This window comes from Trifolium pratense, linkage group LG2, assembly GCF_020283565.1.
Source record: "Trifolium pratense cultivar HEN17-A07 linkage group LG2, ARS_RC_1.1, whole genome shotgun sequence".
Classification (NCBI taxonomy): Eukaryota; Viridiplantae; Streptophyta; class Magnoliopsida; order Fabales; family Fabaceae; genus Trifolium; species Trifolium pratense.
The window spans coordinates 54613345-54675278 of record NC_060060.1 but is presented as its reverse complement, the minus strand read 5'-3'; the positions used below and the strand labels follow the sequence as shown (position 1 = coordinate 54675278).

The window sequence follows — 61934 nt, the reverse complement described above, 5'->3', positions numbered from 1 at the left end:
AACTATTGTACTCTCTCCGGCCTTATTTATAAGCAAAAGTAAAAAATAAAAAAACACACTTTTTACATTTTAAGAGTTTAACTACGCAACCTCTAAGATAATTTTACCATGGAAATGCTTAATGTAGTGATTATATTTTTCACGACAGTTTCACGAATGATGTGACAACTTATAAAAATCAGGATTAAATGGATTAGCTTGATCTCTTTTCCTTTTTTTAGTTCTCCCAAATTGAAAAACATTCATATAGAAGGAACAGGAAGGTACGACTAAGACCAACACAGTCCTATGATATTCCCATCCATCTTCTCCCTCATTGTTCCCTTACTAAAACCGTAGTTACATTACAAGACCCAAATCCAACAAAACTTTTCATCACCAAACCCTTGATCCGGAATGCACAGGGTTTCACTGCTATGTTTGTTTGTGTCGAGTTAGAAAGCATGAATCTCCGAGTTTGGCCACCGACAGAAACCTTCACACTGTGATGGAGTTGTGATTGGTTGCAGAAGCATCCAATGGATTATGAAGCTCTTCAGATTCACAATTTTGCTTTGGATCTTTACCAATTTGATATAATGATATCATATTGGTTTCTGCTGAACTTATTTTAGAGTGTGATTTGTTTGTTCACTTCCATTTATGCACATGAGAATAAGAAAATTTAGTGGGAGCTAAATAATATCTCAGGGCTAAGAAATACAGGGGGTGAGAAGAGAAAAAATTTCAACTAAATAATATCTCAGTACATGTGATCCATATTTTAGGCATTTTGAAAAGGAAAAAACTATCAGCAAACAGTTATTGGTTCTCAAAGGAAAGAGCATTTTCAAATATGAGAACTGAGAATAGAACAAATTAAAGAGTCATTCTTGGAACATTATTAAATCATCTTTCCTTGCCACTAGCTAGTGTGACTCCTTTTAAGTTTAACACATACTCAAGCTTCTTCAACAAAATATTGAGTCATTCTTGGAACATTAGCTACCCCTTTAAGCCTGTGCCTATTAGGAGACATGTGTCTTTGACATACACGGCTACTGAACAATCAACTTTGATACAACTCATAGGATAGTTCCAGCTGAGCACAGAAGCAAAGGAGTCTTTCAAGGGCCAAACAACTTATAAAGAGACGTCTATATCATTGCTCAAAACTTGAAGTTAATGTATATACAAATCTTCGTCTCTTATATTCCATTCATGTAGCCCTTAGCTAATGTGAGACTCCTTTCTTTTATAATCACCTCACCACTTGTATTCCTAACAAAAAATATCTCATTTTCAACTACTTAACTTTCCTTTCACTTTTTTCCTTATATTATTGTAAATTATTGTTTTGATCAAGTACAAGATCAAGTAAGGGGTGTTCAAGATACAACTTAACCCAGTTATCCTATGGAATAGGGACGAGTTAGTGTCTGTTTTGTGACCAAATATTGAGTTAGAGAGAGTTCAAATAGCCTTGGGGTTACCCACTCAATCATTTATATACATAGATATAACTTAATGTAAGTTTATTTTACTCTAACAAATAGTCTTCACAGACTATTTAAAGTTCCATCTCCTTTTTGCAAATATGCATTTTAATTTTTGGATTGTTGCAACATTTCATTTATTTGAAAACACAACTAACATGACAGTATTTTTTTTATCTTATAGTAATGTCCTAAAATTATAATTAGAACGAAAAAATACCTCAAATAGCAAGAGAAAAATTAGTATATATGGTTGGTAAATTCACTAATTGAATGAACTTTTTCTTTTGAACACAATTACATAACAATTTGATTATTTTATTTTGTTTGAACTTCAAGATCACATCCTACTCAAACTCGGTCTTAATTACACTCGTACATCATCGAGACTCGAGTCTAGAGGTAGATTTTGGGTTCGAAGTTTAGAATAGGGTGAGAAATAAACATAATTCATCCTTGATCATCTCTAACAACAACACAATAAAAAGATATGAACCAGCCAACCATCCAGGAATACATACCAACAAAATATAAGTGAGCATTGACATGCAGATTCTTCAACCAGTTTCTTGCTCAAATTCTTCGCCCTCAGATTCCTCTGCATTGTCAGGATCATCATCATCAGCCTCGTTGTCGAAGTCTTCCTTATCATTTTCGTTAGTGGTTTTCCCTATCATGATTGCATTGCTGTTCATCTTCCTGATTTCATTGCACTGCAAGGGTTCAAGCCAAAATTGAGAGAGTTGAATGAGGCAATGTAGTAAAAAACAAGACATTCAAAGACCGCGCTTCCTTAATCCTTTTTTATCTGAACATTTCATCTCTTACATCTATACAATGTTGTTGAGTGGAACACCAAAATTTGCCATATAAACATGTCATTGTGGCTTATGTCGCCGCTATGACGGGCATTCCACAATTTTTTTTGTTTTGTTTTCACCATCAGTGTCCAGCTCATTGGACCGCCTAATCTATTTTTGGGGTGCATAAGTGGTTCCAGCCCCCTCTCAGTCGCAGTTGCGAGGATTGAACCGTGATCCTCCTTACCAATTTCAGTGTCAATGACCACCACTATATGGCGGTTGTCAAAAAACTGTCAAGCCATTCTTCCATGGCCGCTGTTTAACAACTCTGCCTATATATTATAAATAAATATGGACTCACTACCTTGCTTATAAGTTGCGATTATTCATGCATAAATCTATGGTGCTAGAAAGAGAGAGAAGATAATTCTCACATAACTTGAGATTTAATTTCAGATTAATTTGACCTTAATCTGAAATTAGCAAACAGTTTATTGATTAAGGCGTGATTATGAATTTGAAAGAATAAAACCTAGGTAGAGAGAAAGAGAGTACCTTTTCTTCAAAATCAGATTCCTCCATAGCGAGAAGGAGTTCTTCGTTTTGAGGCTGGGGCCACTGAGACGGTAGCAAAAACGACGTCGGAATTATCCTCGTCGATAATTGGCACTGTGTCATAAACGCCGGAAACTGTAGCATTTTCGTTTCGCGAGTTCTATCTACTTCGTCTCAGTCACCGCTCCGCTCAAAATAGTTCTGTTTAATGCGTAAACTGGATATCAATATCATTTTGCTCAATTTGTGTTAGATATATGACAAGTGGCAAAACTAGATCTAAGGGCTGAGATTTAAAGCTGAACAAATCCATTACTCCCCGTCTCAAAATAATTGTCACAATTTGACTATGTGCACTATTCATACAAAATACTTTGACCATATTTTTTTACTAATGTATAAAGATAAATAGTAGCGTATAAGATCTTGTTAGATTTGTCTCGATGAGTACTATCAAAATATCAATTTTTCATAATTTTTAGTAATACACAACTAAAAATATTAATGATCAAAATTGTGCATCGGCAAATGTGCAGTTGTAAAATGTGACAATTATTTTGAGACGGAGGGAGTATTTGTTTAATAAAAAAAATGCTAAATTAGCCCCCTAATGGTATATTTGGATGAGAAAGGAAAGTTAAAAGGAAAGAAAGTGAAATGAATGATTGTTGAAGGAAAGAAAGTGAGAAGAAAATAAGTAGAAAGTAAGATGATTTTGGAGTTGTTTGGTAGAAGAGAAAGTAAGGGGAAAGTAAGAGGAAAGAAAGAGTTATATTGATCAAATTACATCAATACCGCAATTTATAAAGGAAAATGTTCATTTAGGAACACAAACTTTTAGGAATAAGTATGAAAATAATTTTAACATAATATACATATACATAGAATAAATATATGTAAATCCCAAAATAATTTTCAAAAAATTATTCCAAATGTTTATCAATAAAACAAATTAATATAAAAATATTATAAAATCGTAATTTAAATGTTTGTATAAGGTTTTATTTGTCTTTTCTTGGTGTCCTTTGCATTTTCGTGACTTTCTTCCTAAAATGCGGGGAATGAAATCTTGTGTGGGACCTAGCAAAAAATGTACTTTCTTTCCTATTGGGCAACCAAACAGTGGAAAGATTCTTGAAATCTGTGTTAACTTCTTTCCACAAAGAATAGTTGTTCCAAACAATGGATAAGTTTCACAAACTTGCAATTTTGTCCCCCTAGTTTTCAAATAGCACTTTTGGCACACTATGTTTATCCCTTTTTACAAAAGGTCAATTTTGACAAAATTAACGCCGATGTGGTATGTCCCTTAAATGAGTCAGCTGCCACGTCAACTTCTTTTGCCACCTAGTAATTAAAAAAATAACAAATTCATTAAGGAGCTTGTTCTCTTAGACAATTCGACCAACAGACCAAGTACTACATTGAAAGAACTCAGCTGATTTCGTCTCGTATTATTTTTGGAATCATCTATCAGTGACTTACAATCATCCATCAGTCGGCGAGTGAGGGTAAGAATGTAAGAGGCAAGTCGATACATAGTTGTTTTTGGAATTTAAAAGGAAGAGAACAAATTGTTGGAAGTGAGACTCGTAATAGCTTGAATCAAAGAGAGTCACGCCCGCAGAGGAAGTTTGGGTTGGGGGTTATGGGGTGTCATATCTCCTACCTAGAGCTGCCAGATGAAAAAATAAGGTTTGTGATACACTGTGAACCCACAATTTTAACTCAAGAGATTTAAGGCAAACTCTAGTTATTATTATTTTCCTTCAATTCCTTTTTTATTTTTTATTTTTTTTAATTTTTAATTATTAGATAACAAAAGAAGCTGACATGATTTAAGTGACGGTCACATCCGGTCAAAATTGACATTTTGCAAAATGGTGTAAACACATGAGTCAAAAGTGCTATTTTAAAAATTATGAGGTCAAAATTATAAGTTTGTGAAACTTAGGGACCAAAAGTGCAATTTAGCCTAAAAAAACAACTTCACTTCTCCTCCTTCAAGGTTGTAACCAAGGTTTTAAATTGCGGACCGCATCACATCGGACCACAATTGCGGTGTGAACTCAAATCACACGTGATGCTGCAATGCAACCGCAACGCAACGTCGTTTTGAACGCATTGACCGCAACAATCATTTATGCCCAAAATCAAGGAAAAAAGGTAAAACAAAAATCTGAGAATATAAGAATCAATTTTAGAAAACAGAAAAAAAAACAAACAAAAAGCAAATACTTTTCACAGAGAATCAGAATCTTAGGAAGAGTTGAAATAAACTTACTTTTTTTTCCTTTACGTCCATTCACTTCGTTTTAGAATCTCTTTTTCCTCTAAATCATAGAGTTGGTTCTGTGAAGAGTTGCATTTGCAGTGAGTGAGTTCAATTTATTGTTTCCTCTGATTCAATGTCTCCACCCTTCCTTTCCTCTTTCCAATCGGTCTGATCTGCTATGTGATATCTCTCAAGGTATGTTATTGTTATTGTTAACTACTTATTCAAGTTCTGTTCTTTCCTCTTTTCTGGCTTTTTGGGTTTTATTTGGAAGTTTGATTTATAATTCTAGGTTTTGTGTTTCTTTGGGTGTTTGTATGAGTGAGTGAGAATGAGATAATTCTTTGTAGAGAGAAATAGCAGATTTGAGTTGGTTATGAGAGAGTGAGGAACGAGATAGAGAAGAGAAAATCTGAGATTTGTGGTTCTGAGAGAGTGAAGAACGGAGATAGGGAAGAGTTTTTTAATATCGGAGACCGGGGAGATAGGGAAGAGTGAGGAACGGAGATCTGAGAATTCAACAACAGAGAGAGAATGAGTTTATTTATTTTTAATAATAAATAGTAGTGTTTAATTATAATTATAATTATAATTATAATTATTTTATTTTAGTGGGGGTGGAGGGAAGAATGGAAGTGAACAAAAAATTGGGGGGAAAACGAAAATGTAGTGGGGGAAAGAATGGAAGTGGAGTATGAAGGTGTGAAAACACAAGAAGGGGTGGTTGAATTGTGTTTTAGCCAAGTTAAAAACTTTTTCAAAGTTCTTAACTTAACTAAGTTAGCAGCGGATAAGTAACACAAATAATAATAAGATAAGAGAGAGAGAAAGCACACAAGCAATTTATACTGGTTCCTCTCACAAAACGAGAGTAGTCCAGTCCCCTTGCACTTCCAAGGGATTTCACTATAATCACACAAGATTACAAATGCTCAAGCACACAAGCAAGAGACTTCACAACAATGCTCAAGCACACAAGCTTAAGACTTCTCACTTAAGCACACAAGCTTAAGTTTTCTCAAGTACCAGAGATAATAAAGTAGTTGAAAGTATACAACTGCTCTTAAGAGAACCTTAAAGAGCAAATACAATGAATACAAAGTATTTGGACTAAGAGTGCAAAAACACTAGTTCAGAGGTTCAGAGCTTGTATACAAAATTCAGAGTTTGTTCGAGCGCGTGTGTAATCCTTGATAATTTTGCAACTGATTCTTCTAGTATATATATAACCAGAAAAGAGTCGTTGCAGAGATGACCGTTGAAGTAGATAACCTTTTGTCTTCAAGCAGCTTGTCTTGATGCAGTTGGTTGTTTCTAAAACTGAGTAAGAGTTTCAGACACTTTGACCATGTGCAGAGAAGACTTTCCTTATTCAGCTAACAAGTCTGATGTCCCACGTTCTCAAGAGTGGACAGACAAAATGAGAGTAGCTGTTCTGATCAAGCTTGAAAGGTCCTTTTCTTCATTGGTAGAAGAGTTGACTTGCAAAAGAGAATCTTTACAAACTTCAAGAAGATCTTCAGAGTTTGATGAAGCTTAGACCTTAAGAAGTTCTGACGACTTCATCATCTGAAGGTTGTAACCTCTGAAGTTCAACATCTTCTGAGCGCTTGTGAACTTCTGAATACATATCTTCTGAGCTTTATTCAGAGCTTACCTGAAGCTAATATCTGCACACTTAAATTAAATTTTTAGTCCTTCCAATTGTTTATTAATACTTTGTTATCATCAAAACCTTAATAGATTTAGGGGCAATCATTTTTAAATCAATTTTGTTCCAACAATCACCCCCTTTTTGATGATGACAAACATAAGTATTAATTGACAATTGTTGTTAAATTAACTTATCATGTTTCTCTTAGGTTTATGAGGTTTGCAAGCTCCCCCTAAGATTGATACTCCATAAAGCCTAAGCTTTAAGTTTTATCCATGATATTTTAATTTAGTATAAGATTTAAGTAGTTTAGAGTAAAACAAATTTCATATCTTTCTTCAGAGCGAGAGGTTTGCAAGCTCTCCCCCTGAGTCTCATAAGGCTAAGTTAAAATTGCACTTTTAACTTATCCTTACTTATGAAATTTATTTTCAGTTTTAAATTACTTAATCTCCGCATTGAAATACGTAAAACAACTAAAAGATAACTTTTAATAACTTAACAAACAAAAGTGGTTTCAGCTTTTTGAAACTTATCAACTTATCAATTAATGCGTAACTACTCCCCCTTTTGTCATTATCAAAAAGCAAGAAAAAAAATTTAGATAACCAAGACAGTCAAAGAAGGAAATTGGTTGTTACAAAGGTGAATTTATTTCAAAAACGAAAACCAAAGCGCCAAAAAGACTATAAAAGAGAACTTTGTTGACAAACATTCTTCACAACAAAATATAAACAAATATATCAAGAAGAATCAAGAAGAATGAAAAGGTTTAGTGCTCGTATCGCTGAGTTCCGCAAAAGAAAGGAGGAAGAACGAGAAAGAGAAGAAAAAGATAAAGAAGACAATAAGAAACCACAAGAAGCTGAAATCATTATCATCTTGTCAGACTCTGAGACTGAAGAAGATGAAATTGACGCTGACTATGCTGAATTCTTGGCTGGGTATGTTCCTGAAGAGGAACAAGAAGAAGAAGAAGAAGAGCAGAACCCAGATCCTATAGAGATATCATCAGATGATGCTGAGGAGAAATCTGAGATTTCTTCTGAGTACTATCCATCTGACTAGGATTATGTCGTCTTTTTATTTTTCTCTTGCCAATGTATTCAAGCATATGCAGTTAATAAAAAAAATTTCTTTAGAAATTTCTTGTTCTTGTGTTTCTATCTAGTAAGAAGGTGTAACAATCCACAAACAAAATTATGAAAAGATAATAAAATCAAAACATAATCACACAAAAATATGAAATAACGAACCAAATATCCAAGTAAAATCCAAAGAAACAGAAAAAAAATTGTTCAGAAGATAAATAAAAAACATAAATAACATAGATGTGCTGAGAATCCTAGGGTTTCTGAAGAAAGGCTAAGAGGATGTCAAATTTGTCGTTCAAGGAGTCCACTTTAGAATCTAGCTTATCCACCTTGGACTCTAGATTCAGATGATCTGATCTTTGCCTCTCAAGACCTTCCTGTTGTTGCCTCAAAGCTTCCTGAAGAATCCTTAGCTGATCTGTAACCATAGGAGCTTTGCCTTTATCAGAGGAGGGTTCACCATCCTCTTGATAATCAATCATGAGAACATCAGCATCTGGAGCATCCTCTTGATGCAGCTCATCAGCTTGTTGAGCAAGCCTCGCAGCAGCTTTAGCCAAGCGTTCAGTTTCAATCCTCTGATCTTCGAGACTCTTAAACAGTTTGGAATCTATCCAACAGTCCTTGAAAGCATTCAGACGCATCACAGCAGCAGACACAGAAGCAAACTTAGCACGCTCATTTTCTTCATGACTATACATAGTTAACCTTTTCAAACCAGCCCGTGCTAAACCTTCCTTCATCAGATGAACAACCTCCATATCCCGTTTACCAATAACAGACTTTATATCCTCAGCAACTGCATCCACAGCATTACCGATTTTGGCCTTGAGAAGTGATACCTCCATATCCACATCAGAGGGACAAACCAAGAACTTGTTCTTAATATTTGACAACCTAAGTAGATCATCATAAAGCTGATTGGAGAGATTACCAAATAAGTCAGAAGGTGAGGGTGAGATATAGGGAGGGTTTGAATGTTTTGGTGATTCAGGAGCAGGGTTGTCAATGATAACAACATCTGCTTCTGAAGGTCTTGGAGCACAAGTGTGAATACGTTCAGGAGAAACATATTCAGCACTTGAGTTAGGGTTAGGTTCAGAAGTAGGTTCAGGAGATTTTGGTTCAGAGGTTGGTTCAGGAGATTTTGGTTCAGAGGTTGATTCAGGAGATCTTGTTTCAGAGGATGGTTCAGCAGTTTTGCTAGGAGAAGGTTGTTTGGTGGGAGAGGTTTGTTCAGTAGTAGGAATATCTGGTTGAGGTTCAGATGATGGAATGTCAGGTGATTCTTTTTGTGGTTGAGGTGATTTTGGTTTAGGAGGTGATGAAGGTTTATTGGTTTCATGAGTAAAAGGATGGTTATTTAATGGGTCAGGGCTAAGGTGTTTTTCTAGTTCAGATAGGGGGTTATCAGAAGGTGAAATATTGATAGGTTTGGGATGGATAGTTCTAAGAGGTTTGGTAAAACCTATTCCAATTTCAACTTCATTAAAGGTATACTTAGGAGTCTTACCTTTGGGATCAGAAACTTGTTTCTTACACAGCCTGGCATCAAGAGTTTCTTCATCAGACTCAGTCTCATCATCTGATTGAGTCTCTTCTGATGAGCTTTCCTCCTCATCAATAATAATTGGCCTTTTAGATGATGCTTCAGCAACCTTGTCAGCAGCATCGTCATGTTTCTTCTTAGTCCTTTGTTCAGCCGTAGATTGCTCAACCTTAACTTTCTTTTGAGCTAGAAGATCTGGCTTAACTTGATCCTCTTGAGCATCAGCTTTCCTTTTGGGTTTCCTCTTAGGTTTATACATGTTTACTGGAGCCTTTGGAACCATACTCCTATCAACAGTAAAACCTTCATCTTGAAGAACCTTCAGATAATCTTGAATAACTTCTTCAGCATCCAGTTCAGAAATAATAGGATAACCATTCACATACAGACGGTCTTCAAGACGTACTTCAAACTCTTGTTTAGGTGGAACCGGCTTGGTGTTAATGAGATGCATCTTTGTCAGAAAACTTGCATTCAGAACTTCTGGAGAGAACTTCTGAGTCACAAGTTCTGGATAGAACTTCTTCAAGTTCTGAATGATGTGACCTTGGAAGAGAAGATCTGAAAGTAGTCTAGGATAAACAATGGTTGTTTTCCTCTGAGACTTGCTTAAGAAGATGGCTTCACAGATCCTCTCAAAGAAATATTTACCCAGATTGACTTTTCTTTCAGTCAGAAGAAAATATATCAGATGGCGATGGGGCCAGGAGATAGTATCAGTACCACCAACTCTTGGACTGATAGTTGATAAAATAATCTTGAATAGAACCCTACATTCTTCTGTCAGACCTTTAACTTTACCCTTCAGCTTCATATCAATGCACATCCTATGCAGAAGTTCTTCTCTAAATCTTGTATCCTTCTCAAAGTCATCTAGCACCAACCCAGAGTTATCCAAACCAAGCAAGGCATTAAAGTGGATTGGAGAGAAAGTAAGATTGATACCACAGATGTTAGACCTAATCTGTGTACCAGTGAACTCCAATAAACCCATCTCCTTCCTAGTTTTTCCCTTCAGACTAGGATCTCTTTCAATTGCAGCACGTTCTTCTAGCTTAGCTTCGTACTTAGTAAAAACTCTTGCTTTCATCCAGAATTTCTTCAAAAGATCTGGGTAGATAGGACCATTTAACATGTCGAAATACTTATCCCAACCCTGAGCAGCGAAATACGGCTTCACATCAAACCCATTTGCCTTCAGACTATCAAAGTCGACCATCTTCTCAGGGAGTAACGTTAGTTGAGATTCTGGGAATTCCATCTCGTTCCCAACAATCTGAAGATGTTTGAACATGAACGGAGGGATCTTGGTTGTTGAAGTTGAAGAAGAACCAGCCATGATGAAGTTTAGGTAAGGGTAGGAACTAATGAGAGAGAAAGAAGATTTTTGTTGGAGGTTTAGAGAGAAAAGAAAGTGTAGGTTGTGAAAGTGAAAAGTGTGCAAGTGTATTGTGTAAGTTTATTTAAATGCGTACAGTTAACACAAAAATGGCAAATTTGGGAAGTTACGCTTATTGACAAAAATTTGAATACTAAAAGTCATCATTAACCACCCACTACCTGACACACGTAGACCACGTGCAGAAGTTTACTTGGTAACTGCTATTTTAATGGACAACTGTTCAGCAGCGAATACTAAACGTTTTCCACTTAAATAGTTCAGAGCCTCTGAGTTTTAAAAAGATCTATCAGAGTTAAGTATTTCAGAGCTTGTGTTTCAGATGATCTGAACCATAAGTTCTGACATACATAACTTCTTACACTTTAATTGCCAAATAAAATTTTTCATTCAGAGATTGAAAACATGTTCAGATGTTTCTTTATAAAATCAAATCTTTCAACAGGTAGGGCTTTAGTAAATATGTCAGCCCATTGATTTTCAGTATCAACAAACTTAATATCTATAATGCCTCTCTGAACATAATCTCTGATAAAATGGTGTTTAATTTCAATATGTTTGGCTCTAGAGTGTAGGATAGGGTTTTTAGATAAATGAATGGCTGCAGTGTTATCACAATATAAAGGAATATTGTGACTGCTTACCTGATAATCTTCTAGCTGATATTTTAACCAGAGTAGTTGTATGCAACACTTAGCTGCTGAAATGTATTCTGCTTCTGCTGTAGACAAAGCTATAGTAGTTTGTCTCTTACTAGCCCAGGAGATAAGGTTTTCACCAACAAATTGACAATTGCCACTTGTGGATTTTCTTTCAATTTTATCTCCAGCATAGTCAGCATCACAAAATCCATTTAGCACATAATCATTGGATTTCTTATAGAGAAGTCCAAGATTAGTTGTTCCTTTCAGATACCTAAAGATTCTCTTTACAGCAGTAAGATGAGATTCTCTAGGATCTGACTGGAATCTTGCACATAAGCAAACACTGAATAAAATATCTGGCCTAGAGGCTGTCAGATAGAGTAAGGAACCAATCATACCTCTGTAGACCTTTTGGTCTACTTTTCCTTCATCTTCTGTCTTGCTCATGTTGGTAGTTGAATGCATGAGAGTGTTCATTATTTTGCAATCATCTAAGTTGAACTTCTTCAGAAGTTCTTTGGTATATTTTGATTGATGAACATAAGTTCCTTCCTTCTTCTGATTAATTTGAATTCCAAGAAAGAACTTCAATTCTCCCATCATGCTCATTTCAAATTCATCCTGCATTATCTTAGAGAAATTCTTGCACAAGGAAGCATTAGTTGAACAAAAAATAATATCATCAACATAAATTTGAATGATCAAAATATCTTCTTTGGTTGTTTTTCTAAAGAGTGTGCAGTCAACCTTGCCTTTCTCAAAACCCTTTTCAAGAAGGAAATTACTGAGTCTATCATACCAAGCTCTTGGAGCTTGTTTCAGACCATACAGTGATTTCTTCAATCTGAAAACATGTTCTGGGTTTGAGACATCTTCAAAACCAGGAGGTTGCTTAACATACACTTCTTCAGAAATAAAACCATTTAAGAAGGCACTTTTAACATCCATTTGATACAAAGTTATTCCATGATTAACAGCATAAGATAGAAGTAACCTGATAGCCTCAAGTCTAGCAACTGGTGCAAAGGTTTCAGTATAGTCAATCCCCTCTTGCTGACTATAACCTTGTGCAACCAATCTAGCCTTGTTTCTTACCACTTCACCTTGTTCATTCAGCTTGTTTCTGAATAACCATTTTGTTCCAATAATGTTCTTGTGTGAAGGTTTGGGCACTAGAGTCCATATATCATTCCTTTGAAATTGATTCAGCTCTTCTTGCATTGCTACAATCCAAGCATCGTCTTTCAGAGCTTCATCAACCTTTGAAGGTTCCATCATTGAAATAAGACCAACTAAATATTCTTCATTTCTCAGTTGAGATCTTGTCTTTCTTGGACTATCTTTGTTGCCTAAGATCAGTTCCTCTGGATGTGATGATTTGTATTTGAAGGTGTTTCTAGGGGGTTCATCATCTTCAGACTCATCAACAACAGGTTCAGTAGCTGCTTCATTTCTTTGATGTTCAGAGTCTGTAGGAACTGTCATGTTCAGAGGTTCTTCAGAGAATGGATGTTCTGAGTAGTTTGGAATATCTGAATACTGATCCTCTGATACCTGAAATCTAGACAAACCTTCCACAAGCTCTGACACTTGGTCAGGCTCTTTGTCATCAAACTTGACATGCATAGTTTCTTCCACAGTGTGTGTTTCTGAAATATACAGTCTGTATGCTTTTGAGCGTTCAGAGTATCCTATAAAGATACCCTTATAACCTCTAGCATCAAATTTCTTTAGATGGACTTTGTTGTTTAAAATGTAACAAGTACATCCAAACTGATGAAAATAAGAAATGTCAGGTTTTCTTCCTTTGAACAATTCATAAGCAGTTTTGTTCAACTTAGATCTGATATAGATTCTATTTTGAACATAACATGCTGTGTTTACAGCTTCTGCCCATAAAAACTTTGCTACATTAGTTTCATGCATCATGGTTCTGGCCATTTCTTGCAGGGTTCTATTCTTCCTTTCTACAACCCCATTTTGTTGAGGAGTTCTAGGAGAAGAGAATTCATGCAGAATGCCATATTTTTCACAGAAATTTTCAAAAGGTTCATTTTCAAATTCTCCACCATGATCACTTCTAACTTTTAAAATAGTGTAGCCTTTTTCATTTTGAATTTGTTTGCAGAAGATGCTAAACTCATCATAAGCTTCATCTTTTGTTCTTAGGAATTTTACCCAAGTCCATCTACTGTAATCATCAACAATTACTAATCCATACTTCTTTCCATTGATAGAGGCAGTGTTAACTGGCCCAAACAAATCAATGTGAAGAAGTTCCAATGGTCTTGAGGTAGAAACAATGTTTTTAGGTTTAAAAGATGATTTTGTAATCTTTCCTTTTTGACAAGAACCACAAAGTGTGTTTGAGTGATATTTAATTTTTGGTAAACCTCTGACAAGGTCAAGCTTGCTAAGCTTAGAGATTAACCTCCAGTTAGCATGGCCTAACCTCTTATGCCAGATCCATTTTTCTTCACTCAAGGTCAGAAGACACACAACTTTTTGTTCATTCAAATCAGAAAGATTTATTTTATAAACATTGTTCTTTCTCAGACCTTTGAATACAATGGAGTTATCAGATTGTTTAGTTACAGTACATGATTCCTTATTAAAGACAACTACATAACCATTGTCGCAAAATTGACTTATGCTCAATAGGTTATGTTTGAGTCCATCAACTAACCAAACATCATTAATAGAAAGGGAAGAATTACCTACTGTACCTGTACCTATTATTTTTCCCTTTTGATTGCCTCCAAAGCCAACAGAGCCTCCCTCTTTCAGAGTCAACTTAGAAAATAGTTGTTTGTCACCAGTCATATGCCTTGAACATCCACTATCCAGGTACCATGAATGATTCATGATACATCCTTGAGTGGTAGGCTGTATGAGAAACAACTTTAATCATTGCGGTAGAATTCTTCATCACAGTTAATGATAAAGTCATCCCAGTATTCTTCCTCTTCACTTCTCAAGTTCTGATTGTTAACTTGAGAACCTGTCAGCCATTTATCTAGGACATAAGCCCTTCTTCCTTTGCATTGGACTTGTTTCCATGCTCTAGGTAGGACATATCCTTTCCTAGTTGGTAAATCTGAATGGTACATAATTTCAGCTTTTGGTACCCATCTTCTGGGTCCACGCTTGTTAGTCCACAAATGCTTACTATGTTGTTGAGTGTTAGAGAAAGATCTTGGTTTGGAATAATAACCTTTTTGAAACTTTTTCTTTGTTTGAGATTTGTTATTATTCCAGGATTTGGATTGTTTATGATTCCAGGGTTTGTATTTATCACCAATCCTTTGTTCTGATTGGTTATATCTACTGACTCTAGAATCATAAATAATCTGAGTCCTATATTGCATCTGAGGTTTGGAGTTTGAATTTTTTCTTTTAAAAACTTCTGAGTCTTTAGATTGACTTGCCTCAGGTACTGAAGTTCCTTTGGTTCCAGAATTTGAAGTCTCAGATTTTGAAGTTTTCAGAACATCTGAACTAATATTCTCAGGTTCTGAATAACTTCTATCTTCTGAACTTTTCTTTCCAGATCCTGAAGAACTTGGTTCCTCTGAGCTGTCAGCTTCTAATTCCCTCAGATCATCATCCTCACTTTCTAGAGTACCAGATTTCTTTCCCTCTTCACTTGGTGGAACAACATAATAAACCCAAGATTTTCCAACCTTTTTGGCAAAGGTCTTTAGCTTTGAATATGTTCTACCATATTCATAGCCAAGTCCTTCTCCTCTATGTCTCAAAACATTATAAATTCTATTTGCAGCTTTGCTCTTCCCAAGGTTGAGATGCACAAACTGTTGAAGAGCTATTTCCTGCTCATCAATAGGTTTCTGACACACAGCACAACCTTTTTCAAAATCATTCACTCTATTCAGAGTTTCTTGATATAGACCTTGAAAATGATCTGTCTGTTCAGTCAGAGTGTTAAGCTTTTCTTGTAAAGCTTTTTGTTTACTTAACACTCTGAGATGTTTCTCAATGACCTTGTTAAGTGCAGTTATAAGTTGAGATTTAGAACAGTCAGAAAATACCTCATCTGTAACTTCTGAATCTGATTCTGATTCATCCTCTGAGTCTGCATCTGAGTCAGTTGAAGCCATTAGGGCTAGATTTGCCTCTTCCTCTTCCTTAACTTCTTCCTCAGATGATAGCTCTTCAAAAGTAGCCATCAGACTCTTTTTCAATTTGCTCTTAAATTGTTGCTTCTTTGAGCTATATCTTTTGCTTTTGTCTTTGGCAGACATTTCTGGACAGTCAGCAATAAAGTGTCCTGGCTTCTTACAGTTGAAGCAGTTCTTCTGATCATCCTTTTTGCTGACAAAGTTTCTGGAGCTGTTTCCTCTGAAGTTTCTTTTGTTAAACATGTTCCATTGCTGAAACTTGGTGAATAAAGCAAACTCATCTTCACCCATTTCCTCCTCTTGACCATCTGCAGAAGATTCCTCTTCAATGTCAAGAAGCTGAGTCTTAAGAGCTTTAGAAGGAGTCCTAGTTGACTGTAAAGCCACAGACTTGGACTTCTTCTTAGCTTCTGAATCAGCATTCAGAACCATCTCATGGCTTCTGAGATTGCTTATCAGAGCCTCAAGACTCAAAGTATTAAGATTTTGAGCTTCTTCTATTGCAGTGACCTTAGGTCTCCAAGCAATAGGAAGACTCCTCAGAATCTTCTGAACATGGTCATAGGTGGAATAACTTCTCTTAAGAGCTTTAAAACCAGATACAAGGATTTGAAACCTTGTAAACATAGTCTCAATGCTTTCATCTTGTTGCATAGTGAATAGTTCATATTGCCTTATCAAGAGACTAGCCTTAGCCTCTTGAACCTTTTCATTACCATCATAGGTAGCACACATAGAGTCAAAGATAGATTTAGCAGTGGACTTGTTTTCTATTCTGACATAATCTTCATGTCTTATAGCACCAACAACAATGTCCTTTACTCTATGATGCTTAGTGTAGATTTTTAAGTTAGCTGTGAGAGTAACTTTCTGTGCTCAATGGACAATCTTCCATGTTCATTTAAGTTTTCAAAAGTTACTCCAAGCTCAACTAAATCCCACAACTCATCATCAATAGCAGTAATATTGCTATACAGTCTTTCCTTCCACCACTCAAATAATGATGCATCACAATTGAATATAGGGGCTTTTCTATTGCCACTATGTTCATGTGATTCATTACTTAAGTAGTCAAAACCAAAAGCATTTCTAGGACCACCACCAGCACCACTAGCATCACCGGCTTCACCGGTTGTTCTAGTGCTACTATCGTCTCCTCCAGACATAGTGTTCTCACAAGATCTTTACTGTCTCACTGTTAGGTGAAAGTAACAGACCAGTGCTCTAGATACCAATTGAAGGTGTGAAAACACAAGAAGGGGGGGTTGAATTGTGTTTTAGCCAAGTTAAAAACCTTTTCAAAGTTCTTAACTTAACTAAGTTAGCAGCGGATAAGTAACACAAATAATAATAAGATAAGAGAGAGAGAAAGCACACAAGCAATTTATACTGGTTCCTCTCACAAAACGAGAGTAGTCCAGTCCCCTTGCACTTCCAAGGGATTTCACTATAATCACACAAGATTACAAATGCTCAAGCACACAAGCAAGAGACTTCACAACAATGCTCAAGCACACAAGCTTAAGACTTCTCACTTAAGCACACAAGCTTAAGTTTTCTCAAGTACCAGAGATAATAAAGTAGTTGAAAGTATACAACTGCTCTTAAGAGAACCTTAAAGAGCAAATACAATGAATACAAAGTATTTGGACTAAGAGTGCAAAAACACTAGTTCAGAGGTTCAGAGCTTGTATACAAAATTCAGAGTTTGTTCGAGCGCGTGTGTAATCCTTGATAATTTTGCAACTGATTCTTCTAGTATATATATAACCAGAAAAGAGTCGTTGCAGAGATGACCGTTGAAGTAGATAACCTTTTGTCTTCAAGCAGCTTGTCTTGATGCAGTTGGTTGTTTCTAAAACTGAGTAAGAGTTTCAGACACTTTGACCATGTGCAGAGAAGACTTTCCTTATTCAGCTAACAAGTCTGATGTCCCACGTTCTCAAGAGTGGACAGACAAAATGAGAGTAGCTGTTCTGATCAAGCTTGAAAGGTCCTTTTCTTCATTGGTAGAAGAGTTGACTTGCAAAAGAGAATCTTTACAAACTTCAAGAAGATCTTCAGAGTTTGATGAAGCTTAGACCTTAAGAAGTTCTGACGACTTCATCATCTGAAGGTTGTAACCTCTGAAGTTCAACATCTTCTGAGCGCTTGTGAACTTCTGAATACATATCTTCTGAGCTTTATTCAGAGCTTACCTGAAGCTAATATCTGCACACTTAAATTAAATTTTTAGTCCTTCCAATTGTTTATTAATACTTTGTTATCATCAAAACCTTAAAAAGATTTAGGGGCAATCATTTTTAAATCAATTTTGTTCCAACAGAGTAAAAATTGGTAGTGGGCTATTTTTTTTAGTAATTTTATAATAGATTTTGTTTTTTGTCAAAATTTTTTTATTTGTATCTACAATCCTTGTTTTTAGATCGTGGTTAAACAACCTTTTCATTGGATCAATCCTTGTTTATTTGATTTTTTTTTATTTCTTTCTAATTTTTATATTTTTTTTGAGGCAATTTATTTTTTATATAGTAAGTGATATTTATGTTAACTTTTTTTATTTACTATTTAGATAAATGAAATTAATTTTGATACATCGTTGGTGTAAAAAAAATTATTGTGTTAGCTGTAAAAAAAAAAAATTGTGTTAGTTTATATTTTTAATTCGTAGATAATTATTAGTTAGTTTATGTTATTGATTGACATTTATTTATTATTATATTTAATTTAATAGGTACAATTAAATATACACAATGCCACCAAGAGAAGCATTTCCTACATAAAGATTAGAGGGTGCTCCAAGTGATGATATTGGATGGCACTTTGGAACACTGATACCTGGACATAGAAACAATGTTTGTTGTGAACTTCGTAGAGAAATAATAGGAGGTGGCATTACGAGATTGAAGCAACATATAGCACATATGCCAGGACAGGTCAAACCTTGTCCTAGAGTGAACAGAATAGTTAGGGAAAGTATGATGAAACTTCTAGTTGATGCAAAAGCGGAGAGAAACGATTCTAAAAGAAGGAAAGAAGAATTTGAAGAACATTTAGGGGGGGGATGTTGTTGAAGTAGATAATGTGGATCATTCTAGTGATGATCAATTAAGGTTTGCTACACAAGAGAGTCTCAGATCACATCATGAATGAGAAAATAGGCAAAAATTCAGACATGAAACAGGAGGATATAAAAATGTTTATGACCAAGGTGGAATTTCTCGTGCAAGTGTTAGCGGAGGTGAAAGACCAGAAGATCTAACTTTTTCTTTGAGGTCTACCAACGTTGATCTTGTGAGGACCAAAAGCATGAAACAACCTAAAGTAAATAAGGGCATGCTAAACTCATGGAGGAAGAAGCTTGGAGCGGCCGTAAGCAAATTTATAATTTATGAGTGTTTGCCTATGAATTTATCTAATTCTCTCTGGTTGCATAATTTGATTTATATAGCCTCTGAGGTGGGAAAAACTAAATTTCCAACTCCTTATGAAATCTCAAATGTGTATTTAGAGGCTGAATATGAAGAAATGAAGCAATGAATAACTGGTATGAAAAAAACTTGGAAACAAAAAGGGGCAACAATAATGTGTGATGGTTGGACAGACGGTATCAACCATTCTCATATTATGAATTTTTTAGTGTACTGTGAAAAAGGAACAGTGTTTTGGAAATCAGTTGATGCTTCCGATGTTGATAGTAGAAACACAGATTACTACTTTCAATTATTGGATAAAGTTGTGGACGAAATTGGCGAAGAATGTGTTGTTCAGGTGGTTATAGACAATGAAGCTGCACTAAAAGCAGACAGTCATAAACTAATGGAAAAGAGGATATAGGGAAGAAAAAAAAAATACAAAAGTTATTAAGTGAAGCAAAGTTGGTGACAACATTCATCTACAACCATACGTATATTGTGAGTCTCATGAAAAAATATAATGGAGGTAGAGAGATTGTTCGTCCTAGTGTAACCCGATTTGCAACACAATTTCTACAACTTCAATCAATTGTGAATCAGAAGGAAGGTCTGGAAAACATGTTTCATTCGGAAGAGTTTAGAAAAACAAAATATGGCAAAGAGAAGAATGGGCCAGGATATGAAGCAAGGAAAATTGTTTTGAGCAAGGAGTTTTGGAGTAAAGCCAAAGACATATTGAAGGTGTACAAGCCTATTGTTCAAGTTTTGAGACTAGTTGATGGTGACGAGAAACCAACAATGGGTTTCCTATATGAAGCCATTGATCGAGCAAAACAGGCAATTCAAAAAAATTCTCGTTATCATTCCACCTATAATGATATAATTGACAAGCGTTGGAAATTCATGCATTCTGATCTTTATTCTGCTGGTATGTCTATATTTTAATTTTAATTTCTTCATATAATTTTAAAATATGTTTCTTCATGTCATGTAATTTTTTCATGCATTGTGATTATATTTTTTTAATTAGGTTATTTTCTTAATCCACAATTTCAATATGGAGTTGAACATGGAGATGATATCTATAAGGAAACATTTGAAGGGACGGCTAGAGTGATAACGAAATTAGTAAGAAGTATAGATGATCAAATCAAAGCTCTGAATCAGGTTAGTAATAAATGAAATATTTTAATATAAATTATTTGTTATAAAAAATATGTTTACATATTAATGTATTTTGTTACGTTATTTAGTTGACTCTTTACAGAGAAAAGAGTGATTCATTTGGTACAGTCTGACTCAAGATTCTTGGTCAAAGATGAGGGCAGGTAAAATACTAATCCATTTTTTATAAGTTTCGCAAAATTAACTTTGTTTTTTAATATATAATTATAACCAATAATTTGCTTTTTTTTTATTGTTTATTTACATAGATTCTTGGTGGGGGTATTACGGTACATGTGCTCCTGAACTTCAACTTGTAGCTATAAAAGTTGTTAGTCAAACAACTTTTGCTACAAATTGCGAGAGAAATTGAGTACATTTAGTTACATTCACACAAAGACGAGGAATAGATTGAAGTATAGAAAGTTACATAAACTTGTCTTCACACATTACAACATGAAGCTGAAAATGAGACAAGAAATGAGGAGAAGTCAAGAAGAAATAGAAACAAGTTTTGATCCTATAAATCTTAATAACTATATATTTCAAGAAGATCCTTTATCTGAATGGATAGAAGAGAGAGAAAATCCATTATTGGATGGAGTTCAAAATGCAAAATGGTTGCATATAGAAGATACAGATGATGAGATTGTGGAAGTTGATGATGATAACAATGGATCAAATGATGGTGATGGTGGTGGTTTAAGTCCACCAAGCGGTAACAGTGGTAATATGGGTGGTAATGAAGAAGCTGGCGAAGGTGGTGGTGGTGATGATGAAGAAGATGCACAAGTAGACCATGACCCATACGGTGAAACACCACCTATTTATAGGCGTTATAGAAATTTGACTGATATGGATCGTTCTGATGGTTCACTACTTAATAGTGGAGGAGATGTGTCACATTCTAGATCAAGAAGAGGTAAAAGGAAATAAAATGTTCCACTTGAAGATTCTTCTTCTTCTAGTATTGCTCTAAGTTTTAGTGACTTTGGGATTTGTGATTCTTCTCAAAATAGTCAACAATCTTATCTGCCTATTTATCAATATCCTTATTTCAACTCATATAACCAATATGCAAGTGATCAAGCCCCTTCCAACTACCAACAAACAATGAATTACCAAGATCCTTATTATGAACAATCAAGTGGTGGATTTTTTGGTTACGTCTTTGGGCAAGGAGCTACACAAGATGATAGTCAGAGTGAAAGTACAAGTAATGTTCCTCCACGTCATTCCACCATGTGGTAAAAAATATCATGTAAGTTATATTTTAAAAAATTTATATTTATATTTAGTTAATTTTTGTGATGGGAAATCTAAATACTCTTGAGTTATTAAAATATTTGATTATTAATTTTTCTTTTTTTTTTTTTTTTTTTTTTGCAGCGAAGACCATATATTTATATGGAGATAAATATGATGTTGCTTTTCAAAGTCAAAATTGCAACTTAGTGCATTTATCTATTTGTGATGTATTAATTGTATTAATATTTCCATAAACAATTATGAATGTTATTTATGTTAATATTTCTTCCATTCGAGTCAAGGTTATATTATTCATAAATAAGACACAATGTTTTAAAAATGAATTAAATTTGATATAGAATTATAAGTAAAAGATATACCAGGAATTACAATAATTACAGTATTTTTTCAAATAAAAAATTATTTCATGCCGCAACGGCCACAATTACATCACAGTGTCCGCATTAGCAGCAATCGCACATGCAACCGCAATTTAAAACCTTTGCTGTACCCGTTCCTTCTTCTCTCATCAATACTGAAATTGTCACCACAACCGCATCCACTACCGACGAACCCCTGCCTCAGCCACAGCCGACATAGAATCAACAGTCGTGGCTCTTCAAATCGGCCATTACCATCTCCTGCCTCCGTCCTACTGACATGGAATCAACAGTCGTATCTCTCGTCACTACCAGAACTTCCTTCGAACCCCAAAACAACAGCAAATCGGAGAGGCAAAGGAGAGCTCCGCCGATGGGATGGATGAGAGGGCGACGGCGATGAGAAAAGGGAGGCGCGATCTGTATAGAGAGAAGGAAGCAAGATGAACGCTTTTCATTTTGTTTCTGTTTAACAAATGATTACTTTTTTTTCAAAGTGGTTACTTTTTAATGAGCCCTTAGATTTACTTTTGCCACTTATCAATGAAAAGGAGTAAAAGGAGCAAACACAAATGGAGCAAAGCTGCATTCCTGTGTAAGATAAGTAACTGTGCTCTTTAGCTATGAATCACTGACACAGACATCGGACACAACACACAACACAGACATGATTCAATGTAATTATAAGCAGTGTCGTGTCGCGCCTAATCCGAGGAGTGTCCGTGATTCACAGCTCTTTATTCTTTGAGAGTTTTCATTGGCTTGTATTCAAGATAGAATAGAAGAATGTTTGTTGATTCTTCTTCGCCTGCAAAACATATCTCCCCACCCACCGCCAACTTATTTTACTTTAATCCTGCGCCAATACTTATCCTATACCTCATGCTATCTATTTCTGCTTTGAAGTTTCCTTTGGCAGGAAACACACAAAACCAGACGAAAACAAAACACAATTTAAAGTAAAAGTTTGGCCTCATAATGACCAAAGCTCATAAATTTGACAACGTAAATAAAATAATCTGAGTCAAGAAACCACCTTTCATAACTAACGACAAAAGACCTTTCATTTACCCAAATCTCAAGCTAACTTCTAATTCAATCCAATCTTTTCCAAATTCTCATTCCGTTAACTCCACGTTCTACTCTGTCACATTGTCACCATTCCACGTGTCATTTCTTCAACTTCCACGTCATCTTCCCACACTAACAAAAGTGTTTTCTCTTCTCAAACATGTTATGTTACACCGCTTTTGCTTTATATTTATAATAACAAGCTATGTTGAAGAAGTTATATGTATGTGTATTGGAAGCCAAAGACTTACCCGTAAAGAATTCTCGTGTGAAGCTTCAACTTGGAAAGCTCAAGTACAAGACAAGGATATCCAGAAACACGTTCAATCCCATTTGGAACCAGGAATTTGTTTTCAAGGTGGTGAAGGATATTGCAGAGGAAGTGCTTGTTGCCACTGTTGTTAATGATCACAGTTATGGTGATGTAGTGGATTTTGTCGGTGAAGTGCGGATTCCGGTTGGTTTTGATCAGGAGGATAATAACAAGCAAATATTGCCACCGACGTGGTTCTCCCTTCAATGTTCTAACAAGAGTGCCAGATTTTTCAACAAATTTTCTGGTTTGTTTTCTGAACTTAATTATCTTCATTGGGTGATCACGTTGTGTTTGATATTATGCTGCTTATCAATTTCAAATATTGTGGACTATTAGAGCTAACTGTATTTATGTAGGAAGTTAGTTAGAGTTAGTTACAAAACGGACTATCGGAGGGGCTGAAACCACTTGATGTCAGAACTGACCCCGAACCAGATTAGGCGGTCCGGTGGGCCGGATACTGTGGTGAAAAAAAAAAGAGGTTAGAGTTGCTAGGGGCGTATCTAGCCCATTTATAAGGGGTTCAATTGAATCACTCAAATTAAAGAAATGCAAATATACCCCCTATATATTTTGCATTTTGATTTTTTTTTTTTTACCACTAGCCCAAGGAGTCCAAGAACTCAAAAGTTTGAACCAAGATACCAGGGTCTTGAATATGCCACTAAGAATTGTTAAGTTAGTTGTTAACCTTATTATAGTTAACTTTTATGAGTTTTTTGTATAAAATAAATGGAATGAAATGAAATGTTAAACTTAATATGGTATCAGATTCGTTGGACCATCTGCTACTAGGTTACTTATGTCAGGCTCAATGTGCTAAAGAGTATCTCGTTGGATGAGAAAAAACCTCACTTTATAAGTGGAATAGTCCTCACCTTAGAAGTCGGTTTTGTAGGGTTGATTTAGCCCCAACTCAAATTCTAATATGATATATCATAAATTTTTTAATTATTTTCTCTATTATAATTGCAGAATTCTGAAACTTCACTACATAACATTTCTGAAACTTCACTAGATAGCATTATTTCATCGTTTAAATTCATGGTTCCTAGTTCCTACATTCCTGCATAGTACTGTAATATTTACTAAGGAACTCAGATGGAAAACTGGTAATATACATGAGTTGGTGCTGCATTTAACATCCTTAGCAGTTGAGTTCAACTTTCAGCTAAAGCTCGACCTTGAACTTCATGAATCAAGTTCAAAAATTAATTGTAGTATTGAACTTAAAACTAATTTTGAGTTGTTTCGATTTATTGCCAATCCTACTTAAGATTTCTATTTTTCCTTATACACTGTTTTGTGAAGGTTTAACCATAGTTTTTAATTTCTTTTGTGTTTCTTGAATTGCAGTTCAACATACCAAACTGATTTGTTTTTTGTCTCAATGGCTTGTGCTGTATATAATCAGGGAAGATTCTCCTTACAATTTCTCTTCATTGTAAAAGTCGTGCTTCTTCGATGAATCATAAGCATTCTCCAAACTCAACTATTGCAGACTTGGATGATCTTCACACTTCATCGCAGCCATCTTTTCATAAAATTCGTAAAATGGGTGAAGGCAAACAATTGTTGAAGGTTATTGCTAATCGTCTAGATAGGATTTTTAATAAAAAGGAACGGAACTCAAAATCGGTGGATTGTTCAGAAACATCAAATTCATTATCTGATTATGAAGATAGTGTAGAAGAAAATTCACCCCCCCCATGTAGCTTTGAAGAAGGCATTGCAGTAATGGAAACAAGAGATGAACAACCAGAAAGTCCTGAAAATTTGCCGGGTGGTGTTCTAATAGATAAAATTTATGCAGTATCTCCATACAATCTTAATGTGGTTCTTTTCGCACCGAATTCTCAGTTTAGGAAAGATTTGGCAGAACTACAAGGGACAACAAATTTGCAAGAAGGGGCTTGGTCCTGGAAAGGTGAAGACATGTCTTGTTTGACTCGAGTTGTTACCTATACAAAAGCTGCTTCAAAATTAGTCAAGGCTGTTATTGCCACTGAGGAGCAAACCTATATTAGAGTGACCAAAGATGAATTTGTTGTACTTGTTAGTGTATGCACTCCTGATGTTCCATATGGGAATACATTTCGGGTTGAATTGCTTTACAAGATAATGCCTGGAGAAGAGGTGTCTTCTGGGGATGAATCCTCACATCTTGTGATATCATGGGGAATTGTCTTCCTACAAAGCACAATGATGAAAGGTATGATAGAGAGTGGAGCTAGACAAGGTTTGAAGGAGAGTTTTGATCAGTTTTCTAACCTACTTGCTCAAAGTTTCAAGGTACTAGATAAGCAAGATTTGATAAACAAAGAACACTTGTTGGCAACTTTGCAGACTGAAAGCCAGTGGAATTGGTGGCAGGCTATTGCATACTTCTGGAATTTCACAGTAGTTTCGACATTTTTTATGGTTTTGTATCTGTTGCTGCATATTTTAAGGTGTGGTCCTAGTCAACCTCAGGGTTTGGAGTTTAGAGGGATTGAACTGCCAGATAGCTTAGGAGAGCTAGTTACAAGTGGAATTTTAGTTATCCAGTTGAAACGTGTTTATCATATGGTATCTCACTTTGTGCAAGCTAGATTTCAAATGGGTAAGCATGTTATTTGAACCTAGTGTTATTATACTTGTTATCACTGTCATCCTATTTTATTTGAACCGAGTGTTTATACTGGATCACCTCTATTTTCACAAATTATCACCGGTGTCTACATGTCTGGTGTCCGTATACGTCAGTAATTCATATATTTCAAGTAAATTCATGTAAGCTTTTTGACTTCATTCTCTTCTAATAGGAACTGACCATGGCATGAAAGCACATGGGGATGGATGGGTTGTTACTATAGCTTTAATTGAGGGAGTTGAGCTGGCCGCATTGGAGTCAACAGGCCTGTCAGATCCCTATGTAGTTTTCACCTGTAATGGACAAACAAGGTCAAGCTCTGTCAAGCTTGAGACATCAGATGCTCAATGGAATGGTTTGCCTTCTTACTTGCTACTTATTACAAAAGAAAGAAAGAATTGTTTTGATGTGAATGTTTCTTTACTTATATTTTGCATTGGTTTTTATACTAATATATGTAGAGATATTAGAGTTTGATGCTATGGAAGAACCGCCGTCAGTTTTACATGTGGAAGTTTTTGATTTTGATGGTCCATTTGACCAAGATGTTTCACTTGGACACGCTGAGATCAATTTCCTAAAACACACATCAACAGAATTGGCAGACATGTGGGTCATGCTTGAAGGTAAGCTAGCGCAATCTGCTCAATCGAAGTTGCATTTGAGGATTTTCTTGGACAATAATAAAGGAGTTGAAACTATCAAGGATTACTTGGAGAAAAAGGAAAAGGAAGTAGGCAAAAAGGTAAGCACAATCTTCCCCATACCCCATGTAGATATACTTTTATTTATTCATAACATGTATACATATATTTGAACATGTGATAGACTCCGAGAACATTTAAAAGTTAATTACTTATTGTTTATGACTACTGATGGTTGGATTGCAGTTGAATCTTCCATCACCTCAAAGGAATTCCACATTCCAGAAACTGTTTGGATTGCCTCCAGAAGAGTTCCTAATCAATGATTTCACATGTTCCCTGAAGAGAAAAATGCATTTACAGGTAGTACACGTGGTTCCAATTTTAAGCACATAGATCTGATAAATACTTTCAGACTGCATAGAGCTTCAAAGTGGAGAATTTTTAGAATGTTAACAAATAATATGAACTTCACAAATTAAATGAACATACCTTCTGATACTGATGCTGATGCAGGGCCGGCTATTTCTTTCGGCAAGGATTGTAGGATTTTATTCAAATTTATTTGGACATAAAACCAAATTTTTCTTCCTTTGGGAAGATATTGAAAACATTCAAGTGCTTCCTCCATCATTAGCATCATTAGGAAGCCCTACATTGGTCATAATTCTTCGAAGAGGAAGAGGTATCGATGCAAGGCATGGTGCCAAGTCACAAGATGAAGAAGGAAGGCTTAGGTTTCATTTTCAGTCATTTGTTTCTTTCGGTTCTGCATCCAGGTATTATTACTCAGCATGCATATATTTCTAATCTTATTCACTGAGTGGATCGTATATATACTCACATTCAGCTGACAACATTTTTGTTTCTACAACAGAACAATAATGGCCTTGTGGAGAACAAGAATACTGAACCCCTATCAGAAAGAACATATTATGGAGGAGCATGAAGATCAAGAAGTTTTGGTAATGCCTGATGACTCTAGATCTATCCTAGAGGATGAAGAAAAAATGTCCAGTATTTACTCTGCTGAACTGCCAATTAAGGTAACCAATCAATCACCATGAAGATAAAATTCACTCTCACCTTTTATAAGTTTTGCAGCCTTATAGCATTTGTTTCTATTTAACTAATTTCAATTCAAAAACCCTTTTCAATCTCTTGAGGGATTGAGTCATGACTTCAGTTTGATCCACTATGAATGAAAAGTAATTTTTTTACACTTATAACAGCACATTATTGTAATAGTGGGACTGTTGTAATGTATGATTGGATTATGTTATTTAAGTATAAATTTGAATTTCATCAAAATTAAATTCATAATTTGATACCTCCTGAATTCAATAAGTCCACATGTTATTTTGGTAAATCGGTATTGGAAGGCAGAAGGAGACATGGCAAATGAAAGTTCCTTATTTGACAAGTTATCATTTACTAAATAACTAGTACTTTTTTAACCATGTTATTGATGCGAAGTATTCAGCTGAATTCACGTTGACTAATCTTTGTTGGGAACCTGACTAACCATCTTTCATGGAGTCTCCCCTTCCAACCGCATTTTTTTTTCCATCCACAAGGTTCGAACCTAGGACTTTGTTTAAAAGATCCGAGTCCAGCTCCGCTCAGACCAACATAATGTAGTTACCTTCTATAAGAATGAGGAATATTTTGTGCATATTGCTATTGTTAAGTCTTTCTTTAATACCTTTTGTTATTCTTGAACAGATGGGATTAGTGATGGAAATTTTTGAGGGAGGAAACCTAGAGCATAAGATTATGAAGAGAAGTGGTTGTATAAACTATGACACTACACCTTGGGAACCAGTAAAACCTGATGTTCGCGAAAGGCGTGTTTCTTACCAATTTAATCGAAATTCATCGGTGTTTGATGTAACAAGCACACAACAAAAGTTTCCAAATACAATCACAGGAGGTTTGATTGTGAATGAAGTTATGGTCCTTAATGGTGTCCCATTTTCCGATCACTTCCGTGTATGTTAAATTTTAAACTCAGTGTTATATTTTATTTTTCATAAATAAAGTTTGTTCATGTTTTTCCATAATATGTTATATTTGCCTGCAGATTCATTTTAGGTACGAAATTGAGAAATCAGCTCTTAGTGAATGTGCTTGCAAGTGTGATGTATACATTGGCATTATGTGGCTTAGGAGCTCTAAGTTTCAGCAAAGGCTCAATCGGAACATAACATCCAAGTTTAAAATTCGACTTGAGGAAATATTTGAACTGGTGCAGAAAGAGATTTTGTTGCTGTCTAACAACTCGCATGTGTAAAGGATGAATGGATTAGTGAGACTAAAAAATTGTAATTTGTATAAGGTGAAAGAAATTACCTCTGTATAGAGTGATAGTTTAATTTTTAATTATAGTTTTCAATAGATAATCATGGTTGATAATAAAAGAAGTTAACTTAATTCTGTGCAAAAAAGAGATTGTTGTACCAAAAATAATTAAATTTGATAGTTTCACTGATTTGAGATATTTTATTTCTTCGTTACATTATATTCCTTCACATTATATTTCTATTATTATATTACTTTCGGTAAAAGTCGTCATCATTTTACATTATGGTATTATGGTTTTAAAGTGTCTAAAATTTATACATGCAAATTAAAGTGTCAAAAATTTGATACAATCAAACTCATAATTAAATATTTATGCATCAAAATATTAATAACAAAAATGTTTATATTTGAGCAATATATATATATATATATATATATATATATATATATATATATATATATATATATATATATATATATATATGTGGAGGTGTTGCCAGATAATGTGGGGGCTAAAGAAGGTGCACCATGTTAAGATCATAAGTGTGCATTCTATTCATTCACAACAAGGGAAGCTCCTTATATAGGAGTTACAACACTTAGCTTATGGGCCAAGCAAGCTAACTAGCACAAGCCACAAGCCCATAGGCAAGCCCAACGCTTACAAGCCAAACTAGATTCTTAGAGGGTAGATTACACCTAACATATCCACCCTTAATCTACACAAAAACAATCAAAAAATACAGTTCAATCAATCAACAATACAGCTGCTCAATCACTCAATTTGCAAACACCTAGCATCTCTCTGAATTTGATGAATGATTCTAGCTTTAGAGGCTTGGTCATGGCATCTGCAATTTGATCACTTGTGCTGCAGTGCTTCAGCTCAAGAGTTCCATCTTTGACAAGGTCTCTTAGAAAATAGTACCTCACATCAATGTGCTTCATTCTTCCATGCATTATGGGATTCTTTGACACTTTTATTGAGGAGCTGTTATCACAGAAGATAACAGTGCTTTTGTTCTGATCCTTCCTTAGCTGATGCAGAATTTTCTTCAGCCACACTGCTTGGCAGGCACATGAAGCTGCTGCAACAAATTCAGCTTCTGTTGTGGAGAGTGTCACTATAGGCTGCTTCTTGGAGGACCATGAAATAGCACTTGAGCCAAGTTTGAATACATATCCTGAGGTACTTCTTCTGTCATCAATGTCACCAGCATAATCTGAATCTGTCCACCCTTGAAGTTGTAATTCACTGCCTCTCTTGTACAATATGCCTAGACTCATTGTACCTTTAAGATACCTCAGAATCCTTTTTGCTGCAGTGAGATGCATATCTGTAGGTTTGTCCATGTATCTAGCAATTAGACAAACAGAGAAAGCCAAGTCAGGCCTAGAAGCAAGTAGATACATCAAGCATCCCACAATCTGCTTATACTTGGTAGCATCAACCTGCTTTCCATCTTCATCCTTGCTTAGCTTGCATCCTGGTACAATAGGGCTGCTTACAGTGTTACACATTCCCATCTCAAATCTTGACAATATTTCTTTAGCATACTTTTGCTGATTTATGAAAATTCCATACTTATCTTGTGTTACTTCTACTCCAAGGAAGTATCTCATCTGGCCTAAATCTGTCATAGCAAATCTCTTTTTCATGGAGTGCTTGAAATCTTCAAACATTTCTGAGTTGTTTCCAGTGTATATCAGGTCATCAACATAAAGACTTACAATGAGAATCCTTCCTTCATCTTGTTTTACAAATAAAGTATGTTCATCAGGACATTTCTCAAATTTCTCTTGTCCAAAGTAAGCTTCAATTTTGCTGTACCAAGCTCTAGGGGCTTGTTTCAGTCCATACAATGCCTTCTTCAGCTTATATACTTTGTCTCCTTTCTTCTGATAACCTTTAGGTTGTTCCACATACACATTCTCTGTCAATTCTCCATGTAAAAATGCACTTTTTACATCCAACTGGTATATTGTCCAATTCTCACTGGCTGCAACTGCAAGAATAGTTCTTATGGTATCCCATCTAGCTACAGGAGCAAACACTTCATTGTAATCAATTCCATGTTGCTGAGAGTAGCCTTTAGCAACAAGCCTAGCTTTGTGCTTTTCAATCTCACCCTTCTCATTGTACTTTGTTTTATAGATCCATTTCACTCCAATCTTTTTAGCCCCTTCTGGAAGAGTTGCTAGCTCCCAGGTATCATTCCTTTCTATGGCTTGAATTTCTTGATTCATAGCCTCTCTCCACACATCATGTTTCACTGCTTCATCATAATCATAGGGATCATTGCTGGTGCTAAACATTGCTTGGATCATCATATTCTGCAATTGCTCATCAATTTCATCACCTGTAACATAGTCATTCAAGTAACCTGGTCTTCTTACTTCTCTTGGACTTAGTTCATCACTTTCTGTGTTCATGTCACTGCTTGATTCTGCTTGATCATGTCCTTGAGCATTGCTACCTTCAATGATGTCTTCATCCTCAGAATTTTCTTCATTTTCACTGTGTTCTTCATTGTCATTTGACTCACTAGTGCTGCCATCAACACTTATCATATCATTGGACTCATGATGTGTATCATTATTCCAATTCCATGCTTTATCTTCCTCAAAGACTACATCTACTGACCATTACCCTTTTATTTATTGGATCATATAACTTGTAGGCCTTAGATTCTTCACTTAGACCAAGTAATATGCATTTTAAGCTCTTGTCATCAAGTTTTTTTCTGTGGTTATCAGGTATATGCATATAGGCCATACATCCAAACACTCTGAAGTGTTGAACAGTTGGTTTCTTTCCACTCCAAGCCTCCTGAGGTGTCATGTCTTTGACAGATAGAGTGGGACTCCTATTGAGGATGTATGTGGCCTAATTGAGTGCTTCAGGCCAGAAACTTTTTGGTACACTCTTACCACTGAGCATGCTTCTTATCATATTCAAGAGAGTTCTATTCTTTCTCTCTGAGACTCCATTTTGCTGTGGAGTGTAAGCAGTGGTCAATTGTGTCTTGATCCCATGGTTACTGCAAAATTCATTGAAAGTAGTTGAAGTAAATTCTCCACCTCTATCAGTTCTAAGGCACAATATTTCACATTTTGACTCTTTTTCCACTAGGATTTTGAACTTCTTGAATTCATCAAATGCACTGCTCTTATCTTTCAACACATAAGTCCAAGTTTTTCTACTGAAATCATCTGTAAAGGTGATAAAGTACCTGTTGCCACCATTGGACTGAGGAGTTATAGGTCCACAAATGTCAGAGTGAACCAGCTCAAGCTGCTTAGTAGCTCTCCAATTTGCAGATTTTGGTATTGGTTCCCTGTGTTGCTTGCCAGTCAAGCAATGTTTGCAGGTGCTTTGTTCATCTTTCAATTGAGGAAGGCCTTCTACCATTTGCTTTTTCACTAGAGTGTTGAGCCCTTTGAAGCTCAAATGACCATATCTGCAGTGCCAAAGTTCATTGTTGTCTAATTTTGAAGTTTTTAAGCACATTGGAATGGTGATGGCTGCATGAACAACATACATGCGATTTGCAGTCATCTTTGTGGACATGATCAATCCTCTTTCCTCATGATAGACCTTGCAGTAATCATGCTTGAAGATGATTGTAAGACCCTTTTGTTGAAGCTGACCAATGCTTAACAAATTGTTCTTTAGACCAGGAATGTAATACACATTGGTGATGATTTGGGTGATTCCATTGATACACAATTTTAAATTCCCTTTTCCTTTGACTTCCATTCTAGAATCATCACCTAATTTCACAGATTCTCTGATATTGCTATCAAAATCAAACAACCAGGTTTTGTTTCCAATCATATGATTGCTACAACCACTATCAAGGAACCATACCTCATCTTTCAAGATTGATTCTTTATCTTGTTGAGCCTGTTGAGACAAAATCCTATTTTGATGTTTTAAAGATAACAACCCTTAATTAAATTTTAATTTGATTCTGATCATTTTGTGATCTAACAAGTGCTCTTGAGTGATTTAATTTAAGAACAGATGCAATGGATTAAATTAACCTTGTTTCACTCATAAGAAAAGAATCAAACAAGTTTTAGACAAATCTGCAGTAGAAGAATGATCTCAGATTGGTCTCCAGACTTGTGTATTCTAAGGCATAAGCACTTATTCAAGTCAACTTGGTACAAGACAAGAAAGAACTTTTAAGTTGGACTTATTAAAGGATCATAACAGTACAAATAAGTCATTTAAGGCAATGAATTAATTTTGGTTCTTGAGCTTACTCAAATAAGCTTCTTTAAGGAATAATAACTTCACATCTTGCAACAAGGCTTTATGTTCTCATAGAACATCATTAAAGAAGATAATCTAGACCAATAAGAACTCAGCAACAAGTACATACAGCTTGCATAGAAGCCTCACATCTGAATCAAGTACAAAGCTTATGACAAGGGTGGCTACATTCCCCCATAAAATAGTACTCATCTTACTATTCATGTGTCCTTTGAAGGACAAGTGAATAGTGGCTACTCTATGCCTTTGATGAAGTGTTTACAGCTGGTTTACAACTTGCAACAACTTGCAATAGCTATATTTACGTTGGACCTCATCCACACCATCTCAGAGAATGGTCTCCAACGTCCTGGAGAATGATCTCCCAGTTTCTGCACTTAGGTGGCAATCTTATCCAAATGATTTTAAATCTTATTTTCCCACATGGGAAATACATTTGCAAGGGATATACACTCAGAGACAACTCATTGACAGTTGGTGGAAGAATATTTCTGACCAACAAGTACAATGTGACAGTCAGAGACCATTAGAAGAATGATCTCCTGAAGCATCTCAAAGACAAAATCACATGGGTTGTTTTGTTTCTCTCACAACGGCTAGTTTCTCAATCACAACGTATATGTGTGATGTCCAAGCAACAAAGGAGCATCTCCATCTATAAATAGCACGTTGGTTCAATTGGAAGAGCAAGAACTTGAAACACACAAAGCAATCTAATACATTCTCAAGCAATCAAGCTCTTCTTTTCACTCTTACTCTAAAGCTCTTTAGAAATCTAGGATCTTATATTTGTAGAGTACTTTGAGTGTATCAATTTGTAAGCTTCACATCCGGTTAGGTGTATAAGCTTAGATCCAAAGAAATCATTGAAAATCTTAGGATTCTCTCAAGTCAATTGGGTATAATTGATTGAGGTAGAGCAGCTGGTTATAGCTGGTTACTTTGTGATCTTGGTTTAGATCATAAAGGGTCTTTGATCTGGGCTTAGATCAAAGGGAAGTTTTCTGTAATCTTGGTCTAGATTATAGTGGATAATCTCACGCAAGTGGGGACTGGAGTAGCCCATACTATTAAGGGGTGAACCAGGATAAAATCTTTGTGTTATCTTCTCTTCCCTTACTCTTTTATTTGTGCAAACACTAACACACTCAAATCACTATTTTGCACTCACAAGGAGAACGTTCTCCATCTAAACTAACCATTTACTTTTATAGTGTGTTATTGTGCTTAATCTATTTTGCAGTTAAAATTTTAAAGGGTCACAATTCAAACCCCCCTTTCTTGTGACAAATATTGTTACTTCAATTGGCATCAGAGCACTGCCTCTAAAAGCTAAGCATCTAACAAGTGCTTGAGGAAAAGATTCAGGAAGGAAGTAATGTCTAAACCTGCAAAATTCATCTCAGAAGGAGGATCATCAACTAGACCACCTCTCTTTGAAGGAAATGACTACTACTACTGGAAAGACAAGATGGAATTATTTCTTAGGTCACAAGACATCAACATGTGGGCTGTAGTTGAAGTTGGAGACTATGCTCCACTGGTCAAAGATTCATTCACACCAAAACCACAACTTGAATGGACAACTCAAGAATCTGACAGGGTACTACTAAACACTAAAGCTCAATTATTTATTAAAAGTGCTTTGTGCAGGGAAGAATATGACAGGATCATGGAATGCAAAAACGCCAAAGAAATGTGGACCACTCTTCAAACACACCATGAAGGAACCAGCCACATAAAAGAAACAAGGATTGACATAGGAGTAAGAAAGTTTGAACTGTTTGAAATGAGCAACAGTGAAACTATAGATCAAATGTATGGAAGGTTTACAGTCATCATAAATGAGCTAAATTCTCTTGGCAAAAAGTATACCACACATGAGAGAATAAGAAAGCTACTAAGATGTCTACCAGAAGAATGGAGACACATAGTAACTGCAATAACTGTAGCAAAAGATCTCAAAACAATGGATCTAGAAGATTTCATTGGATCTTTAAAAGCTCATGAAGCAATACTTCAAGAAAAGAAACCAGCTAAAAACAAAATGATTGCTCTAGAATCACAAACAGAAGAGAACCTAAAAAGGGAAATAACATGTGATGAAGAAAATCATCTTCAACAAGATGATGAGGAGGAAATGGCTTTTCTCTCAAGAAGAATTCAAAAGCTAATGATGAGAAGAAATCAAATCAAAAGATCATTTCCACCAAGAAGAAATGAAACTGATTTAAGTCAAGTAAAATGCTATGGATGCAATCAAACTGGACACTACAAAAATGAATGTCCAAAGCTGAAGCAAAGAAAGCCTCCCTACAAATCTATGATGGCTACATGGGATGATCTAGAAGACTTACAAGAAGAAGAAGAAGCAAATGTTTGCCTGATGGCCAGAACTGATTTTGATGAGGTAAATCTTGAACCTTGTTCATCATGCATAAAAACTGAAAAACTGTTTGATAATCTTTTATATGACTCACAAATTACTGCTCAAAAATATGATCAGCTTAGAATTGAACTTGCTAGAGTAATTCAAGAAAAAGATGAATATAAAACTAAAAATAAAATTTTAGAAGAAACCTTGGAAAAAGTTCAAAATGATCTAGATGAAGCATGTAAGTTAAATACAGAAAACTTAGGATTTAAAAATAATGTCTCAGAAAAGGACAAAATCAAATATGTAAAAGTTAATGAAACCTTTAATATTCAGTCAAAAGTTATTGATAAAAATGAAATAGGTTCTAAAACTCATCAAACAAACTATGATAAAGTTTTCTCACCTAAAAAGGATCAAAAAATTAGAAAACTATTTTGTTCCTTCTGTCACAAGCATGGACATATAAGATACTTTTGTTTTAAGAAAAGATCTATATATCATGTAAAAAATCATTCTTCAGATAATACACAAACATATTTTCAAAAGAATTCATACAAAAGATCATCTAATAAGAAAACACCTTTTAAATACACTAACCATCAAGGACCCAAGACACTATGGGTACCAAAAGTCTTACTAAACTCAAATACAGGAATGTCTGCTAGCAGTCAAGAAAAAGCCATGGTACTTGGACAGTGGCTGCTCGAGGCACATGACTGGAGACAGACACAGCTTCCTTTCCCTTGAGGAAAAGGAAGGAGGAACCGTTACCTTTGGTAATAATGAAAAAGCTAGTATCAAAGGTAAAGGTATAATAGGTAAAATTAATTCTGCTAAATTAGAAAATGTTCATTATGTAGAGGGTCTAGAACATAACTTAATAAGTATTAGTCAACTATGTGATAATGGTCTTGAAGTTATTTTTAAAACTCACACATGCGAAATTAAACAAATATCTTCTGGAAAAACTCTTTTTAATGGATCAAGAAAAAAGAATGTATATGTCATATATCTAGATGAACTGCCTATTGAGTCATGTTTTGTATCTCTTGAAAAAGATAAATGGATTTGGCACAAAAGAGTAGGACATGTAAATATGAGAACAATTGCAAAACTTTCTCAACTTGATCTAGTAAGAGGATTACCAAAGATAAGTTTTGACAAAGATAAACTATGTGAAAGTTGTACCAAGGGAAAACAAACCAAAAGTAGTTTTAAACCTAAAGATTTTATTTCAACTAAAAGACCTCTTGAATTACTTCACATAGATTTGTTTGGACCTGTCAAAACTACTAGTCTAGGTGGTAAAAACTATGGTTTTGTTATTGTTGATGACTACTCTAGATACACATGGGTTTTATTTTTAAAAAGTAAAGATGAATCTTTTGAATCTTTTAAAATCTTTTGTAAAAAGGTTCAAAATGAAAAAGGATCAAATATCATTTCCATAAGAAGTGATCATGGTGGAGAATTTGAAAACTCCTATTTTGAATCATTCTTCAATGAAAATGGTATTTCTCACAACTTTTCTTGTCCAAGAACTCCTCAACAAAATGGAGTTGTTGAAAGGAAAAATAGAACCTTACAAGAAATGGCAAGAACAATGATAGATGAATCCAATGTTGAAAAATACTTTTGGGCTGAAGCTATCAACACTGCTTGCTATATCTTGAATAGAATGTCTATAAGAAAAGTTTTAAACAAAACACCTTATGAACTTTGGAAAGATAAAAAACCAAATGTTTCTTATTTTCACATTTTTGGGTGTTACTGTTATATCTTAAATATTAAAGACAATCTAGGAAAATTTGACTCTAAATCTGATAAAGGAATTTTCTTAGGATACTCTCTAACCTCTAAAGCATATAGAGTTTATAATCTAACATCAAAATCTTTAGAAGAAAGCATGCATGTTAAATTTGATGAACTGGATGATATATCATGTGTAAAAGAAATAGATGATGAAGATGAGCAAAACTCATCAAAAGAACAAGTTATAGAACAGGAATCACCACCACAAGAACCTCCTAAAACTTGGAAGATCGTAAGCAATCACCCTCAAGACCAAATAATAGGTGACACTGCAGAAGGTGTAAGAACCAGAAGATCATTTCAAGTTGATGAGAACAATCTAGCTATGATCTCTCAAATTGAGCCAAAATCCATAGAAGAAGCAATCACTGATGAATCATGGATAAATGCTATGAAAGAAGAACTTTCACAATTTGAGAAAAATGAAGTTTGGAAGCTAGTACCAGATCCTTTAGACCATTCTATCATTGGAACTAGATGGGTCTTCAGAAACAAAATGGATGAAAATGGTAAGGTAATTCGCAACAAAGCAAGACTTGTAGCTCAAGGTTATAATCAACAAGAAGGCATAGATTATGATGAAACCTTTGCACCAGTAGCAAGGTTAGAAGCAATAAGAATCTTACTTGCATATGCATCTCATAAATGTTTTAAACTTTTTCAAATGGATGTAAAAAGTGCTTTTCTAAATGGATTTTTAAATGAAGAGGTTTATGTCCATCAACCTCCTGGCTTTAAAAATGAGCAAAAACCAAATCATGTTTTTAAACTTACCAAAGCTCTATATGGACTTAAACAGGCACCAAGAGCATGGTATGATAGACTAAGTTCTTTTCTAATTGAAAATGGTTTTTCTAGAGGAAAAATTGATACAACACTTTTTAGAAAAACAAATGAAAATGATTTATTAATTGTACAAGTATATGTTGATGATATTATATTTGGTGCTACTAATGAAAAAATGTGCGAGGATTTTTCAAACCTTATGCAAAGTGAATTTGAGATGAGCATGATGGGAGAACTTGTTGGAAAATCGTTTCATAAAACACTTTTATAAACGCAGCGGAGTTTTAAAAATAAGATTTCCCATCAATGGATTCTTGTGAATGAGCATGATCAGGTCTAGAATATTACCTTTGAAGAACAAAACTGTGGCCGCCTTTATCGATCACAAGCACCGCACTTGCAGCACCTCCACTTAGTCCACACGAACAGAGACCTTCGATCTCACAGTGCTAGCTGTTCTTGGATGAAGGCTGAGGGAATTTTGTGCGGTTTAGGGTTTAGAGAAATTCAGAATTTTTCTAAACTCAGTTAGGGTTTCAAAAAGTGTAACTTCTGAACTTCATAAGGCTCTATTTATAGAGTTTCTTATGAGGTCTTTAGTTTACACGAAATTGGGCTTCTCAAGCCCAATAACCGTTTTTCACTAACTGCACCCCCACAATAAGTCTTACTTATTTTTCCCTTCTTAACTGTCCTTATGTGTGTGACCCTGTAGGTTCTTATGACGTTGGCAATAATATTAATCGTAATATTATAAACAGTGAGCGGTATCTAGCAACACATCACTGTTACCCAAGTCATAGGAATGTCACGTGATCTGACTAACCTTTCCGTGATAAATATCTTGTGCACAATTACCCTTTTGTCCTCATGTCTATATTGAACACAAGGCATAGTATGTCATCCTTGTCTAGTTCAATATTGGGCCCATAGACATATCTCCCGTTATGTAGGAGGGACAAATTCCATCTAGGTCACTCATGTCCCTCAGCATGATTCGTGGGATACCCATCAACCATCTTTATAATTATCCAGTTACGGATAACGTTTGAATGACAACAAGGTATTACACTCCTGCATCTAGGGTACATAGTGGTTTCAGGTCGAAGGGTGGAATACACCTTTTATCACTATGAGAAAACTTATGACATTTCATAACACTCTATGTAGTATTCTCATGGTGGGTCAATCCGATATAAAGTTACCCTTAACATTTATATCTATGTGAAGACTTGATAACTCATTATCCATGATCAGTGAGATATGATCATCAGTCTACCAACATAATAGTCTTTATGCTTTATCGTTATCCCATTTCACAATAAAACTTGACTATGGATATGTTTAAGAATAGTGTTCTTATATTTAATGGAATCTCACGATTAAGTCATACTTAACGTTCCATAAGTGAACTGACTATTCTAGGGACTTTATCATTTTATCATATATAAAATAAATAAAGAAAAGCCTTTTATTTGATAAGTAAATTATTCAATACATCTATTATTCAATTATAAGTAATTGGCCTCTAGGGCTTACACTAACAATCTCCCACTAGCACTAGAGCCAATCAGGCATACTCCTAATACCTATGCCCCTAGTGTGGCCCTCATGCTTCGGCTGAGCAAGAGGCTTTGTAAGTGGATCAGCAGCATTGTCAAGTGTTGGTACTCTGCATATTTTCACATCTCCTCTATCAATTATTTCTCGAATAAGATGATAGCGCCTGAGTATGTGTTTGGACTTTTGGTGAGATCTAGGTTCCTTAGCTTGTGCGATTGCACCATTGTTGTCACAAAATAATTCAATGGGATCCACAATACTAGGGAATATGCCAAGTTTAGTAATGAACTTCTTTATCCAAACAGCTTCCTTTGCTGCATTTGATGCAGCGATGTACTCAGCTTCGGTTGTAGAATCAGCAACTGTATCTTGCTTTGAACTCTTCCAGCTCACAGCGCCACCATTTATGCAAAACACATAGCCTGATTGCGACCTAAAGTCATCCCTATCTGTTTGGAAGCTAGCATCAGTGTAACCAATTACATTTAGCTCTTCTTGGCCTCCATATATTAGGAATGAGTCTTTAGTCCTCCTTAAGTATTTAAGGATGTTCTTGACAGCCACCCAATGAGCCTCACCAGGATCAGACTGATAACGGCTTGTTGCGCTTAAGGCATATGAAACATCTGGTCGAGTACATATCATGGCATACATGATAGATCCTATAGCCGATGCATAAGGGATCTTACTCATGCGGTCTCTTTCTTCTTTAGATGAAGGAGACTGTGTCTTTGAAAGACATAGGCCATGTTGCATAGGAATGAATCCTTTCTTGGAATCATGCATATTAAAGCGTCTTAACACTTTATCTATGTATGTACTCTGGCTCAGGCCAAGCAGTTTTTGTGATCTATCTCTATAGATTCTTATTCCTAATATATAGGCTGCTTCACCCAGATCTTTCATAGAAAAGCAATTCCCTAACCAAGTTTTAATTTGTTGCAAGGTAGGGATGTCGTTTCCTATTAGTAATATGTCATCTACATATAATACTAGGAATGCGACTATGCTCCCACTAACCTTCTTGTAAACACAAGGCTCATCTTCATTTTGAATGAATCCGTACTGTTTTACAGTTTCATCAAAACGAAGATTCCAACTTCTGGAAGCTTGCTTCAATCCGTAGATTGATCGCTGTAATTTGCATATCTTTTTGGCTTCTCCTGGAATGCAAAAGCCTTCAGGTTGTGTCATATACACATCCTCAAGGAGACTCCCATTAAGGAAGGCAGTTTTTACATCCATCTGCCAGATTTCATAATCATAGTATGCAGCGATGGCAAGTAAGATCCGAATGGATTTGATCATCGCAACTGGTGAAAATGTTTCATCATAGTCTACCCCATGAATTTGTTTGAAACCTTTAGCAACCAATCGCGCTTTGTAGGTCTGTACCTTTCCATCCATGTCAGTCTTCTTCTTGAAGACCCACTTGCATCCTATGGGTTTAATCCCATCAGGAGCTTCCACCAAGTTCCAAACTTGATTTGTGTACATGGAATCCATTTCAGATTTCATGGCTTCAAGCCACTTCTCAGATTCAGGGCCAGTGATGGCCTCTTGGTAAGTCACAGGCTCATCTTGATCCATGAGTAATACATCGCCTTGTTCCGATATGAAATATCCATATCTTTCAGGTTCTTGACGTATCCTGTTGGACCTACGTGGTTCTTGTGTTACATGAGCAGGATTTTCTGTCACAACATCTTGTGCATCCTGCTCTTGTTCCTCCATTGGTGTGTCACTACTTTGTGGATCGTGAATTTCTTCAAGATCTACTTTCCTCCCACTGATTCCTTTGGAAACAAAGTCCTTTTCTAGGAATACTCCTGTTCGAGCGACAAACACTTTGCCCTCAGAAGGATTGTAGAAGTGATATCCTTTTGTTTCTTTTGGATATCCCACAAAGAAGCATTTGTCAGATTTAGGTTCAAGTTTAGTAGAAATTTGACGTTTTACATAAACTTCGCAACCCCAAATCTTTAAGTAAGACATATGTGGTCTCTTGCCACTCCATATCTCATATGGTGTCTTTTCAACCGTTTTAGAAGGAACACGGTTAAGTGTATAAGCTGCTGTTAATAGGGCGTGTCCCCAAAAGGAGTTTGGAAGATCAGCGTGACTCATCATAGACCGCACCATGTCCAACAAGGTTCGGTTTCTTCTCTCAGACACACCATTCCATTGTGGTGTTCCAGGAGGAGTGAGTTGGGATAAGATCCCACACTCTTTTAGATGGTCATCAAACTCTAGGCTTAAATACTCACCTCCTCGATCTGATCGAAGGATTTTGATTTTCTTTCCTAGTTGGTTTTGTACTTCATTTTTAAATTCTTTGAACTTTTCAAAGGATTCGGATTTATGCTTCATTAGATACACATATCCATATCTACTGTAGTCATCAGTAAATGTGATGAAGTATTGAAAACCTCCTCTAGCATGTGTGTTCAATGGTCCACATACATCAGTATGTATGAGAGCCAAAAGATCACTTGCCCTTTCACCTTTACCAGTGAATGGGGTCTTTGTCATTTTTCCCAATAAGCAAGATCTGCATGTTTCAAAAGATTCATAATCAAATGAATCCAAGAGCCCATCTTTATGGAGCTTGGAAATGCGTTTCTCATTTATATGGCCTAAACGACAGTGCCAAAGGTATGTAGGATTTAACTCATTAGGTTTAATCCTTTTTGTATCAATGTTATATATTGGCATTTCAAGATCAAGAATATATAATCCATTACTCATTTGTGCTGTGGCATAAAAAATATCATTTAAATAAATGGAGCAACAATTGTTCTTTATTGTAAATGAAAAGCCAAGTTTATCCAAACAACAAACAGAAATAATATTCCTGCTAATGGCAGGTACATAAAAACAGTTCTCTAACTGTATTATTAAACCAGAAGGTAAAGTCAAATTATAAACTCCTACAGCTAATGCGGCAACTCTTGCTCCATTTCCCACTCGTAGGTCGACTTCACCTTTAGCCAATCCTCTACTCCTTTGCAGCCCCTGCACATTAGTACAAATGTGAGAACCACATCCGGTATCTAATACCCATGTAGAAGAAGTAGATAAATTAATTTCAATAACAAAGATACCTGCTGAATTAGAGCTCTCTACTCCATTCTTTTTATCTTCCAGGTATTTTGGGCAGTTCCTCTTCCAATGTCCAGTCTTGTTACAGTGGAAGCACCTACCCTCCTTTGCAACTCCCCCAGTGGGCTTCAAGGCTTTAGGGGTAGGTTTGGGTTTGGCAACTTCCTTGCCCTTCCCTTTGACTCCCTTCCCTTTGTTGCCCTTCCCTTTGTTTCCATTGCCAATCATAAGAACATGGTTGGACTTCCCTTTTGTTTTCATATTCTGCTCAGCTTGCCTCAACATGCCTAGCAGTTGTGGCAGAGTCTTCTCCATGTCCGACATAGTGAAGTTCAGAACAAACTGATTAAAACTCTCCGGCAACGATTGCAAGATCAGATCAGTTGCAAGCTCATTTCCAAGTGGAAATCCCAATTTTTCTAAGTTCCCCACGTACCCAATCATCTTGAGCACATGTGGACTTACTAGAGATCCCTCAGATAGCTTGGCTGAAAACAGGGCTTTGGAAACCTCAAACCTCTCAATCCTGGCTTGCTCTTGATAGAGCGTTTTCAAGTGTTCGATCATATCGAATGCATTCATGTCCTCATGTTGCTTCTGAAGCTCAGAGGTCATGGTAGCCAGCATGAGGCACTTTGCATCCATGGCATCATCAAGACGCTTCTGATAAGCATCCCTTTGTGCCTTTGGAGCATTGGCGGCAGGTTCATCCTCAGGGTTAAGTTGGGGTTCCTCAATAGCATACAGCTTTTTCTCGTGCATGAGGACTATCCTCAAGTTACGATGCCAATCAAGAAAATTTGTCCCAGACAATTTCTCTTTGTCAAGAATGCTTCGCAAAATGTTGTTCGAAGTATTGGTGTTTGACATGGTGATCTACAATTATAAAAGTGAAAATATAAGTATTGAACAATTTTAATACACATTTAATTAGGCCTTTAATTAAACATGCTCTCTCACTATTTTACTCAAAACAAATGACCCTCGACATTTGATTCGGAAAATCCCGTTGGAAGATTTTCTAGTGAGAATGAGATCCATATTTCACATCGTTTTAAGTCAGCGTTGGGCTGATTACACAAAACTTAGTTATTTAGGTAGGAAACTCCTTTCCAATTGTATCTCATACAACTCTCATATCCTTTCTATTGGGTGAATAACACTTATTCTAATCCATCACATGGAATAACCCAATACTTGCTTCTAAAGTTATATAATCTTATTATATTTTCTTTAGTTAAGTTAGACCCATTAAATAGCGATCGGATAAATAAATTACCTCACCGCAACTTATCAATATTGACAATGCACTTCGCGTTGGCAAAACCTACATTGATCGATATTGATCTTGAAGGGCGCTATTCGTTGGAAAGCAATAAAACTTAATATTAATTCCTTTGAGGGCTTTTATAATTAATTTGATCTCACCTTACCACGGCTTACATACAATGACGTCACTCCATTCATAACATGCATCAACATACATAATATAATAAAATGATATGGTTATGGCCCCTAGCGTAATTGTTCCCTCAAGCCATTGAGAGAACCTATGCTATATCTAAGAATGACCTATACTTCTCCAAGATAGATCTTCATTGATGTCCTTCCTGTCCTATTTGCTAATCTTATATTACATCACTACAAGAAACTCGTGTTCATACGAGGGAGTGAGATGAGAAAAGAAATTACATCAAGAAAATATAAGAGAGGCACGACACGCAGGCCGTATTTAAAATCCCAAATAAAACGAAAAAGAACTAAGGCCATAACCATTCATCATGCAACTTTAATAACAATAAACACACAATTTATTATTATTACATTAGTCCAATTAATAAAATACTATGATTGATCACCTTACGCAGAGTTAGCCGGGGGTTCCGCTGCCCGGTCAGCGGACGGTGGTTCCTAAAAGACCTCTTGAATTACTTCACATAGATTTGTTTGGACCTGTCAAAACTACTAGTCTAGGTGGTAAAAACTATGGTTTTGTTATTGTTGATGACTACTCTAGATACACATGGGTTTTATTTTTAAAAAGTAAAGATGAATCTTTTGAATCTTTTAAAATCTTTTGTAAAAAGGTTCAAAATGAAAAAGGATCAAATATCATTTCCATAAGAAGTGATCATGGTGGAGAATTTGAAAACTCCTATTTTGAATCATTCTTCAATGAAAATGGTATTTCTCACAACTTTTCTTGTCCAAGAACTCCTCAACAAAATGGAGTTGTTGAAAGGAAAAATAGAACCTTACAAGAAATGGCAAGAACAATGATAGATGAATCCAATGTTGAAAAATACTTTTGGGCTGAAGCTATCAACACTGCTTGCTATATCTTGAATAGAATGTCTATAAGAAAAGTTTTAAACAAAACACCTTATGAACTTTGGAAAGATAAAAAACCAAATGTTTCTTATTTTCACATTTTTGGGTGTTACTGTTATATCTTAAATATTAAAGACAATCTAGGAAAATTTGACTCTAAATCTGATAAAGGAATTTTCTTAGGATACTCTCTAACCTCTAAAGCATATAGAGTTTATAATCTAACATCAAAATCTTTAGAAGAAAGCATGCATGTTAAATTTGATGAACTGGATGATATATCATGTGTAAAAGAAATAGATGATGAAGATGAGCAAAACTCATCAAAAGAACAAGTTATAGAACAGGAATCACCACCACAAGAACCTCCTAAAACTTGGAAGATCGTAAGCAATCACCCTCAAGACCAAATAATAGGTGACACTGCAGAAGGTGTAAGAACCAGAAGATCATTTCAAGTTGATGAGAACAATCTAGCTATGATCTCTCAAATTGAGCCAAAATCCATAGAAGAAGCAATCACTGATGAATCATGGATAAATGCTATGAAAGAAGAACTTTCACAATTTGAGAAAAATGAAGTTTGGAAGCTAGTACCAGATCCTTTAGACCATTCTATCATTGGAACTAGATGGGTCTTCAGAAACAAAATGGATGAAAATGGTAAGGTAATTCGCAACAAAGCAAGACTTGTAGCTCAAGGTTATAATCAACAAGAAGGCATAGATTATGATGAAACCTTTGCACCAGTAGCAAGGTTAGAAGCAATAAGAATCTTACTTGCATATGCATCTCATAAATGTTTTAAACTTTTTCAAATGGATGTAAAAAGTGCTTTTCTAAATGGATTTTTAAATGAAGAGGTTTATGTCCATCAACCTCCTGGCTTTAAAAATGAGCAAAAACCAAATCATGTTTTTAAACTTACCAAAGCTCTATATGGACTTAAACAGGCACCAAGAGCATGGTATGATAGACTAAGTTCTTTTCTAATTGAAAATGGTTTTTCTAGAGGAAAAATTGATACAACACTTTTTAGAAAAACAAATGAAAATGATTTATTAATTGTACAAGTATATGTTGATGATATTATATTTGGTGCTACTAATGAAAAAATGTGCGAGGATTTTTCAAACCTTATGCAAAGTGAATTTGAGATGAGCATGATGGGAGAACTTGTTGGAAAATCGTTTCATAAAACACTTTTATAAACGCAGCGGAGTTTTAAAAATAAGATTTCCCATCAATGGATTCTTGTGAATGAGCATGATCAGGTCTAGAATATTACCTTTGAAGAACAAAACTGTGGCCGCCTTTATCGATCACAAGCACCGCACTTGCAGCACCTCCACTTAGTCCACACGAACAGAGACCTTCGATCTCACAGTGCTAGCTGTTCTTGGATGAAGGCTGAGGGAATTTTGTGCGGTTTAGGGTTTAGAGAAATTCAGAATTTTTCTAAACTCAGTTAGGGTTTCAAAAAGTGTAACTTCTGAACTTCATAAGGCTCTATTTATAGAGTTTCTTATGAGGTCTTTAGTTTACACGAAATTGGGCTTCTCAAGCCCAATAACCGTTTTTCACTAACTGCACCCCCACAATAAGTCTTACTTATTTTTCCCTTCTTAACTGTCCTTATGTGTGTGACCCTGTAGGTTCTTATGACGTTGGCAATAATATTAATCGTAATATTATAAACAGTGAGCGGTATCTAGCAACACATCACTGTTACCCAAGTCATAGGAATGTCACGTGATCTGACTAACCTTTCCGTGATAAATATCTTGTGCACAATTACCCTTTTGTCCTCATGTCTATATTGAACACAAGGCATAGTATGTCATCCTTGTCTAGTTCAATATTGGGCCCATAGACATATCTCCCGTTATGTAGGAGGGACAAATTCCATCTAGGTCACTCATGTCCCTCAGCATGATTCGTGGGATACCCATCAACCATCTTTATAATTATCCAGTTACGGATAACGTTTGAATGACAACAAGGTATTACACTCCTGCATCTAGGGTACATAGTGGTTTCAGGTCGAAGGGTGGAATACACCTTTTATCACTATGAGAAAACTTATGACATTTCATAACACTCTATGTAGTATTCTCATGGTGGGTCAATCCGATATAAAGTTACCCTTAACATTTATATCTATGTGAAGACTTGATAACTCATTATCCATGATCAGTGAGATATGATCATCAGTCTACCAACATAATAGTCTTTATGCTTTATCGTTATCCCATTTCACAATAAAACTTGACTATGGATATGTTTAAGAATAGTGTTCTTATATTTAATGGAATCTCACGATTAAGTCATACTTAACGTTCCATAAGTGAACTGACTATTCTAGGGACTTTATCATTTTATCATATATAAAATAAATAAAGAAAAGCCTTTTATTTGATAAGTAAATTATTCAATACATCTATTATTCAATTATAAGTAATTGGCCTCTAGGGCTTACACTAACAGAACTCAGATTCTTTCTTGGCTTGCAAATCAAGCAACAAGATGATGGAATTTTTATTAGTCAAGAAAAATACATCAAAGATCTTCTCAAAAAATACAACATGAATGAAGCAAAGATCATGACTACTCCAATGCATCCATCAACAAACTTAGACAAAGATGAAAATGGTAAAACTGTGTCTGAGAAGGAATATAGAGGAATGATTGGATCACTCCTATACTTAACTGCAAGTAGACCAGACATTGTATTCTCAGTTGGTCTTTGTGCAAGATTTCAAACATCTCCAAGAGAATCTCATCTTACAGCAGTTAAAAGAATTTTTAGATATTTGGTGGGAACACCAGATGTTGGTCTATGGTATAAAAAGGGATCTCATTTTGATCTAAAAGCCTATTGTGATGCTGATTATGCTGGTGACAAGCTTGAAAGAAAAAGCACAAGTGGTGCTTGTCAGTTTCTTGGTGAAGCTCTTGTAAGTTGGTGCTGTAGGAAGCAAAACACCATAGCACTCTCAACAACTGAAGCAGAATATGTATCAGCTGCAAATTGTTGTTCACAAGTGATATGGATCAAAAACCAACTTGAGGACTTTTCTCTAAGGTACACAAATATTAAAATTCTGTGTGATAATACTAGTGCCATTAATTTATCAAAGAATCCCATTCAGCATTCTAGATCTAAACATATTGAAATTAAGCATCATTTCATACGTGATCATGTTTGCAAAAAGGATATTGAATTAATATTTGTTGACACTGAATCTCAATTAGCTGATATTTTTACAAAACCTCTAACTGAAGATCGTTTTAATTTTATTAAAGAAAATTTAAGAATTATAAAAAATCCCAGCTGAATATTGTTGAGACAAAGTTTCTCCTCTTGGAGAACGTCAGGAGAACATTCTTTCCCTGAACAAAAAAAAAAAATCAGGTCTTAAAAAATGATCTAAGTTTTGGCTGAAAACTCTTAAATGTTTATTTCTCCAATTAATTATAATTTTTAAGTCTTTTACTCTTCCCATGACATTTGTCTCTCTCTTTCTCACGCCTTAACTATCTCTCTCTCTCCTTTTAGTTTTCCTAAGTACAATTTGCAACTATTCATAATTGTACTAAGCTACACCTAACCTATCTATCAAATCCTTTCCTATTCTCTAGACACTCTCTCATTAGTGGTTTATTTAATCAAAACAAAATCTACACTCTTTCATCATCACTTCCGTAAAATCCTTATCTCTTCTCCACTATTCATCAAACCCTTATCTCTTCTCCACTGTTCATCTTCCAAAATCAAATTTTGCTTCCATGGCTCGTTTGAAGAAACCTGCAAACAAGAACAAAATGGAAAGTTGTTCATCCTCTTCTCAAAAGTCAGGTACCAAATCATCCTCCTCTACCTCTTCTAAATCCCTTTCAACTCGTGAAAATGAGATTGAAGTTCAATCAAATCCCTCAAATACGCCTCAAACAAACCAACCCTCTATTGAAACACAATCACCACCACCAACAACCATTCAAATCTCTGAAGTTTTAATTGGAACCATTCCAATTGCTTGTAAAACCGTCATTGAACCCATTCAATGTTCTCAAACCACTGCTGAATTCAAAACCACCACTCCAAAAATCAAAACTAACCCTATCACTAAGAAAACTTCAACTTCAACCAAAACCAAAAAATCAAAATCACTTGATGCTTCAAAAGTCAGAAAATCAACTAGATTAGCCTCAGGTGCTGGGAGAAGACCAGCAATAGATAAAACTATATACTCTCTCTGATGATGATTCAGAAAATACACAGTCAGGCTCTCCAAAAGCCAAATCTGTTCCTGAAATTAAAACCTACTCAAAAAGATCTTCATCGTCCAAACACCACACCAAACCCTCAAAATCTGAATCTTCTGAAGAAGATATCATGATTAGAAAACTCAAAAAACCTGCTCCTCTTATTCATGAGGATTGTCAACAAAGCTTTGAAATTTTTTCAAAGAAAAAACCTGTTCTTCCTGGTAGAGTGTATAACTTTGATGATCTTATCAACACAGATCATGACCTAACCCAATACACCAACCCTCTTGGATGGACAAACTTGTTCAACATTAGAGAAACTCATTATCCTAACCTTATCTCAGCCTTTTATTTCAATGCTGTCATTTCCTCTGAACAAACCTACATTGCATCTGAACTCAAAGGAGTAAAATTCAAGGTCTCTGAACAACTTCTAAGTGAACTCCTAGATGTACCCTCATCTGGTCACAAACTATATGGAGAAAGCTGGTTCTCCATGGCAGGAATAAACAAGGAAACATTCATGTCTGAAATTTTTGAACCCGGAACCCCTCTCAAAAATCCATCCTCTTCCAAACTTAAACTTGTATTCAAAATGTTCCACAATATGTGTCTTCATGCCATCTTTCCCAGAAAAGGTAGCAAGGATAAAGTCACTGACAATGATATGTTAATAATGTATCATATGTTCAACAAAATTCCTCTCAACCTACCCTTTGTCATGCTCAAACATATGGTTTCTGTCATTGAAAATGAATCCAGAAAAGTCACTCTTCCTTATGGTATGTGTAACACCCCGAACTAACTACCCTTAAAAGACGTGATCTTAAAAACTTTTTAAAGATAAGTAGCCGGAGCGCTACGGAAAACATTTTATAAAACGATCGTGCACATGACACGAAACGTCGCAGCGGAAAACACAACATAAAGGATTTTCAAAGCAATGAACAAAATAGTTCAAAAGATAATTCATCTACATAAAACATAAGTTAAGATGTTCGCATTGATATACGACGGAATACAAACGATCCCCGACTCGATGTTACAACATACCAGAGCACTAATATACATCACAACCCAACTAAACTTAACAAAACTATACAAAGGTAGCCTACACTAGCTCCTCACCAAAAGTGCTCCACACCAAAACGATCTGCAGCTAAAGCTCGATCGAAACCTCGACCTGAATACCTGAACCCCCAAAGGTCCAGCACATAACAATTAGGTAGAGAGTTAGTAAACATAATCACATACATACGAATATAGAAACGCACCTATATTCAACCTATCACGTATTACTAACTCACACACATGCCTCAATAAGCAATACACCAAATAACACATACTCACAAATACACAACCAGATAGTTTCACGTCGTTTCGGACAACACAAAGAACTCACATAACACATAACACATTTACTCAAGTGCGACTAATGACAAACATTCAATGTCATGCCAACCTAGACACGACTAATGCATGTGGTACCATCTTCTTTATCAAGGAACTTACCATTGATATCCTTCTTTATTGGACAAGTCCAATATCCTTCTTTATCAGATGATGGATTATTTCGCAAGTGAACGAATTACCACGTAGTAATAAAAATATCGATCCACAGGGATTGTGTGATTAAACTAGTCGAATCGTGTTCATAGACATTATGCAAAAACAGAACATGTATGGGGGTTGATTGAGTGATCAATTGGTAGAAAACGAATGCTTAGAGAATAATGGAAAAACGAGGTAGAATCATCGGAATCATCTAGTCTATAGCTAACCGCATGCAACCTACAATGTCATAAGAACTACTCAAGTGTTCACAACTAGATCGACAAATTAGTGAATCGCAATCTCTTGTCAAAATCCACTCTATTCGTTGTCGATACTCCCCCGATCTCTCGGGCGGAAGCTACCTACAACGAATGATATTACCGCGCGTCAATCGTTCGCTACACTCTATGCCTCAATCTCTCGACCGGAGACACTCGAGTGCTCAATGCAATTCAGTTCAGACATTAAATCAATACTCTCGCACGTGACTTAACTCGAAATCATTATAACACTAATGCAGGATTATAAAGCATTAAAATCAGATTGCATTTGATGAACACTATAGAGAGAGTACAATCTTACAACAATTGCAGGTTACATTCAGCTGAACTACATCCTAAACTATCCTAGATCCTACCTCCAAAGGAGTTTAGCTCCTCATCGTTCTTCGTTCGCTTCCTCGCTTCATCGCCATGGCTTGTGAATCCATGCTCTCGATGTGCTTGGAGCTCTCCGCTGGAGTGTTGAATCACGATCTTCAAGTTCCAAAACCAGAATGTAGTGAAAAGTTGCAGAAGTTTTCCAACCCGAAAACAGAATTATGCAGAAACTATATATACAGAATGCAACCACGCCGCGCGCCAGATCTATCACGCCGCGCGTGGTTGCAAATCCATCAACTATGCCGCGCGTGATAACAGAATCACGCGGCGCGTGATCAAGTCAGAGAGCAATCTTCATCTTCAACAAAGCTTCACGCCGCGCGTGGTAAGGCATCACGCCGCGCGTGATCAGAGTGAAAATCTTGGCTCCCTGTGAGCTCCATCACGCGGCGCGTGATGGGCTACGCCCCCAGCGTAGTGAAAATCCTCCATTTCCTGCAATTTTTCCTGTTTTCTTGCAAATCAAGTAATCAAGCTTATGGTTAGATTTCTCTTATATTTATTGCTAAAAACCTACTAAAATGCATCTAATGTTGCTAAAATAGGCATGGATTAGAGAGTGTGACGATTCGTCATCACAACCCCAAACTTAAACCTTTCCTTGTCCTCAAGGAAACAACTTTTACCTCAAGCTTTTGTGTCAAGACCTTGGCATTTTCCTTAAATTTACTCGAATCATACATACGTGAGACTCACCTGATGATCAATGCTCCGCCTGCAAACAATGCTCAATTGCACAATCGTTCCCGCAAGACATGTTCAAGTAGTTCACACTTTCCGACCAAGGCTCTTATGATTTCATCACACTACTCACATGCACTCTTCAGTTTTTGGCAATTCACTCAAATCAACACATCAATGCAAGTCAACAATAATTTTGCAAGTAGTCTAAGAATTCATTCGGTTCACTTTGTGCACACACATTAGAGGTCTTTAGGGTTATAACGTGGCTTGGCTAGGGTGGATGGTGACATTTTTGGATAAGTAGTAGAAAAACTTGGAGTTAGATCCCCCTATTAGTCAAAGAACATTCTAATAAACCAAACCCCCTTTTTAAATATAGTGGACTAGCGAACTTTTTCACAACATCGAACAAAGTTTTGCAATTCTTTGAATTCAAGGCTATCACTTCTTTTCTCAATTTTTTTGATTTTTCACATTCATTCATCTTCTTGTTTTTTTTTTTTTCATTTCTTTTCTCTTCTCTTTTGAAATTTTTGAAAAAGTATTCGATCAAAACTTTTATAAGATCTCTAGTACCCTCACCCCAAACTTTATTTGTTGCTAATTCCAAAGAGCAACCCCAAACTTAGTGGTGAGCAATGCGCATCAACCACTAATTAGGTGCCTAACCTCCAAGAAAGTCATTCCTTTTTTCATCAAAAATTTCTTAAAGTTTTGCAAAAATAACATTTTCTTTCAGCTCAAATTGGTTAAGCAAAGGATAATTATAAGTAAGGGTGGATAGAAAGGCTCAAAGGTACCAAGGAACATGCCTCGTGTGTGCTACAAAAGTACCAATCAAATAAAAAGACGACAAGCAAAATCGAGAGACAATACATGAGCGGATATCACACATAGAAGAAAAAGGAGTGTTTGGCTCAATACCTCTCGGTTGGGTCGAATCAAAGAACCGGTCAAAAAGTGTGCGTTCCCTTCCTTTGCCTCTTGATCACATGAGTGCAACAAGCTATTGCACTGCAAGTTTCACATATCACACACGGAGAAAATCAAGTAATTGATACTCAAGTAACTAGAAGGAACATGCCAAAATATTGAAACAAACTCTAGAAGTAAAAACCATTCCACAATCAAACAAAAGAAGATTCAAATTTAGAGTACACAATTAAAACATCCAGCCAGTATCCAAGCAACATCAGAATATTATTACAAACCAACGAAAGTAAAAGACAATTAAGTAAAGATAGAGATAGAGTAGTAGAAGAGTAGCAGCAGCAGCAGTAGAACATCCTAACGCAGAGAAGCCCTTACTTCACAGTTTTTGAAACTTCTTACCAACAAAAGTGCAAAATCTTAATACCTGCGAAAACCCTCATGAGATTGATTTAATGAAATGAAGGTTACTGAATTCACTTGCACTGATTTTAGGCTTCACATCGCACTTAAGAACTTTTAGTGAAATTGATAGATCTGAAGCCTAAAACCAAGCAGATGAATCTGAACCTTGATGAATGGTGAGTCTTTAGCTAGAACGTGAGAGTTTAAATAATCAGAACAGAGTCACCTGATGACGCCGCGCGTGACTTACTCCACGCCGCGCGTGATCTATTTCAAAATTTCTCTATGGCCCCCAAAATCCAACGGTCATGTTGACCAAATTCAAACGGTCAAGTTGACATGATCACGCCGCGCGTAGCTCTCCTCACGCGGCGCGTGATCACTTTAGCAAAACCACTTTCCTCTCTGCCTTGGTCACGCGGCGCGTGACAAGATACCATGCCGCGCGTGATCACTAGTCAGGGAGCTCACTAATCCACTTCCATCATCACGCCGCGCGTAGGAAGCCTTCACGCCGCGCGTGATCGATATTCCAGTGGCACCTCTTTCCTCCACTTACACGACGCCGCGCGTGACTTCACTACGCCCCCAGCGTAGTTCACTTCAACAGTCCTCTGTTTTTGCTCTGTTTGCTGCTGAAAGCTGCGCACCTACCTACATCTTGCAAAACAAAACAACTAATCATTAGAACCCGTTGGGTTGCCTCCCAACCAGCGCTTGTTTAACGTCCCGATGCTTGACGTTTCATGCCCCTAAGGGTCTTGGAAGAAAAGAGCCACATTGTGCCGAACGAGCTCTCCACCACGATAAACTTTCAACCTTTGACCATTCACCTTAAAACTCTGCTTCTCCTCCCCTGATTTGAAGATTTCCACAGCCCCATGTGGAAACACTTCCTTAACTACAAAAGGGCCAGACCACTTGGACTTGAGTTTACCGGGGAATAACTTGAATCGAGAGTTAAATAGAAGCACCAACTGTCCTTCGTGAAACTTTTTCGGAACTAATTGCGCATCATGATAGCGTTTAGTCCTTGCCTTGTACAGTACCGCATTTTCATATGCCCTTTCGCGCCATTCCTCTAACTCATTGAGCTTCAACAACCGAGCTCTACCGGCGAGTGTGGCATCCATGTTTAGTTGCTTAACAGCCCAGTATGCTTTATGCTCAAGCTCTACGGGTAAATGACATGCTTTTCCATAAACCAACTGATACGGGGAAAAACCGAGGTGGGTTTTAAATGTAGTACGGTATGCCCATAACGCATCATCGAGTTTGAGTGACCAATCCTTCCTAGAGGAGGAAACCGTCTTCTCAAGAATCTGTTTCAATTGGCGATTGGACACTTCAACTTGTCCGGAAGTTTGAGGATGATAAGGAGTAGCAACCTTGTGCTTAACATTATACTTCCTCAACAAATTTTCAAGATGCTGATTAATGAAGTGCTTCCCACCATCGCTGATTAAGATCCTCGGCACCCCGAATCTTGTAAATATGTTCTTTTTGAGAAACCGCACCACAGTGGCTGAATCATTGGCTTGGCAGGCTGTAGCTTCGACCCACTTTGTAACATAATCCACACAAACCAAAATGTGCACATTAGATTGGGACGAAGGAAATGGTCCCATAAAATCAATCCCCCATACATCAAATGGTTCGACTTCAGTTAGGCCATGCTGCGGCATCTCATCTCTTTTAGACACACCCCCCGATCGTTGACATGCATCGCAAGCTTTTACAAACTCCATACAATCTTGAAATATCGTTGGCCAAAAGAACCCACATTGTAAAACCTTCGCAGCTGTTCTTGGGCCACTATGATGCCCGCCACAAGGCGAGTTATGACAATGCCACATAATACCTCGGATCTCACTATCGGCCACACATCGACGAATCATGCCATCATTACTCATCTTGAACAAAAATGGATCATCCCATAAATAATGTCGCGAATCCGCGAAGAGCTTCTTCTTTTGTTGCGCCGTCATTTCTTCCGGAATGAATCCACTAGCTTTGAGGTTGGCAATGTCACCGAACCATGGAAACTCAGATACGGCAAGCAATTTTTCATCCGGGAATTCACACTTAATAGCTTCTTCCTTATTAGTAATATCCGGATTGCTTAGCCTTGAGAGGTGGTCAGCCACCACATTCTCTACCCCCTTCTTGTCTCGAATTTCCAAATCAAACTCCTCCATTGTGTCTTCCATCATATCGGAGAAGATGGCAAGCATACATCTTTGAAACGTCGCTGGGGCATTACATAATCCGAATGGCATTCTTCGATATGCGAACACCCCAAAGGGACAAGTAAATGCCGTTTTCTCTTGATCTTCCGGATCGACGGTGATCTGATTGTAACCTGAGTAACCATCAAGGAAACAGTAGAACTCTTGCCCCGCTAACCGTTCCAACATCTGATCCATGAATGGCAAGGGAAAGTGATCCTTCCTAGTAGCGGTGTTGAGTCGGCGATAGTCAATGCACATACGCCATCCCGTAACAGTCCGAGATGGAATAAACTCATTCTTATCGTTTTTCACCACCGTCATTCCCCCCTTTTTCGGCACCACATGCACCGGAGATACCCAAGCACTATCGGAGATAGGGTATATCATGCCGGCCTCCAATAGTTTCAGCACCTCTTTCTTCACAACTTCCTTCATGGTAGGATTGAGTCTTCGTTGAGGTTGCACAACTGGTTTAAACTCAGCTTCCAACTTGATTTTATGCATGCAAAAAGTGGGACTTATTCCTTTCAGATCGGAGATAGTCCACCCCATTGCGGCTTTGTTGGACTTCAAAACTCTCAACAGTTTCTCGTCTTCCAAATGAGTGAGTTTGCTGCTAATGATGGCTGGAAACGAGGCATCATCACTTAAGAACACATACTTCAGATGTGAAGGGAGTTGCTTCAGTTCGGGAACTTTCCTCTCTTCTTCCATTTGATCCTTATCATTCACTTCAAGGAGGTTTTCAAACTTAGGACTTTCATCTATCCGATTAGCATTCAAATTGCTAAGACATAACTCAATTTCTCGCTCCCATTCGTCTTCCACATTATCCAATGAGTTAACTAACACCTTTTCAAGAGTGGAGGAGGAGTGTTGAACCTTAAAGATATCTTCAATGACCTCGTCAACCAATTCAGTTCTGAAACATTGAGTGTCATCGTCGTGTTGTTTCATAGCTTCAAACACATTAAAGAGGATTTGTTCACCGTCAGTCCGGAACATTAGTTCTCCCAACTCCACATCGATAAGGGCGTGTCCGGTAGCTAAGAATGGTCTTCCTAACAGCAATGGTTCCCAATTCTTGTCTTCTTCCATGTCTAAGACAACAAAGTCAGCGGGAAACACAAATCCGCCGACTCGCACCAGAACATCATGTAAGATACCTTCCGGATACACGATGGATCTATCCGCCAAAGAGAGACTCATCTTTGTCGGCTTTGCTACAGCTCCCGGTATCTTCTTCATCATTGATAACGGCATCAAATTTACACTAGCACCCAAGTCACACAAAGCCTTTCCAATAGTAAGATCCCCAATGGAACAAGGGATTGTAAAGCTCCCCGGATCTTTCTTTTTCTGCGGTAGCTTCCGTTGAATGAGGGCGCTGCACTCTTCAGTCATACTTACCATTTCATCATCTAATGGTTTTCTTTTCTTTGTGAGCAGCTCCTTCAAAAACTTTGCATAACTCGGCATTTGCTCCAATGCCTCAACCAATGGTATGGCCATCTCAAGCTTGTTCAACACCTTCATGAACTTCTTGAACTCCTTCTCTCGCTCAAGATTCTTAACTTTCTTTCTCCTAGGAAAAGGCATCCTAGCATACGGCGATTCATCAATCCCTTTACCTTTCTCAACCTTCTTACTCTCTTTTTCTTTTATCTCCCTCTGTTTTTCAACTTCTTCTACTTCATCCTCACTAATCTCCACTTCCTTAGACAGATTTTCATTTTCTACTTCTCCCTCACGTCTCTCATTTTCAACTACAACCTCTTGCTTATTTTCAACTTATCCCTCATTGACCTTCTTTTTCAAGGGCTTCTCTACAGCTGGCCGTTCCGGTATCTCTCTACTCCTCAAAGTGATTCCATTGCAAGTTTCATTTTTAGGATTATCATGAGTGTTTCCACCGAAACCTCCTTGGTTTTGCAACATAGAAAACTGTCTTGACAGCTGACCCATTTGCACCTCAAGATTCTTTATAGAAGCTTCATGATTCTTGTTAGAGGTTGCTTGACTTGATTTCATCGCTTCAAAGTTGCTTTGGGTCATGAGCATGAACTGATTTAGAGTCTCTTCCATTCTTGATGGAGGCCTTTGCTGCTGTTGCGGTGCACCTTGACCTTGCATACCGTTCCCCCACCCGGAACCGTTGTTATTGTTGTTGTACGGCTTCCGGAAATTGGCTAGGTAGCGAGCCTCCTCTGAACCCTCCGGGAAGCATCCGCCATTTGGGTGATCCTGCAAACAAAAATCACAGCGCACATTGTCAATTTTACCTATTGGAGAAGATTGAACTTGCGGATTGGACAGCAGCTTCATCATTGCTTCCATTTGGCTAGTCATGAGCTTTTGCTGTGCCAATAGTGCTGTTTGAGTATCCAATTCCAACACTCCGCCTTTCTTTTTGGCTCCTCTATCATTAGTAGCTCTATACTCGTTTTGAGCCATGCTTTCCACCAATTCTCTTGCTTCAGTTTCGTCACGGTTCTTCAACGAACCACCGGCTGATGCGTCAAGTATCATTCGCGTTTGAGCCCTCAAACCTTGGGTAAACATGTGCATCTGATTGTGGCCATCGAAACCGTGATTCGGACACCTTTTAAGACAAACTTTGAACCTCTCCCAAGCATCATACAACGTTTCACCATCCGCTTGTTCGAAGTTGCTAATTTCAGCCCTTCTTTCTAGGAACTTATGAATAGGGAAGTAGCGATCTAAGAACTTCCGCTCCAGCTGTCTCCAAGTCTCAATAGTTCCGGCGGGTATCGTGTCCAACCAATCTTTAGCACGGCCGGTGAGAGAATGCTTGAATAACCTAAGTCTTTTGTCCGATTCGCTCACCCCCGGTGGATCGGTATAGTCGCAGGCTTCATAGAAGTGAGACAAGTGTAAATTCGGGCATTGAGCTTCCGATCCTGAATACGGATTTTCCTTTAGGGCGGAGAGGACCGTGTTCTTGATGTCGAATGAGACAGGATTCGCCGGCTGAAAGCCTTGATTTGCCAACGCGTCATTGTCTCTCCTCCCATAATCACCAAGGGTACGCCTTGGCGGTTGAGGAACCGGTGGAATCTGCTCTTCTTCCATTGTTGCTGCAGTCCGTCCTTGACAGTCCGGTGTATCCCTTAGCAAAGCTGTTCCCCTTGAAGCTTGAGCTTCCCTTGTTGCCTTTCGAATTGCGCGAGCTGTCTTTTCAATCTCTGGATCAAATTGCAGCTCTTGAGGACCTGTTCTCCGCATGCACAATGAAACACACAAGTAGAACGCTCCGGGGGAAAAATATAAAACAGAAAAATAAGAAAACACAGAAAATATGAACACTATCGCCTTGTCGAATCAATCACAATCCCCGGCAACGGCGCCAAAAACTTGATGGATTATTTCGCAAGTGAACGAATTACCACGTAGTAATAAAAATATCGATCCACAGGGATTGTGTGATTAAACTAGTCGAATCGTGTTCATAGACATTATGCAAAAACAGAACATGTATGGGGGTTGATTGAGTGATCAATTGGTAGAAAACGAATGCTTAGAGAATAATGGAAAAACGAGGTAGAATCATCGGAATCATCTAGTCTATAGCTAACCGCATGCAACCTACAATGTCATAAGAACTACTCAAGTGTTCACAACTAGATCGACAAATTAGTGAATCGCAATCTCTTGTCAAAATCCACTCTATTCGTTGTCGATACTCCCCCGATCTCTCGGGCGGAAGCTACCTACAACGAATGATATTACCGCGCGTCAATCGTTCGCTACACTCTATGCCTCAATCTCTCGACCGGAGACACTCGAGTGCTCAATGCAATTCAGTTCAGACATTAAATCAATACTCTCGCACGTGACTTAACTCGAAATCATTATAACACTAATGCAGGATTATAAAGCATTAAAATCAGATTGCATTTGATGAACACTATAGAGAGACTACAATCTTACAACAATTGCAGGTTACATTCAGCTGAACTACATCCTAAACTATCCTAGATCCTACCTCCAAAGGAGTTTAGCTCCTCATCGTTCTTCGTTCGCTTCCTCGCTTCATCGCCATGGCTTGTGAATCCATGCTCTCGATGTGCTTGGAGCTCTCCGCTGGAGTGTTGAATCACGATCTTCAAGTTCCAAAACCAGAATGTAGTGAAAAGTTGCAGAAGTTTTCCAACCCGAAAACAGAATTATGCAGAAACTATATATACAGAATGCAACCACGCCGCGCGCCAGATCTATCACGCCGCGCGTGGTTGCAAATCCATCAACTACGCCGCGCGTGATAACAGAATCACGCGGCGCGTGATCAAGTCAGAGAGCAATCTTCATCTTCAACAAAGCTTCACGCCGCGCGTGGTAAGGCATCACGCCGCGCGTGATCAGAGTGAAAATCTTGGCTCCCTGTGAGCTCCATCACGCGGCGCGTGATGGGCTACGCCCCCAGCGTAGTGAAAATCCTCCATTTCCTGCAATTTTTCCTGTTTTCTTGCAAATCAAGTAATCAAGCTTATGGTTAGATTTCTCTTATATTTATTGCTAAAAACCTACTAAAATGCATCTAATGTTGCTAAAATAGGCATGGATTAGAGAGTGTGACGATTCGTCATCATCAGACAAGTCTGATATCCCTAAATAATGCATGAATTTATGAATGCCATGCATTTACCAAACATATGATAATCACTTAGCACGAAGCTACTGCTCACTACATGGATAACATAATCCATTAAACTTCTTTATCAGACAAACTGATATTCTTCTTTATCGGACAACCCGATATACAAAAATACATATACTTCTTTGACATTTTATATAAATGACATTACACAACACAATTATTAAACATATAATAATTCCAAACCAAAACGAAACCAAATACATGGATACACACTTTACAAACATTAACAAAAATTGCTGTCCCAGAGGCCTTCGCTAAGCGAGGGCTTAGCGAGACATGGCGAATGTAACACCCAAACCCGTTATTTAATTAACTCTGCCTTTATAAAATCTTTTTCGAAAATACGCAGCGGAAAAATTGAAAATCTGATTTATAGAGCGCTGGTTTGAGTATCACAAACTTCATTCAAAGATAATACTAATACATTTATCTAGTAAAATATTCGAATGAACTAAAAACAAAACCTCGCATCGAACGATGCGTTATTAGTTATACAAAACGGATACTTTTCAAATGAAAGCTTAAGACCAACAGAGTATACTAAGAGGACTACATGCATATACATATAAAAACCCCTTTTTCCCGTGTCTCAATCAGAGCAGAGCTTCACCATTGCACTCGGACGAGGCTAACATATAACCTGTCAACCTGGACCCCCAAAGGTCCAGCAATTACACATAGCAGAGAGTTAGAAAACATAAACATAAATATAAGTGTGAGTAGTATACTACACACTTCACACGCTATCATGCATTTCTAACTCACGCACATACATCGTCAAATACGACTACCAATTAATCATTCATTTACAAATACACCAATCATATAGTTTCACGTCTTCTCGGACACTACCAAAGTGTTCATTTTATAGTCATGACGGACTCTACACTTGTTCATTTTATAGTCATGACGGACTCTACACTTGTTCATTTTATAGTCATGACGGACTCTACTCACATACCAAGTCATGGTAACAATCATAGTATTAAACAATTAGTAAATACCAAAGCTTAACACATACGGAAAACACATTACAATCCAATCAGATAATGTCACTTAACAATTATCAAATACATGTGCATTTACCCTAATGCATCTAATGCCAATTATCCAATGTCATGTCATCCCTAGACACGACTAATGCATGTGGTACCAATTGCCTTTTACCCCTCATGGATAAGTTAAACAGTTTTACATCTTGCCGGATTGTTCGGAACTTACCAAACCTTCATATCCCTCATGGATAAGTTAAACAGTTTTATATCCTGCTGGATAGCAGCTCTAGATCTTATGGATTCATCTAATCCGATCATCGGCTTCCTTATGGACTCAAAAATCCATTTAAATCTATTGGAACCCAAGTTTCCAATTCAACATATATATATACATGAATGCATGTATGTTTGCACATATCATCAATATGATATTTCTAGCTCGAAGCTACTCATTATGAATGCGGAAACACAATTCCAACATCTAACACATTAGGATAACACAATATCCTAT

The 61934-nt window shown here is 36.7% G+C and overlaps 2 protein-coding genes across 3 annotated transcripts; one reads left to right on the top strand and one right to left on the bottom strand.

Moving 5' to 3' along the window:
* Positions 1–1715: 1715 nt before the first annotated feature.
* Positions 1716–3045, bottom strand: LOC123911431. The gene is made up of 2 exons (XM_045962838.1): positions 2834–3045; positions 1716–2188 (listed from the first exon to the last, which is right to left on the bottom strand). The coding sequence occupies exons 1-2, from the start codon at positions 2975–2977 to the stop codon at positions 2033–2035; spliced, it is 300 nt and encodes a 99-aa protein (XP_045818794.1). The 5' UTR covers positions 2978–3045; the 3' UTR covers positions 1716–2032.
* Positions 3046–21891: 18846 nt separating this feature from the next.
* Positions 21892–28979, top strand: LOC123909524 (C2 and GRAM domain-containing protein At5g50170-like). 2 transcript variants are annotated; one of them, XM_045960365.1, is made up of 9 exons: positions 21892–23426; positions 24597–25784; positions 25987–26169; positions 26276–26559; positions 26705–26821; positions 26975–27237; positions 27336–27504; positions 28184–28450; positions 28542–28979. In XM_045960365.1, the coding sequence occupies exons 1-9, from the start codon at positions 23072–23074 to the stop codon at positions 28749–28751; spliced, it is 3036 nt and encodes a 1011-aa protein (XP_045816321.1). In that variant the 5' UTR covers positions 21892–23071; the 3' UTR covers positions 28752–28979. The 2 variants fall into 2 exon arrangements, with proteins under 2 accessions (XP_045816321.1, XP_045816322.1); XM_045960366.1 differs by having other exon boundaries at positions 23294–23426; positions 24539–25784; positions 28542–28949.
* Positions 28980–61934: the final 32955 nt, after the last annotated feature.

What these genes read in the sequence shown, in the direction of transcription:
- LOC123911431 (XM_045962838.1), bottom strand. Translation starts at nt 2,977, where the DNA reads ATGCTACAGTTTCCGGCGTTTATGACACAGTGCCAATTATCGACGAGG. An exon ending in AATCTGATTTTGAAGAAAAG is followed by an intron (nt 2,189 to 2,833) that starts GTACTCTCTTTC and finishes GAACCCTTGCAG; the next exon opens with TGCAATGAAATCAGGAAGAT.
- LOC123909524 (XM_045960365.1), top strand. Translation starts at nt 23,072, where the DNA reads ATGTTGAAGAAGTTATATGTATGTGTATTGGAAGCCAAAGACTTACCC. An exon ending in GCAAGCTAGATTTCAAATGG is followed by an intron (nt 25,785 to 25,986) that starts GTAAGCATGTTA and finishes CTCTTCTAATAG; the next exon opens with GAACTGACCATGGCATGAAA. An exon ending in TCTTTCGGTTCTGCATCCAG is followed by an intron (nt 27,238 to 27,335) that starts GTATTATTACTC and finishes TTTCTACAACAG; the next exon opens with AACAATAATGGCCTTGTGGA.